The following is a 71,046-nucleotide window of genomic DNA, read 5'->3' on the forward strand; positions in this document are numbered from 1 at the left end:
GTATCTCTGCCCAGGGCTTCGAAAGCTTGGCTGTTCGAGATCCGGCCAGGGTCCTGGATCCTATTCAGGGTTTACAGTGGAGTGAGTATAAAGCTGTACGTTGCTGCTCACACTCCTGGTCACATGCCAGCCATGCAACTTGCCACACAACTGGGAAGTCAAGCGGCCACTCGTTAATTAGCAGCATTTGTTATATTGCACCTGGGGCCTCTAAATTACATTTTCTTAGGAGAAGGATGAGATCGCCTGCTTTGGAGGAGTTTAAAAGTGGTCGGGTGGCCTCCTCTGAGGGGTGCTTTATCTGTGGATTCCTGCAGCCGTGGGATGAGACTAGATGATCTCAAGGTACCCGTTCCAACTCCTTAAATCCTTTTAGTCTACATGTAGCGAGCCCCTCCCCCACTTCCTTCTTTTTCTGTCAAAGGCCCATTTTAGAGAGTGGCCACGCTACTTTATATCATTATATTTATTTAAAATATTTTTACTCCACCTTTCTCCTTAGAAAGACCCCTGATGAGGCGGTATAGCAATGAGAAGAAATAAAGACGCCAACAAGTGTATTTTGTCATGGGAGGTGCAACCGGGCAGAATCGCCTCCTAAAAACCCTCGTTTGTTTGTAAGGATCGGTCCTCCGACTGGTGTCTCTGAAGCGGCGGAAATCTGGCCACCTTCAAAGGCAACAAAGCGCCTCTCCTCTGACAGCCGACGGTGCAGTCTTTTTAATCACCGTTTCCCACTCTTTGGGATGATGCTTTGAGACGCCCAGACAGACGGGGAACAGCGACACCCTCCCACACGCCCAAACGGTAGGTTTGGAAAGGCAGGCTTGGAACAAAGCAGGAGGGGAACAGAGCGAACAAAGACGATGGAGAAAGAGGTAGAGGAAAAGCCGAAAGCAAACCGGGCCGGATTCTGAAGTGCAAAGATGTAGGGTGGCATTACACCAGACCTGGAATAAATAATAATTCTATGTCATCAAGTGGATTCCAAATGACAGTGGCTTTTTTTCAGTCCTTGGAAGTGGCCTGCTAGTTCCCTCCGTGGGATGGCGCTACAGGTCCCTGCAGCTTTCCCGGCCTGCCGCTTTCTCCTTGAAGCACAATGAGGATTCGAACTCTCAGCCCTGACTCGACAGTCAGATACTCCAACCTACAGAGCTGCCTGGTGGGGGAGAGTCCAACACTGCAGGGAAGAGACCGGACCACCTCAACAAACCAGTTCTAGGAGTTTTCGCCTCTGCCAAAGAGCAGGGCTTTAATAGAACTAACGGCTCTTCATGGCCTGTCCTTCGTTGCCTATCTTAGTGGCTCAGCTGACTTTCCCTAGGTGCAGAAATGGGGGGAAAAGCTGAGGCTGTCATCAGTTGGGCACAAAGTGAGAAGGGAAGACGTGCTGGAAAAGACAAGAATGCTGGGGAAAGCAGAAGGCAGCAGGAAGAGAGGAAAACCCAATACGAGATGGACGGTCTCCCCAAAAGAAGCCACAGACGTCAGTTTACAAAAGCCGAGAATAGGATAGGACATTCTGGAGATCATTCATTCATAGGTTCGCCATCGGTGAGAGCCAACTTGAGAATGCGCAACAGCAGACTTGCAGAAGTACAGTCGCTAACATCATTCACCCCCCTCTCCTCTGCTCTCACACTATCTCATCTCCTGCGCACAAAGCCGTGAAAACAGTCACCAGCCATTTCAAGAAAAATCTCTCCGGGTAGGCTGGCGGTGCCAATTTTAGGAAGTCTGTAAATCTGCAGAGCTCTCCATGGGCTGTTCCTATCCCTAAAATAGATTCAGCATCCTGGACTGCTCTTTTAAAAGTTCGGACTAAAAACCAGCACACACCCCAATACCAACCTCTCTGCAGTTTCAGAGTCACTAGCCTAACAGCTATATTAAGATGTGTTTTTGGCCAAAAAAAGAGGGTATGTTTATTCCTATTTATTTATACATCTTCCACCACAGCTGGGGTCTACATGTTCCAATTTCCCATTGCGTCTCCAAAAAAAGAGCCATATACAGGATATTTATATTTCCGTCTTCCCCTGCTTGGACATTTCCAGGGCAATTACGCCCATCAGAAATTCCTGTAACGAAGCATCCATGAATCGAGAGGTGGGAAGCGGCAATGCTGGAGAGATTGAAGATTTAAAGGATCTGCATTTTTCTGCATAAATTGGAGCCCAACGCATGGAAGATGCAAGAGACTTAGAAATTGGCATTTCAAGGTTAAGTGGAAGGAGCAACTATGAATTTCTAATTGAAGGTGGAGTCAAGGAGGGGAATCTAAGATAGTCTTGAAAAGACAAACGGAATTCAGTGTAAATCTCTCTCTCTGCAAATACTTTACAAAGTTCTACCAGCTGTTTGAACTGGCCAATCTCTCTCTATATATATCTCTCTGTTTGCCATTAGCCTAGAAAGGGACATTGCTTTTGAAACCATCAACAGATTCACTCTATTCTCTTGCTGCTCCGAGGGGTGATAAACATTTGCCCCAATGATTTAAAAGGGAGCCTCCAGGCTCAGGAGGAGTATATCAGAAAGAGAGGGCTGACAGAGCAAATCAGCCATTTCCCCTCTGACCAGATTTACCTGGGCTGCCGGATTTGTTTAGGTGTGTCTGTGATTTTGAAATGAAACCTGTGATTTGAAATGAAATGAATTTAAGATATGCCTTTTGGGGGGGGAGGGGTGAAATTCCCGTAGCCCAAAAAAAGGATGTGAATCCAAAATAATGGCAAATTTTAACCATCCCTTCTTTCTGTTTTAAGAAGAATTAAGCTTAAAAGAGGGTTTCAAAAAAGATCTTTTAATGGAGGGGCCTTAAAAAACAGGGAAGCCAAATGGTGGCGTATGAAAGAAAAGTCTGAGGTCAACTCTAGAACTCCACTGGGCTGAACTGGGCCAGGAGGAAGGCCAGATCTAGCACCGTGGCTGGTCGGTTCCTGACCCTCCCTTACTTCGCCATTCCCAGAGACGAGAAATCAACCAAGCCCAAAAAGACCACACCGCGGAATGTTAAAATCTCATTTCTTTTTAATTGTCCTTATTTACAGCCATCTCAAAAAAAAGAAAAAGAGAGAGAAAAAGGGAATCACAAATAGCTTGATAAACTCAGGAACGCGGGAGGAAAAAAAAAGCCAAACAAGTATCTCGAAAGAAACAGCCAACGGAAATTCAGAAGGGAGATACAGGACGTGGGAAAATTTGTGCTATGTAACCCCCCGGAGGGGGAAAAAAATCATCCAATAAAACAAAATAAACCACACTCAACATTTTAAATCTACTGGAGCAGCAACCCCATTGCAGTCTGCTCCATCCCATAATAACCTTCAGCATAGCCGACGATCATCCGCCCCTTTTGCTGCCGTCATGCTTCCCCCTCCACCCACCCACAGAAAACTTAAATTTTATTTACGCATTTTTTTTTTATTTTGCATAGCTGTATATCTATAGAGCTCAAAACTGAGGCTCGCGTGGCTGCGCGCATGAAAAAAGGGGATCCGTTAAAAATTGAAATGTCCGTTTCCTAATTGATCATCTGGGATCTTCCCTACAGGCTTCCTGCTTCGGATTAAAACCGTAAAAATTGGGCCGGTGCTGAAAACTAATTACTGCCTATTCTTGTCTCAGGAAAAAGAAAAACAAAATTGGCATGTGATTCTTTTTTAAACATTAAGTTAAATTAGGAACAGATGCTTGAAATCTAAATTTTCATTTTGGAGATGCCTGCGTGCAGATACGCTCCAACACGGCAGAGTCAAGGGGTTTGAAGCTATCCAAATGTTTGGAGTCCATCTCCCATCGTCCTTGGCTATGGGCTGGGGCTGATGGGACTCGTAGTCCAAAGTCCCTGGAGACTAGCTGGTACCTGTACAGTACAAGGTGCTTTTTTTGAAAAAAAAAACATGTTTTCCAGGGGAAATGTTATGGATGTTATTTGATTTCGTTTAAAAGCAAAAGACATCCAACCCCTTCTGAAAAGATCATCTGCTTCCCAAATCCAGGCCAAGAAACACTGCGGGGTTCAAGGGCCACCAATATGACGCTGAAGAGGGAAATCTTCAAATCTTCAAGTCCTGTGTTCGAATTTAGGTTCCACCACAGATTCCCTTGGTGACCTCAATCCATGTAACCTTTCTTGGCCCTGGATTTAGAAATACAGGGACAGCATTCCTGACCAGAAAGGGGTAGTTTCCCCCCACCCCACAGTGGGTGGAACTCCAGTTCCCATCATTCCCAACCAGCCTGGCCCAGGATGATGGGAGCTGTAGTCCACCTCATCTGTACGTTCGGAAAAGCCACCTTCTGTTCCAGTGGAACGTCGCGAAGGTGGCCTCCATCCGTTTACGGCCTCGCTTTCCAGATCTTCTCTGCGGCGACGCTGATTTACAAACGCAGCCAGCAGGAGACCTCGCTTTTAAACACCCCTCCTTCGGGTTTGTCGGGTTGACCCGTAAATCAACCCCCGGAAAGCTTGGCCTGCAGAAGAGCGCAGGAGGATTTAATGCCGAAGCACTGCGGTAAATAACACACCGTTTATTATCTTCCCAGGCGAAGCAGCTGCTCTGTTTTGGACAACCCAGGAGCCCATGAATTTCGCCCGAAAGAGAGGAGCGAGGGGCGGTTTTGAACCGAGAAAACAACACAGCGGGGCAGCAGCCCAAAAAGCAAGACCAGAGATCCAACAGGGAGCGTTTCATCCGGTTCTCCATTAGTGCCTTTTCTATTGACTAAGCCCAAGATCCGTTCCACAGCCTTACACAGGAGGAGGAGGAAACAGATCCGTCCGATGCAGGTTTTCCAGTCCTTCACGACACTAGCGGCTATGCTGGGTTTTTGGGCCACTTCGGAGTGGCGCCAAGGGTCAGATCCAGCTGCAAATGGGGTCCACCGCAAACCCCATGGTGGTGCATTTTGGGCTTCTCCTCGGCCCAATCAATTGCAGCTTGGTTGGAGAATTAGCCTGGCCTTGCTCTTAAAAGCCTTGCCTCTCGGGTTTTGCAGTTCTATAAATACTGTTTGAGATCTGGACCCCTGTGACCGGCGCCTCTCACTTCTCTCTCCTCCATGGGAACAGCCCCTCTGCACATCGAAGGGGACACTTCGTGATTTCCACATTAAGACGATCGGGGCACCCCCGATGAATCAAACAACCTTGTTTTTTTTTCTGTGGTGTCATCGGGAACTTCACATACACCGTTGGCTTCAAGGCAATCGCTTAATGCTGGGCCCCAATCCTTGCAGTGGGCAAAAGGACCCGGCCACAAAGCTTGGATGACGGTGGAAGCCAAAGCAAACCGGCCTTCTTTCAACCACGTCACTGGCACTGGCCAGGTCCTGCCTGCAGTCCTTTCAGGAAAGATGTGGTGGTTTCTAAATGCTGACGTCCCACAAGATAGAAAAACCGAATCAACCCCACAGCAATGAGAGTAGAACGAGAAAGAAGCTCCTGTCTGTTTTCCTGCTCCTCTTGTCTTCGCACCCCCAAAAGATCAGCTCTGTTAGCTAGCCATGACGGACAATTAATTGTTTCTGTTGATCCAGGGTGGGGTGGGGGGAAATTAACACACATTTGAAGAGCAGAAAAGAGGGAGGTAGGAAGTAAAGTGCATGTGAATTGAGAGAGAGAGAGAGAGAGGAAAGTGGAGCTGAGCCTAGGATAACAGGAGTGGGTTTACTTCTGAAGATTCAAAAAAGATTTTTCTTTTTCTTTTTTACAAAATTAGCTGGAGAAATTTAGGGAGCCGGCTAACGAGCCAGAAAGGAGAAATTGGCTCCACCCTGAGCATGGAAACAGTTCTTATTGGACTATCACACCCAAAATCCACAGCCTGTACAGCCACAGGGAGGGGGCCATGCACGGGTCACATGACCTCCTCCCCCTGCCGTCCGGGTGAGGCCACGACCCCCATCACTTTCCATGGAACTAAAAGCAGTTACAGTTACCCCTCCCAGTGTTGTAACAGAGCGCAGTTACACCTTTTCTGTTAGGAAAAGGAATTAATGACACACGTACGGGTGGGAAACGTTTCTTTCTTGGCCCCACTTGGGAGTTGTAGTCCAGAAGGATTCCCTGACTCAGATTCCAAGTAATGGACGGTTTCTAACCCGTGATTTCCAAGCTCCAGTTGTGATAAAGTAACTCAACACATCCTGCGTAACTCCCATGCTCCCAGGGATTCCCGAAAAACTCCAGAGGTGGGGTGGGGAGGGGGAGAGAGAGGAAGAAAGAGGGACTTTTTCAGGGGAAGGGAGAGAGTTAGGGTTGTACGAAACTATAGGACCGCCCCACTGGGCAGCGGGATCTCGAACCCGCTCCTCAGCAACAACAAGCCGACGCAGAGGCCGGCGGCCAGGGCGGTCAGCACCCCGGCCAGGGCCTTGAGGAAGGAAGTCCGGCTCCGGGTGAAGAAAGGGGGACCCGCGATGCTCAAGAGGGCGGTGCTGACCGTCAGCGTGTACAGGATGGAGACCCCCGTGTTGAGGGCCACGATCTTGCCGAATTTGGCGAAGGGAGCAATGATGCAGAAGAAGAGCGGGACGGTAGCGATGACGGTGGTGACGGCGCTGGACACGATGGCCACGCCCACGTGGCGGACCGCCTCGATCGTCCTCCACTGGCGGCTGGAGCCGGGGTCCTGAAAAAAGAAACCGCGGGGGGGGGGGAGAGAAGGAACATGGAACAACGGATGTACAGCACCTGTTCCTCTAGGTCTATGCTGGGGCTCCTCAATCTGCTTGGGTTCGATTCCAAGAGGGGGGGCCCGTGGATGCTGGAAACCGCAGATAAGAGCAAACACTAAGGAATTGCAGGGTAAAAAAACAATCTAGAATAAAGTATTTTCAGCCCGTATGATCACAGCGGGCCAATGGAGAGAGACGGTTCTAATAAAGACGTCGTTGAAAATATGTCTTTCTAGTGTTTTCCTTTGAAGATTTTTAATCTTTTCAGACCGCGAATAGGTGAAACCCTGGATACCCATCTCGTGGCTGGGGGGGGGGTCACGGGGTATAAGGTAGGGTTCTTTACTTCTCATCCCTATTCCCGGCCTGTGTTGGAGGCCCTGTGAGTACAGCCTGTCTTCTCAAGCTGCCGGGGGTGGTCTTTTGTAGGACGAACGGCCCTTGATCGCCCTTTCAAAGACAGGCTTTGCAGGACGCAGGGCTTGGAAACTGCGGGATGGACCGAAGAGAGCAGGAGGGGTTCGGGGGCTCAGGCTCCCTCGCCCACCTTCCCACGGTGTTACCGTCTCACCTCCGCCAGGTGAAGGGGCAAATTCTCGCCGGCGAGGAGGAACCCTTCCACCAGATGCACGCAGTAGTCCACCGAGGAGCCGACGAGGATGGAGAGCGAGATGGCCTCGACCGCTCCCATCTCCCAGCCGGACCAGTACATGATGGTGACCACCAAGCAGACGACGCCTGTCGGCGAGACCCGCCGGGGATCCGGAAAGAAAGACAGGGTTTAGCCCCTCTCCATCCTCATCGGATCTCGGCCGTGTGGCTTTCTTCGGACGACAAACGCCCAGAATCCCCGGGCGGGGCAGGAGGGGGGGGGGAAAGCCAGCCCCAACAACAATAACGACCGAAGAAACCCCCAGCAACCACACCCCGCCGGTGTCTAGACCACTTTCGTACCTAAAATGGTGAGCAAGACCGGGAGCAGGAGGAGGACGTGGGTGGTGAAGAGGGCGACCGCGGCCACGCAAATCACGAGAGACAGGATGAGGCCGTACAGAGCACTCTGAACACCTTGGACGAGGAGAAGAGAAACCCCATTGGCTCTTTTTTTCCCCCAGTATGTTTTGTAGCTCAGTGAGATCTAGAACCTTGGCCTCGCAAATCCCAGCCCAACACGAACCACAAACACGACAACAGCTTTTTCTTTAAAACCTACGGCCTCTGGTACTCACAGAAGAGAGGCAGGCTACCCAAACAATCTCACGAGCCCGTTGGAGCTGAGAGTTTGCAATCCACTCAACCAAGTGGGCAGCAGAGCGTAGATTCGAACCCACAGCTTCCCCTCTGGGGCTCTATCCATCATAGCCTGCACCGACCTCCTCGTTATTCCTAACGTTCAATCTGCTTAAATAGCCAGAACTGCACCGCCCACGATAAAGCGCTAATTAGCAGGTCTGGGGTTTCCAGAAGCATTAAAGATACTTAAGGAAAAGAAGGGCAGAAACCCCTCATATACCAGCTAACTAAGATCTGAACATGCTCAGTAGCTGTGGACTGTGAACTGAATGAGAGCGGGGTTCAATGGAGTAACACAGCAGAGGACCTGGCTGGCAGGCCGACTAGGAAAGTCAGCCACGAAGCACTTCACCCTTCAACATTTTGTTGCAGCGCTCTCCGTGTGACAAAGGGGGATTACTTACCGATGATCTCCATGAAGATCTGCTTCCAGTGCTCGCAGGTCTGGAAGCCTCTGCGCAAGGCGGAGCCTTCCGGAAACTGACGGAGCTGATCTTGAAGGAAAGTCTCCCACTTGAGATAGTCGGAATAGGTCTGGAAGGACGACTTCCCCTTGTACGTCGTCTGGAAGAGAAGGACCGTGGGATAATTAAAAAGAGGAAAGACCTGCGCAGACAGAGAGGCATGTGCTTGGTTATTTGATCCTCCCAGAGAGCTTGGTGGAACCAGAAAGGCGGCGAGCAAATCCTTTAAGCAGATAATGAGGAGGCCACGGCGACTTAATAATTGTTAAGTCAATAATGAGTGATCCAGAAGGTGAGGGGAACAGGAACTCTTAGCCACAGGTAGGAGGGGTTTCAGGGCTCAGATCAGAGCTGACTCAAGACATCTGGCTGCCTGAGCCATCACCAGCCATTGTAGAGCTTCCCTAATCAGTCAAGGTGTATCATACTTCGGGGTCAGCCACAGCTTCCTCTCCTCGTTGCTAGCGTGGAAAGGCAACCATCACCCATTGACAAACTCAGAGCCCATTTGTAACTCCCAGGCTCGGTTCCCCTGCAGTGTCGCTCCCTCTTTAGGGCTGGCCCAGTGAGGGTTATCGTTGGAGGAGAGGGTGGCCTAAGCTTGTGGACGAGGCGACAGGCAGCCAAATCACCCGGCAGAGCCTCCTCCCCCCCCCCCAGTGGTGAACAACTGCTAATTTACAAGTTGCTGTTCACATTCCAGGTCGTGCGCTGGTCACACACCTGGGCACATGACCAGCTATGCAAGCAGCAAATTTGGTCTCTGCCATCACAGTTACAGCGGTGGAAATCTCCAGTAGCTTTGCAGCCCATATTGGAACCCAGAGATTTTTAAACCTTTATCAAGGAGAACTAGAAGGAAGGAAGGAAGGAAGGAAGGAAGGAAGGAAGGAAGGAAGGAAGGAAGGAAGGAAGGAAGGAAGGAAGGAAGGAAGGAAGGAAGGAAGGAAGGAAGGAAGGAAGGAAGGAAGGAAGGAAGGAAGGAAAAGAGAGAAGGAAGGAAGGAAAAGAGAGAAGGAAGGAAAAGAGAGAAGGAAGGAAGGAAGGAAGGAAGGAAGGAAGGAAGGAAGGAAGGAAGGAAGGAAGGAAGGAAGGAAGGAAGGAAGGAAGGAAGGAAGGAAGGAAGGAAGGAAGGAAGGAAGGAAGGAAAAGAGAGAAGGAAGGAAGGAAAAGAGAGAAGGAAGGAAAAGAGAGAAGGAAGGAAGGAAGGAAGGAAGGAAGGAAGGAAGGAAGGAAGGAAGGAAGGAAGGAAGGAAGGAAGGAAGGAAGGAAGGAAGGAAGGAAGGAAGGAAGGAAGGAAGGAAGGAAGGAAAAGAGAGAAGGAAGGAAGGAAAAGAGAGAAGGAAGGAAAAGAGAGAAGGAAGGAAGGAAGGAAGGAAGGAAGGAAGGAAGGAAGGAAGGAAGGAAGGAAGGAAGGAAGGAAGGAAGGAAGGAAGGAAGGAAGGAAGGAAGGAAGGAAGGAAGGAAGGAAAAGAGAGAAGGAAGGAAGGAAAAGAGAGAAGGAAGGAAAAGAGAGAAGGAAGGAAGGAAGGAAGGAAGGAAGGAAGGAAGGAAGGAAGGAAGGAAGGAAGGAAGGAAGGAAGGAAGGAAGGAAGGAAGGAAGGAAGGAAGGAAGGAAAAGAGAGAAGGAAGGAAGGAAAAGAGAGAAGGAAGGAAAAGAGAGAAGGAAGGAAGGAAGGAAGGAAGGAAGGAAGGAAGGAAGGAAGGAAGGAAGGAAGGAAGGAAGGAAGGAAGGAAGGAAGGAAGGAAGGAAGGAAGGAAGGAAGGAAGGAAGGAAAAGAGAGAAGGAAGGAAGGAAAAGAGAGAAGGAAGGAAAAGAGAGAAGGAAGGAAGGAAGGAAGGAAGGAAGGAAGGAAGGAAGGAAGGAAGGAAGGAAGGAAGGAAGGAAGGAAGGAAGGAAGGAAGGAAGGAAGGAAGGAAGGAAGGAAGGAAGGAAAAGAGAGAAGGAAGGAAGGAAAAGAGAGAAGGAAGGAAAAGAGAGAAGGAAGGAAGGAAGGAAGGAAGGAAGGAAGGAAGGAAGGAAGGAAGGAAGGAAGGAAGGAAGGAAGGAAGGAAGGAAGGAAGGAAGGAAGGAAGGAAGGAAGGAAGGAAGGAAGGAAGGAAGGAAGGAAAAGAGAGAGAAGGAAGGAAGGAAGGAAGGAAGGAAGGAAGGAAGGAAGGAAGGAAGGAAGGAAGGAAGGAAGGAAGGAAGGAAGGAAGGAAGGAAGGAAGGGAGGGAGGGAGGGAGGGAGGGAGGGAGGGAGGGAGGGAGGGAGAAAGGTATTGAACACCCCAAGTGGACAAGGGCTACAGAACAGGAATTAGGGGTCACGAGCGGAAGAGGCCCTCACCGACTCAAACGCCATGGAAATCCACTGCACCTTCTCGTCTTTCACGCCCACCGCCCCGTGGGAGAGCTGCCCTGGGAGGAGGTTAGGCTCGGGAAGATTCTTACATTCTGGGTGGAGCATCTGAAGGACGGTAGAGATGCTATAACCTGGAGGGGAAAATAGCATCCTATAAATGGAGGCTGCATCAGAAGAACCCCCTTTACAAAACCTTGCTCGTCAAACAGACCCTCAGATGGAAATCCACATATAATTCCCCACCAGCCTGATGTCATCCTGGCTTGTTTGCTTATCACTTGTTTGTTGACTTTGGAGCCCATTTACACCAAGTTTGGCAGCCACCCTAGAAAGGCGACAAAGGGGGTCCTGGATCAAATCAAGTCTGAACTATCTCTCCGGAGGCCAAAAGGTTGAAACTGAGGCTGTCCTACTGTGGGCACCTCAGGGGAAGGCAGGATTCTCTGGGAAAGACAATAACGCTAGGAAAAGTTGAAGACAGCAGGAGAAGAGGAAGACCCAATACGAGATGGACAGTCTCCCTAAAGGAAGCCAGTGGCCTAGAGCTTGCAAGGTCTGAGCAGGGCTGTTGAGGATGGGAAATGTTGGCATCATTCATTCATGGGGTTGCTGTAAATCGGAGACAGCTGGATGGCACATAAAAAACTCCTTCAAAAAGTTCCAGGGTTGCTCCTGCTTCTTTCCCTCCCCATCCTTGCAACCCTGGGAGGGTAAAGCTAGGTCAACAGGGAGCTCTGGACTCCGTGAACATCAGGGGTCCTTTGGGATGAGAGTCCAGATTTCCAAATCACCAATACTGTGGCCACGAGGACACCCCCCCCCCAAACAGTTGTCTGTGGAACATACGTCATACCTGAGGGTAAGCACTGGGCCCCTCCCGGCTTCACCAGCTCCGCGTTCTTGGCGATGGTTTTGCAGATGCGGCACAAGTTGCCAATCTCTTTGAAGAGGTCAAAGCCCTCATCGTAAACGACGCTGCCCTTTCACAAGGAGACCCGAAAGAAGAGCGAGAGGAACACATGAGCCAATGGGACGGCCTTGGCGCGGAGCGGAGGCCGAGACGTTTAATCGACTCAGGAGGAATTACTCCTTAATTAGTCGTGCGGACCTGCCTGACTTCATTTTCAGGGGTGAGAAAAAAAGCTTTCAAATGCTCCCTCCCCAAGAGGTGAGATTACAAGAATATGTGGGCCATCAAGAGAGATTTGCACAACACCCCCTGCATTTTGCACAAAACCCCACTGCATTTTGCACAAAAGTCGACTGCATTTTGCACAAAAGTTGACTGTACTTTGCACAAAAGTCGACTGCATTTTGCACAAAACCCCACTGCATTTTGCACAAAAGTCGACTGCATTTTGCACCAATGCGCACCTCGCTTGGCATGAAGAAAACCAATTTCACCGATTTGCGCACAGAACACAAACCCACCCTCAGCCTTCACCCGTGCCCTGTGTGAGTCAGAAAGCATGTGTACCATGTCTCCTATGACGTGGTTGTCCGTGCGCCGAGTGCGGTTCACCCCAAGAATGCCAAAGACCACAAAGACCATGGCTCCTGTGTCCACCAGAGGCCGCACCGCCGGCTTCCCACAGCTGGCATTCCCGCAAGGGTTGAATCCGGATGTGACAGAAAGTTTGGCTTTGGGAGCAGCTGGAGAACATAGGAAAGGAGGTGGCGAGGGTTAGCGGACGCCTTTCAACGTCCAGCTTGGCTCTTCTTTCTCATTGTTTAGTACCACATCTCTGCCCTCTGCTTTGAGAGGCGCATCTTCCTGAAAACACTGATCAGAAATGTTTAGAAAAATAAACATTCGGGTCCTTTCAGTGAGAAAGGCAGGATAGCAATATTTTGAATGAATGGATGGATGGATGGATAAGTCCTGGTGTCTCCCAGAACAACCCGAAAATGGCAAAATGGATCCGGGCTCACCTTTCTCACTCGGCACATACAAAGAGCCTTTGTTGGGGCCGTCTGGACTGGAGCTGAGGAGACAACCCGGGGGGGCCACGCACACCCTGCCGTGGTACGGAGGTCGGTGAGATTGGGCGAAATACAGCTTCCTGGAGGAAGAGGAAGCGGCGAAGGATCCTGAAAGCTCGCCGGGGCCTCAGAGCATCAGCCTCATTCCTTTGGGGTCTGAGGATGCCCTAAGGACCAGGGGTTCCCAAGCGTGGGTCCCCACCGGTTCTCGGACTACAACTCCCAGAAGCCTTCACCATGAGCTGGGCTGGCTGAGATTTCTGGGAGTGGCCATCCAGGAACCTCTCGGGGGGCCCAAAGTTGGGAATCCTGGCAGGATTTCAATGCCCCTCACTCCCAGGATGGGGAACTAAGGAATCGGTGGTAGCCCTCCCAAATCCGAAAATCTCATCCAATTTATGGCGACCCTATGTATGACCCATCTCCAAAATGTCCTTCTCTCAAGAGCTCTGCTCGACTCCCGGCTGTGGCTTCCAGGATGGCGTCCGTCCATCTCACATTGGGGTCTCCTTCCAGAAACGGCGCTCAGCAAACATGCCTGCACACGTTCTGCCCATGTATAACACAGCCACCTCCATGAGGACTAGCAGCTTGCCTTCTCAAATATATAAAACTGGAAGGTTCCTCGGAAGGCAACCCCAGACCGGATGGGGTTTGGGGACAACCTCCTTCTGCCCCCCCTGCTCCCACTTCCTTGAGAGTCGTGCCCGAATCCCTCGGGACATTACCGTGTCCGCTGCTGCTCCTTCGCAGCCACGTAAAAGCTGAAGTCAAATTTCCACCCCCTCCTGGTGTCACACGACCCAGAGGTCACCATCCATTTCTTGAGCCCCGTCTGCTGGGCGTGCGCTCCTGTAGACACACAAGCGGTCAGCCTCTTGGTGAAGTTACCGTATGGAACTCTATACACCTAAGCAACGGATTAATGAAAACAGATCACTTAACGAGATTACAGCCAGATCTGGGAGGGGGGAGGGGCAAAAAAAGAAGGGTCGCAAAGGAGAGGCTCAGCCCCGCACGCCTTCTCCCTCACTTTTCCCCTCAAGGGGGAGGACCAGAATGGTCCGGTGTGGTCAACGTGCCCAAGGACATCCGAAAGGCGCCAGGAATAACATCTCTTTTTCCGTCCAGCCTCGAGCCCACCAAGGGCGACCGACTCCAATACCCAGCATCCCCAGCCATGGGGCGTGTTGGCTGGGGATGACAGCTGCTAGAGTTTACCACCCCACCCGTGAGGAGGGCCCCCACCCTGAAGAAAAAAACACCTTCTGCAGTCTAGAAGACGCCGCGCTCGGAGGGGCAAGCATCGTGCACCTCCCCCGGGGTCCTCTACGAGGGCGCAAGAGCCTCGGCGTTGCCCCACGAAGGTGGCTCACCTGGAAGGAAGGGACCTCCCCGTCTCCGGCAGACACCGCCTGCCACGGGGCCGGGGCCGTGGCGTTGAGGGAGAACCGATACACCGCTGGCTTGCCACGGCTTTTGCATTTGAAGATGTAGACGGTTCCCTGGAGATCTGGGGGGAAAAGGCGCAGTCACAACAATACCCTTGGCAAGAGAAGCCGGCGGGCCAACATCTGGTTTCCCCCGACAGTGGGGCAAACAGAACATCTCTGGGGAAAGTTCCCATGTGGGCTCAGCCCTCTTTCCAGGTTGCTATCTAGTCCTTTTCTTGGAAATGGGGGGCGAATCCTGTTTCCACCTTGAATTCCCGGCGGTTTCTTGGCCATTAACTGACTCCGAATTTTCATCCACTATTAAAATAATGTTTGCTATAATCCACGTTTTCCAGCATCCATGGGAGACGAACACATTAGGTCGGTGGGCAGCTGCCTGCCCGCATTTAGGGATGAGGGACATTTGGATGTGAGAACACCGCTCAGCTCACCTTGCCCAGATCCTGCATCGCCCGTCACGATCCTTCGGCCGCCCCATGCCGGGCCCGACCCCCTTTTTTTCTTCTCCAGGGAGGTGCGGATGTTGCTCTGGAGATTATGGGGTTTCTCCTGAAACAAGCCTGTCGCACAACGTTAGTCAGGGACAAACAAGTCTCTGATATCGGAGGCTGGAAGATTCATCGGGATGGTGCTGAACTCTGGCTAACCCATTTGGGTCTCCTTGGCTGCAAAATTATTCTAGCATTGAATAATTTGGTGGAGGGTTTCTTAGGTTCCTGAGAGTGTTTGAACACATAAATTTGCTCCAGCCGTTGGAACCACCCTACACTTGACTGTGAATTCCAGGAACATCTCTGAAGCAGAATTTGGTCCTTGGCTGTGAGAAGATTTCTCTCTCTCTTTCTCTCTCCCTCTCTCCCTCTCTGTCTTGCCACCTACTCAAATCCTGACCTACAATCGCATGAGGATCTGCTAGTCAGCAATCAGCATCCTTCTCAGACAGCCTCTGGTGGGGCATGGTTTCACTCACCTGAGCAGGTGACGCACGAGATCCCCTCGGCGCTCAGGTTGTACTTGAGGTCCAGCAGCACCTGGATGTTGGTGTCGGGCCGGAAGAGGAGAGGGGCGCGGCTAGCCGGGCGAAGGCGGCCAGCAAAGATGATGGACAGGATGAGGACGGACAGGAACAGCCCTGAAACAAGAAACATGGTCAAGAGGAGGACACCCCCCCCAGAAACCCACCTGAGATGGCTCATTTCTCCTGCTTCTAAGGTTTATCTCGTTGGTTCCCAATCTTGGGTCCTCCCAGGTGTTCTTGGACTACCACTCCCAGAAGCTTTCACCGCGAGCTGTTCTGGCCAGGAATCCTGGGAGTTGTAGTCCCGAGGCTGAGAACCGCTGCACTAAACCATGATATATGACCTCTAGCTGTGATTTTGGATGCGACGCATGCCTTTAAATGCATTCACGTCATAATCCTTGCTCTCACATCAAACAGGAGAAGCAGAGAACCAATGCATCTAAAGAATGACATTTTAAAGGCAAACTGGTAACATTTTTTTTAAAAAAAATTAATTTTATTAAGAACTAGATGCATTTCTCCATTTCAACACGGAAGTCACTGTTTTAACATTACCACATTAAATCTCATGCCTCGTTTCCAAAAATCCATTGTGGTCTCCTTGTGGTGCATTTTCAGAGTTTCTGTTTGAGATCTTCGTATAACCGGCTGATGAGCTAACGAAGGCTTACCAACGATCACCCATTTGCTTTTCACGGCTGACCACAGGGCCCAGTGGTGGAGGATCTCCTGGAGATGAGCAATCAGTTGCCCATGGCTGCTGTCCTTGGCCTGGAGGGAGAGGTTGTCCGGAAGCACCGACACCAAGGGGACGTCCCCCATTTCCAGAGCAACTAGGAGCAGAAGAGTGATGAACGCTGGGTTGAAAAGATTTCCATTAAAACCAAGCTCATGTGGGGCAAAATAAAGGGGGTGATTTGCCTGGTAAATGATCCAGGTCAGCCCATTGACCAGGACGGCTCTGAGCATCAACGGCTTTAAGAAATGGATTCAATCCCTTCACCAGATTTTGACTATTGCAACAAGTTTTCTTAGCCCAACAATTCCACGAATACAAGAGGGCTTGACTGGGAACCCAGAAAAGTCAAGAATCGGCTGCATTTTCTCACTCCTGCTTTGGAGGTGACCCCATAGGGACCCGATTCCATGTCCTACACTCAGTGAAGGTGGTGGCACACCGGAATCAGGAAGACTGTGCATCTGCTTCAGTCTGAGCTCTAAGGGAGCTCTCTAGGGTGCTGAAGTTATTAGGGTTCGGGGGGGGCTCTGCCTCTTAGAAAGGCCCTGTAAAGTTCAGAGTAAAACACGGAACAGATTCGCAGCCCCTGGAGCCCCCTGTTTCCACCATCTCCACCAGCCAACGGAGAATCATCTTGTTCACCCTTCTCTAAAACGGGACCCCTGACCCTTAATTCTGCATTCCGGCATTCAAAATCTCCTCCATGCCTGCATTAGCAGTGGAGGCGTGCATTCACACATGCCCAGAGCTACCTTCCCTGCCCTGCTGACCTGAGGAACTCCTGAAGGAAATTCTCCTGCTGTCTCAGATTATTCCAGTCAAGGAGCCTATGAAGCCATTTGCATAAATTACCATACGGTGCAGAGACAGCATAGGAATGAGGAGAGATGCAAGGGTTTTCCAGCACCTCGGGCTTTTTGCTCAGAGGCGCCTGACCTCTGAGGGCAACGGGGGGGGGGGGGAATGCTGCAGGAAGGAAAGCCGGCTTTGCGAATCAGGCCCCCAACAAGCACTCAACTCTTGTGTAAAAGGGGTCTCGATCTGGACCGTCTCTTAAAAGTAGGGAGCCTTCCTCGCACCCAGGCATTAGAATAAATCTGGGCAAAAGGCAGCCTTCCAGGTGTTCCTGGACTATAGCTCTCATCATCATCATCATCTCATCATCCTTAGTGAGAGGTGAGGAAGGCTGGGATCTGGAGCCCCACAACATCTGGAGGGCTGAACTCCGTGTAGGGTGCAGACACGGAGAGGGACGGAGCCCAGCCCGTACCGGATCGTGGGTGGGATGGGTTCAGGATACAGTTGGCATTTCTACTTCTTCTGATATCAGCTCCATTTGAAAAACAAGAAAGAAAGAAAAATACACTTCAGCTTCCATGCATTTTTCATGAAAGAGTAAGTGAAAAAGGCATAAAACACTCTGTGAACAACTTTTGAGATTTACTGTCCTGATTTGCACATGACAAACAAGTTCATCATCATCATCATCATCATTTGAGAGCTGCAGAGCTAGAAGGAACCCTGTAAACCATCAACTCCAGCCCTTTTTAAGGTGGCCCAGTGGGGGAATCAGACTCCCGACCTCTGGCTCCACAGCCAGAGGCCTAAACCACTGGGTCATCCAGATGTTGCAAAGTACATCTGTCGATAAGCGCATCTCAAAACCCTCGGGATGCGAAGGAAGCCAGCCCAAACCCAAACCCACCTGGTTCCTCTTCCACGTTAAGCAAAGGAATGTCATCGTCCAGATAAGGCAACGATTCCGGTCCCGGTCCACTGGCAGACTCCGAGGAGACGAACAGGCCATCGGAGACGTGCAAGGTGCTCTCTTTGACGCATTTCTGGCTGCAGCTGCAGTGAAAGGAGGAACCCAAGCCACATCAGCCAGATTCTGGAGGCAGGCATGCTTCACTGCACAGGGACTTCGGGGGAATGCCTGGGAACGAGGCGGGTATCGGGTGCACGGCATGTGCAAGCGATTCCTGCCACGAATGCACGGAGACGGAGTGGTGGGAAAGCTGAGGTTTGGGGGAATGGAAAGATACGACCACAACTACACCCGGCCTGCCTAGAGATGCTCCTCTTTCTTCTTGGACAACACCCAGCAAAAGAGGGATGGGGTGGAGAACAGGGTGGGAGCAGAAATGAAAAGAAAGGTCCCCCCACTGGGAGGAGATGGGAGTCAGCCTGGCGCAAGGTCCCATCTGGGGTGGCTCCTTCTGCAGGCCTCACCTGGCCTGGCAGGCGTCCTCTAAAGGGGACAAATAGAGAGACCAAATGCCCAGCGCGGCTGGCATGGTGAACAGGACGGCCACCCAACAGCAGGAAACGATCAGCGACATGAAGAGGCCGAAGTCGTGCACGGCTGGGATCTGCCGAGAGAGGAGAGAGAGAGGCAAAAAGGCACCCAAGGTCTATTTAAAAAAATCATGGCCATCTTGGAACGGCACAGCCGGAAGGGACCCTCTAGATCATCCAGTCCAGCCCCTGTCGAGGAGGCCCTGTGAGGATTTGAACTCCAAACCTCTAGTTCAGCAACCGGAGGCTCAAACCCCTGAGCTTTCCAGCTCTTCCAGTGGAAGGGAAAGAACTGAAAAGGTCAACACAGACATTCAAGAATTAACAGAGCCAGAGGGCATGGAGGACGGACCCACAAAGTTTCATAATTTAGATTTGCAAAATGAACGAGCCTCGCTTCTTTTTCATGGCAAACGCAAATGGAGAGCGCTGCCATAATCTTAGCTAAAACCTGGGATGCGGTGGGGCTCACTCAAGACTGTGTACAAAATTCCCCAAATTCTTAACCGAATCAGTCTTATTTGTATTAATTTGCATGAAACCCAGATCAACTCTGGGTTTCAACTCGGTAGGGCTGGATTTACTCCTGGGTGAAGGATCTTTACAAGCAGATTCAGTATGAGTGCATGAACTGAACTGCATGAGACTGCATGGGTTTTAGCAAATTTACAAATAAAAATTCGAGGCACACAAACCAGAGGTGGGCATGAACCACCGAACCAGACGCTTGTGCCGATTCGTTTCTTGGTCCAAAAAGGTGTTTGGTGCTTCCCAGCCACACCTCCTCCAGCAGGCGCCCACTCCAAGGTAGTCCCATGGTTTCTCTGCTCTGCCTCCTCTGGGCACTGCCCCTGAGTGGGCGCCTGCTGGAGGAGGCGGGGCTGGGAACCGCCAAAAACCTGATCGGCCAAGAAACAAACAGGCATGAACCACTGGCGGGACAGTTCTTGCTCCCCTCTAATGCTGAGCCTTAAAGCTGTCTGTCTGAAACCGAGCAGGTTGTCTTTCCCTGGTAGGGCTTCATCGTGCCAAAGAGTACCAGGGGGCCTCCATCCAAAAATGAAAAAGTTTGAGCCATTCTGGCATCGTTCGCACGCCAAAAGGAAGCTAAACTAAATCCAGGCTTCCTCCCTGGAACCATTAGCAGGGAAAGGGAGAGGTTCTGGGCCCACCTGGGAGAAAATGTTGGCAGCGTACGCAGCGGCGGTGGTCAAGGACGTAAAGAAGGTGGCTTTGCCAGCCGTCTGGATGGTGTGGATCATCCGAAGGTTCGGGTCTTTCAGGTGGGTGGCCTGCCGGTAGGTGTTGATGAAAACGAAGACATCGTCCACCCCTGGGACAAAAAGGAAAGAGAGAATAATCATCTTAGGGCTGCAGAGATGGAAGGGACCCTGTGGGTCATCTAGTCCAGCCCTTGTCAAGGAGGCACAGCAAGGACTCGAACTCACAATCTCTGGCTCCTCAGCCAGAAAGCTAAACCCAAGCAATCCAGCAGTAAATCCAAGCAGACGTAACGCGAGCCCATCATCTTTCCACATCCATTCACAATTGTATTAAACCCAACACCAAAGCGCCCGTGAAATTCCGCACTGCTGTCCGAATCTTTTTTTAAAAAAAAAACCCTCAAACACCAGCAAAATAACAACCGTGACATTCATCTCTTCTCCGTGGCTGCCGAATTTCCCCACCTCGTTTCGAAACAGGCATTTCTGGATTGCACATTATGAATGCCAGACGGGAGCCTTTTCTCTCTTTTTTAATAACAATAACTGGGTGGCTTTCTAATTACTTTTTAACCTCTGTCATAAATACCCAATCGCTCTGCGGCACTGTTCCATTCTCTCCCCGAGTCTCCTTTTATTGCTTTTTATAATTGTTTTGCTGTGATTTTCATGGCAGGGGAAAGAAACATTTTTATGGCGAATGACACGGGGATGTCTATTAGGAAGATAGGGGCATAAATCTTCTTGAATGAACTTACGCCCCCCCCCCCAATATCTTGTGCTAAGTCACTTTCTCCCAGGAAGGCCAAAGTCCTTACTATAGTCTTCCTTTTTTTACTCGTTTGTGGTGGGGTGCAAAGCCATTAGGGACCGATGGAAGATAAAGGAGCTTTGTGAGTTTATCGGGAGTATCTGTAGCACATCTGTACAGCATCTGTCTTGTCTTTACACTGGATTTATGCATCTCACCTTCCCCCTTTTTCAACCTCTCAGGTGACAACCCAGTAACTACTTTATAGAGAATAAGCCCCACTGAACTCAAGGAAGCTCTGAATCAAAACATCAGCTTTGAATCAGAAGGTATTAAATGTAATTCAAAGATGCCCAGTTTGCAAAATCTACGGCACTTGTTATTCCTTCCCATTGGGTAGTAATTTTAAAAAAACTCAATTAAACCATGGCTTTCGAAACTGAGAAAGGTATTAAAGGATAATCTCACATCTTTTCCTGATTAAATCAGCTCTGCTTCTAATTGGGAAGCTCCCTACCTGGTCTGTTTTGACCGTTAATTGGGTGTCAACATGTACAGGGTTGCAATGTTACTCAGGGAAGGTTAAGGAAACTTACCAATTCCTACAATGACAAATGCTGCCACTCCATTTAAAATGCCTAGATACTGGATCCCAAACACCACGTGGTATAGGAAGAGGGCCACGAGGCAGCTAAGGCCGATGCTAGCAATCCCAAAGAAAGACAGGAACACTAGAGGGCGAGAGAGAGAGAGCAGAGAAGAGTCACAGATATTTTTCAGAAGGAACGTGCCAAAAGCAGGTTCTGACATGCTTGGCCATCGCTTGAACACTCACAGACTGCACAAAACGACAGCAACAACCGCCTTGTTGCAGACTTCTAAAAAATCAAAAGCACGAGATGGGTTCTTCTCATCCTCTTTTAAATCACCCATCAGCCCTTCTGTGCTTGTGTGTATATATATACTTAGCTTCTCCCTCCAGTGCAGCAAAACTCTTCCCCATCTTTGCAGCTTCCCTTTCACTCAACTTCGTAAATCGCAGCAGAGGTGACAAACCTCTGGCCATGCCCGAGGAACCCTTGGAACTCCTCACCACTTGATGAAGTATAGAGAGGCATGCGGTGGCCATGTACCTGAACAAGAAGCCAGGATGTAGACCAGGACGGCGATGCAGCTGCTGCTGATGAACGCCAGCAGCATGTCATTGTTGAAAGTCTTCCGGACTTCGTAGTCGAACAGATCTGTCCCGCCGTAAAGCACTTGAACTTTGCTAGGGAGAAACAGCGGGGGATGAATTAGGAACTTACGATTCTCACATTTTTGGAGTCACTATGTTGGCATGTCACCCCCTAATGCCTGGCTTTTGGGGGGGCAGATTTTGGAAGGGGGGCCCTTTTGCACTTTGAAGCATAGGTTTTCAAGAAGAATTGGTTGCCAAAATCCTCCCGCTGATTTACACCAGCATAAGGGCAATGGTGTAAATGGCACGAGTGAGCCCCCACTTGCTTCTCCAGTTGGCACCCCTCATGGGCTTTGGAAGAGCAATATCTTTATATTGTGTGTGTGTGTGTGTGTGTGTGTGTGTGTGTATAATAGGTAGAAACCTAATTCAGCAAGAGCACAAGAATTTAAATCCAGAATCGTAAACTCTTGATGTCCTAGTCCTACATGGATAGATTTGCAAGTTTTGGGATCTCCCACAACCAATGTTTTCAAAAGAGCTCATGCTGATAGGGAGATTTGTGGTTAATTTTAATTTCTAGCTTTCGGTCGCTCGACATTAAAGCTTAGATCCCTGGCTGAACCTTCTCCGAGCCGAGAGGGAACAGCGGGAGAGATTTCTCCAACCCCCCCGAGATGGTTGAGTCGGGAGAAAATCCCCGCCGATGATGGGAAACCTCCGCCTGCTCTTCTCCCAAAATCGGATGGATTAGAGTCTTTGCAGAATGATTTTCCAAGGAGAGAGAGAGAGAATGAACATCCCGAATAAATTTTCAGCTTTCTCTCTAGAGTGCCGTTCTCCGGCGCCAGGGCCAAAAACAGTTTTATAAATCAGTGCAAAAACGGGGCATAAGAAGCAGGACGCATTCACGCATCGCAAGCACCTGAGATGGAAAGCTGAACGAGTGCCTATATCGGGGCTCGTTGCCAAGGAAGAGAGAGGGAGCACAGCTAATCCCAGATAATTACGTCAAGGGAGACAATAGAGCCGGTGCAGAAGAGCCGCCGGGAGACACCCTTCCCGGGAATCTGGCCAACCTCCCGCTGTATTTCTCCAGCCTCAAGCATCTGTTTCGGGAACAGGGCGATATCCTGCCTGCTACGGCCCCGCAGAGCATGGATCCGTTCTGGGGCACAGGCTCAGCTGGCCAAGTTTTGGCCCTCCATGGGAGACGAGCCTGTTGGAGGTTTGCTCTCTCGGGCCAGGCAGACCTTGTCTCCTGAAGACGCCACCTGCTAAGCACTGGGAGTCAACTGAGCCTGCAGGATACCTCGGAGGTTGGTCGGTCTGCTCCGCACAAGGTAGACTCAGACCTCCTGGCCCTGTCTCTCTCTCTCTCGACAGGAGACAGACTGGGGGTCCAGAAGACCTCTACCTGCTCAGTGGTGAAGATGCAACCAGGAACGTGGATCCTGAACTGGACCAGTTGTTGGTGACACCATTGAAGTTTGCCTCTGAGGGCAGGAGATCCTGCCCTACACAGAGTGCTTAGACCAGCCCCTAGGCCACCTGAAAGCCACTTCTACCTCCAGCACGGAGCAGATAAGACCATCCCAGGCTGACCTCTGGTCCAGAGGGCAGATCCTCAGGAAGTCTAGTCATCTCGTTCAGCTAAGAAGGACCAGGTCTCCATCACCCCCACCCCCACCAAACCGCTGGACCACCACGGACGTCTTGGTGCATCTTCTGCTGTGCCTTTTCACTGCAAACCATGGTCTCCCTCACCTGGTGGACTGTTTGGCTAATAAGGCCACGTAGGTGACCACGAAACTCTGGAATTTCCTGCGCTGCTCCTCCCACCGATCCTCCACCGAAGAGTAGCTGGGCAGGGGGGCGCCGAAGAGGATCTCGCTGCGTAAGAGGGAGCTTTTCATGTTTTCTGCCGACAGGCCCTCGTCCACGTACCAGTAGAACTCCGGGTGGGTCATGGCTAACTCTAGGGAACCTAGAGAGAGGCGGAGAACCGGCTGATTTTCGGAAGGACCAGACGCTAAAGGCAGAGGTTGCTTAATACCCCCCCCTCCACCGCACCCATCAACAGAGACAAACCACGGCTATAAGCAGCTCACCACCATCACTGCTAGACAGAATAAGGAGCCTAGAACATTCAAAACGGGCGATCCTGCCTTCTCTTTTCCTCTGCCCTCCTCATCGCTTGTTCTTCTAGTTCTGTGTCTTTTTCGACTGCAATTCTGAACAGATGGATGGTCTCATCTTTGCTGCAAGCCAAGCTGCTTTCAGAGTTTGTTTCCCCCACTATCCTTCCCAGAAGAGCCCATCTGGATGGCCTTGGGCAAGTTGCACCATTCGACGGCACCCACAGAAAGGAAGGGGAAACCGCTTCCCCTGTATGGATGAGGGGATTGGTTACAAGCCCTTCCCCCTCAGCTGATGCCGTAAACCACAGATAATGCGTAGCAAATGCTGTACATAGTATGATAAAAGAAAGAAACCCAGAAAAAAAAGTATTTTCACTTGGATTAGCAGAACTGGCCACTAGAGGGAGCGAGAGATCATATCAGACAATACACAACATGGTCTCTGGCTCCCTCTAGTGGCAGGTTCTGGTAAATACATTGTAAAAATACATATTTCTAGTTTTTTAAAAAATACATATATTTTTTAATATTTCCCAAGGAGAAGTGAACCCGCAGATACTGATTCTGCAGATAGGAGCTCCTACTCTCTCCCTAGAGAACCCTGAAAAAGGATTGCCATAAGTCAGGACTGACTTGATGGCATTTGATGGTTATCAACTAGTGCCATACATTGTCGTCTCCAACGATTTACGCCATTCCCTAGCCCGCCGCTGCTCACCTCGTATGTCAGCCAGATCCTGACCAAGGCCGTCATAGTAGATCTTCCCGCCTCTCTCCGTGGGGAAGAAATAGGTCATGAGAGAGCTTGGAGGAGAGCAGTACGAATAAGATCCCAACGGGAGGTCCTTCAGAACCTCGTGGGGCTTCCAGCAGAACTGCTGGAAACGAGGGTGGTCCATCATCCTGCGCTCAATCTCATGGATGGTGAGCAGGCGCTCGGAGGTGAAGATGTTGTTCTCGGCGTCGCCCCGGGCGAGGAAAATGAGCTCGATTCGCCAGTGTGCGTGGCTTTGCGTGTTGGCACTCGCAACCGCGTTGGGATACTCCCAGTGGGGCGGGAGGTTCCGTGGCCGACGGGTGGTCCGGTTGGCCAGATTCGGTGGGGTTGGAGGAGGAGGAAGAGGGGGATGAACCCTCCCCAGGGCCGCGCTCCGGCGCCCCCGCCTGACGCCCGCCAGCCGCGAGGCGTTGCGGCGGAGGTTCTGGAGCTGTTCGAAGATCAGCTTCTGCAGGGTCTCGGAGTTGAAGTCCGCCACGTCCCGGCGGCTGCGTCCCCAGGAGCCGAACTGCGACTTGAGGGCCGAGGCGAGGGCGTCAAAGCGCTGGGAGGACTCGTGGTTCCGGATCTCAAAGGCATTGTATGAGATGTCGATGTCCAGGGCGGGGTAGTGCAGGAACATCGCCAGGGTCAAGGCGGCCGGAATGGCGCAGCCCAAGAAGAGGACGAGCCCGGCGGAGTAGGGATTGGTGAAGACCAAACCTACCACGTTCCAAAAACTTGAGGTCAACACCGCAGGGCCCGGCGTGACCCGGGGCTTGGGATTCCACCGGCATGTCCCGCAGAGACGGGGCCCTTCCACCCTCTTGCACGGGCCGAAGGCCCCCTCCTCGTCCTCGTTCAGCCAGCTGCCTTGGAATAAAGGGTCCTCCTCGGTCTCCATCCTGAACGTCTGCATCAACAGCCAAAAAACAAAAACAAAAAACAAAAAAGGCATGAGCCACAAAGCCAGAACAAGTGGGTGGGATTCCCCACCGTCATCATCTTAGAACTGTAGAGCTGGAAGGAATCATCCGGTCTAGCCCCTGTCCTGGAGGCCCTGTGGGGATTCGAACTCCAAACCTATCTGGCTCCACAGCCAAAGGCCTTGACTACAAGGCTCTCTAGCAGTCCCATGACCATTTCCAGTCCCCTGATCATCCTTGTTGCCCTCCTCTGAACTTGTTCCAGTTTGCTGGCATCCTTCTTAAAGTGTGGTGTCTGGAACTGGACACAGGTCTCAAGATGAGGCCGAACCAATGCCAAATAGGGAGGAACTTGTACCTCGTGGGATTTGGAGACTATACTTCTGTTAAAGCATCCTAAAATCACATTGGCCTTTTTTGCAACCACGTCACACTGTTGGCTCATATTCAGCTTGTTGGCTGTGATCAACAACAATGAGACACAGCCAAGCAGAAGTTTTATATACACTAGCAATCAGTGGATCGGCCCCATCAGGGAAAGAGGAACAGAAATGGGTTCTTTGGGACCAAAAAATCCCGGAAATGTGGGGAACAGAAGCACTTTACACTACAACATTTTATTACAACCCATTCTTTGTTTTCCTCCCCTTTTTTCTTACTTTCTCGAAGCAAATCAAACAGCTTAACTATGAACATTTAGTTCTTTCTAGTAAGCCCTTTAAACAAAATCCGTTGTTTCTTCCCACTTCTTGACAAAATTCTACCCTGGCTACGAATATCAGCATGTTAACCAATTCTCAAGGTTTCATGCACCTTCATTTTCCTCTAACAAAAAGCCTTCAGTAAAAACATCTGACTGAGGGCAACAGTGACACATCATAGATTACATCCCTAATACCTTCATCAGAAGAAACCTTTTCTCCAAAAAGCTGCTGATCTACATGAAAAGCAGAATAAGGAGAGAGAGAGGTCGTGTCAAATGCTACCTATTCCATGCAAATGATCAGCGCCAAAGCATTATTTTCTTCCTAATTAAGAAGAGCCTTCAAATAGTGCTCAGTGCATCTCCTACGGACCTGAGTGAATGTGACATCTGCAGCTGGACATTGCATAGCTTCTACCCCGTTGTACAACAGAGCTTGGAAAGGGAGTTTGAAAAAAGTAATTAGTAATGAAGCTCCTGAAAAAGGAATGAGTTACTATTCCAGTTACATTTCAACAAACTCTGCCTGCTGAAGAAGAGTGTAGAGTTTGGAAGCCTCTCATTGCTTTGGAACAATTCAATTTTTCAAATTCACCGAGGCACCACTAAGAAACATTATGAAGCACGAGGACAAGGCGTCACCTAACTCTTTTTATCATACAACTGTAACTATTTTTAGTGGTTTTTATGGTGTGTGCTTGTGTGTTTTGTCTCCCTATTTACATATGTTTCATAACACAGGCCACCGGCTTCTGGCATTCCGTTTTTTTAAGAAGTAACTAAAAATAATTATCACAGTTACCTTTCAATTTTGAGAAAGAGTGGCTTGTTCAAATCGTAATGCCAATGGCAATTAATTGCTGGGAGGGTTAGGAACCAGAGCAGCCAGGGAGACACCCCCCAAAAGGAGAATCAAAGAATCTATCAATCAGCACTAAAAGGCATAAGCTTTTTATAATAACACATCTCGTTAGGGAAGACTGTGGTGAGCCAGCCTATCCCTCTCCTGCTGAGTCCACAGCCCCAGAAAAGTAACTTCAGGGGCTCTCTGATCTCCCTCTGTCTAGTTCTTTACATTTCAATTAGGGGATGATGACTGATCAGTGCTGCTGAAAAAAGAACATTTCAGGTTCTCAATCCACTCGGTATTCCCTTATGAGGCTTTGCCACTTTGCTGAAGCTAATTGCAGCTAATCGATGGGCAGCCAGGGCAGAACTCCCGTGTGTCTTTGTCACAGGGGCAGCCAAGACAGACCCGGCTTCTCATCCATTCGCCGCAATTAGCCGCGGCCGATGCATCTCAGTGGAAATGCTAAGATCCTTACAGAACCTCCGTCCAGCTAGTCATCAGCCTCCTTCCAACTCCCATCGCTCCTTTCTTCTAAAATCTGGGCTCTTCTTTTTTGGGTGGGTGGGGGAATAAAAAGGGGGAAAAAGTGGCATCAAGGGAGAAAGGGAGGAATCCCCCCCCATCTAAACATCACTTTGGAGAGTTTTTTTTTTTTTTTTTTTTTTTTTTGCCTTGGCTGCTTCCATCATCTGGGGAGGTTTTTAATTTAGCAGCCTCCCTCCAGCCTGTCTCCCTCCGAACCCTTTTATGCATCAGGATGAAATATGCCAAGGTTTTCCTTCCCGCACTCTCATTAAGGCCGAAAGTAGGTCTCTCACTTTCTCCGGGTTCTCAGATTTATAACCTTATTTACGCTCCGAGCTGCAACAAACATGGGGGGGGAGTCACAACGACGAGGGCTTTTTCTCTCCTCTCGCTTGGCACACCCGCCCCAGAGCATCTGGTGATGGGGCGCCGGGCCAGAGACGTGACAGATGAGAAGGATCTAGCATCTATGTTGCAGAGTTCTGAATTTCTGGTAAAATTTCCATTGCTGCGCAGTAGAAGTATAGAGACTCAGAGAGAAAGAGAGCTATAAGTCCCTCAAAGAGTCCACCCCTTTCTCCTTAAATGGCTCTTAAGGTCTTCATAACATACAAAAACATTTCCTTACGTACAGTCGTAAACAGATCAACAGCAAACAAACAAAGCAACCAACCTACTAACTGAGTTTTCTAACACACTTCCGCAAACCAAGGAGAGGGAAAGAGAACTGTAAGTGGAGAGGCGGAGCTCTTTTGGAATTCTGAGACAGGAAGGAATGATTGATGAACGCTGGAGAGATTGACAGCCGCTCCAGAGAGCCCAGAAAGGTCTCTCCTAGTCAAACAAACTAATGTTCAGGCAACATGCGAGGTTGTAAAAACTCCAGCATCGAATGGGATGTATCTCCATGGTGTGAGCCATGTTGAGCCCTAACAGCAGGGTATCTAGGCTAGCTTGGGGATTCAGGGTAACTTCTCTCCAAGCTTAGAACGACGGCGTGCCTCCATGGACTGCTGAAAAGACCGTGTTCCATTTCCCGGATTCCATCAAGAATTAAAATTTTGAATCCCGCTAGATTCCCACCCTTCTCCAATCCTTGCTTTCATGGTCTCATTTTTCTGACCCTCTAACCACTGTACTGCATGACCCTTCCTGGCAGCTCTCTTTCTGAAAATTAAACCCAGCCGGAGAGCCCCAGATCCGACACCCATCCTGAAGCCCCAGTAAATTGGAATCGAAGCACCCAACAGCTGAGCCGTTCCTTCCTGCGGCTCTAACTCTGTTATCTTTCCCTTGTTAATTTTCTCAGTGGCAAGGTTCCTTCTGCAGCTTGACCCGAGAAGTCGTGAGCAATTTCCAAACACCGCCAGGAACCAATTTCGAAAGCTTCACCTTTCGCGAGGCTCCCACTTTTGACAGGGCGCCAAAGGGGAGATGAGAGCAAATCCTGCCTCCCCCCCAACCCTCCCCCGGGCGCTGGGGAGAGGCAGCCAGCCCCAGCGGTGCCTCAACGGGCAAAATTAGCAATAGATACATTGACAGCAATGATATATATAAATCCAAAAGAAACCCTTAAGGTGGATTCTTTTCTCTTTGGTCAGACAGGGCACCAAAGCAGAAGAGAAAATGTGAAAATATAAAGAAGAGCCCCCAATTAAATATGTATAGGGAACACCGTTTGGGCCTATCCACCCGCCCACTTCTGCCAAGGTTTCACCACCGAAATGGAGACGATGTAATATAGAATTCCTGGCATTTCACCCAGCAGGGAAAAGCAAGACAGGGCCTGTAAGGGCAAAAGAAGTGGAAAGCAAACCCCATCCTCCACAGCTCGAATGGGAGTTGTAGTCCAAGGGGTTCGGAGCCTGCCATGCCTGGGAAGGCTTCGCTGGAGGACTGTAAAATAGAATGGCTTGGCCACCAAATAAAAGCAGACATGCAGAAAATTCCAAATACATAAGTACTTTTATATAAAAAAGCACACACATAACATACAATCAACATGCGGGTTTCCTTGAAATGGTGGCAGCTGGTTCTTAGTGAGGATTAGAGCAGAATTAGAGAAAATTACAGATGGTAATCTTTTAAATTTTCATTAAAGCCCCATTACATTATGGCTCTCATTTAATAAAACTGTGTGACCCTCCCTCCCGAGAGAGACAGAGAGGCACCTCCTTCATACAAATAAATAGGTCAAAATACAGACTTGACACCTGACCCTCCTTGTTCAGGAGCAGTCTACCCAGCTGGCCACCTGGGCCTGGCAAAAGAGACAGGCTTGGCTGAACTGCAAGGGCTCCGATGTTTTGCTGTCTCCCCGAATGTCTCCACTCCACCAAGCCCATGGAACTCAGACTGTCACGGCACTTTTGAAGCTGAGGCTCTCCTACTTTGGGCCATGAAGAGCAATGAACACTTTAGTGCCTACGAGGAAAAACAAGACACAACCAGCTCCTCTGAACCAGTCCCTGTATGGGGCTGGTTCAGCAGCCGGCAACCCCTCCCCTTGGCCTCGCAGGCGCCACCCCCCCCCCCACGTCCAGGTCCTTGGAGACGCTAAATAAAGGGAGGCAACCCGACCCACCCTCTTTCCGCCGGTCCAGCAATGTTGGCTAAGTCATCCTCCCCGCAGCCCGGTTGCAATTGTGGAGGCTGATTGGAATAAATGCTCCATTAGTTGTTTTTAAGGTGCCGCAGAGCTAGAAACAGGGAAAGGGGGAAGAGGGGGAATCCTGCCGCCTGCACTTTTTCCCTCTCTCAGCCCCGCGAAACAGCCGAGGGTGACGACGTCTCCTTCTGTAAAACAAGGATGGAGTTGACATACCGGGTGTCCAAAACCCAAGAAATTACGAGGGTGGCGCCATTCTCGTCCCCCCTCCCCACTCCATATTCCCATCATTTAAACCAGGACAGGACAGTCACCCAAAATGCAAAAGAGGCTTGTTTTTAAAAAACATATTTGCTGTGGAGTGTGGGTTCTGTGATCCACACAGAGACACACAACCCCACCTTTAGCTCACAGGGCAGAGGCCCCGGGTTCAACCGGTCTTTTGCAGGTGCCCCCAGCTGCTGGGTGGGCCCTGGGGACTGCCCTCCACCCCGACCAAAGGACGCCGAGATTTGGGGAAGGCTGTCTTATTGGGTAGTGGTAAATTTGAATAAAGGGACCAAACAGACCCAGTATCGGTGCAGCATGGTTTCCCATGTTTCGGTGATGGGTTATGACGCTCTTGGGTTAAGTAAGGGGTAGGCGTATGCTCATGTTTCCATCATCCACCTTGCTGGCAGAATCGGGGCCTTTTAGATGGTTTGAAAAACTGGACACAACAAAGAGACGAGATGTGGATGAATGAATCTCCGCATCGCGTGCCCTCTGTTGCGAGGAACCGTCACGTTGCCTCCAGTTTCTGGCGACCCTATGAATGAGTGATTTCCAAAATGTCCTGTTTCAACAGCTCCATTCAGCTTCTATAGATTCAAGCTTGTGGTTTCTTGAGGGAATCAATCCATCTCGCATGTGGTCTTCCTCTTATCCTGCTACCTTCAGCTTTTCCCAGCTTTATTGTCTTTTTAAAGAGAATCTTGCCTTCTCCTGATGTGTCCAAAGTAGGAGGGCCTCAGCTTCAACGTCTTGGCCTCCAGACATAGTTCAGGCTTGATTTTCTGGAGGACCCACTCCTCTCAGATAATCTGGGGAAGCTTCTAACCCCACCACCTTCAAAGTTGTGTGTGTATATGTAGGGCAGCTTGGCTTTTATACGCAACCACGTCCCTCCAAACTCTGTGCAGCCCAAGCGTACAGCTTCAGCCGACGGTGTAGCCAGGCAGAAAACAGGGAGGTATTAAAATATTAGTTCAGCTGGCTGAGCAACAGCTCCGAAGCCACAAAGCAGGTTTAGGGAGGAGTGGGGGGGGGAGAGATGGAGAGGCTTCCCCCCATTAGCCGGTAACATGCCTCAGTGGCCAATTAATTTGACGGGGAAAGGGCTCGGCCACCTGAGGCCAACTTCGGCAGAGCCAGGATTTCAAAGAAATCTCTGATCGCGTACCAGACTTCCAGAAAGCCACAATTGGGAACGCAAGGCTGGGAAGACTTGATGCCTCAGGATTAAAGACTTTCCCCCACAAACCGGACAACAATGGTGCCACTGCGATTCTGCACTAGGTGTCATTTCCAAGCAGTCACCAAGGGCAGACCCAAGCAGAGAGTGTTGCAGTAGTCTGTCCCGGGGGCCATTTGGCGTTTGGGTTCTTTTGTGCCTCTTAAGCAAACAGCATCAGTCCTGTCAGCAGGCGTGAACAATTTCCATCCTAGCTGGTCATTATAAAAATTGTTACTCCAACAATGGGTGGCTTTTATTTTCTTCCTCTGCCCTCCTCCTTGTTTTTCCTTGCGTGCTATGTCTTTCCAATTATATGCCTACCTAGAAAGGGTCTGTTTGGGAGTAGGAGAGATGTAGCTTAAAATGCTTTCAATAAACAAAACAATATGAACATTTATTGTCCTCTAGCAAAGTCTCCAGGATCAGCCTTGATACCCAAAATATGGCCCTGGTTTTACCGCACAGACAGAACAGCTTCTAAACAAACTGAGAAGTCAGTTTCGGGCGAGGAAACCTATCAAACTTCAAAGACATGAACGTCTTCCTCTGGCTTTAAGTGGATCCTCTGAGAATAAAACATTTACCCGCTGATGATCTGGACTCTTTAGCTGTCATTGAACACAGCTGTATTGTCATCGGCGATGCGGCTGAAAGTCCATCATCCTGCTTGTCTGGCAATGCAGGCGACGGAGGGATCGGGGAGGGACGACGGAAGATGGACAGGATGCAAAAGTAAAGCTTACAGCTCTTGCTAAGAGGGTGGGGGCTGCAGAGTTTGGAAGAAGCAGGAGGATAAACAAGGCAGGGTGAGAGGCAGCCACCAAATATGCTCTTATCTGGAAAAAGACGATCCTGTATGAACCATAATCTTAGAATGGCACAGCTGGAAGGGGACCCTCTCTGGATCATCCAGTCCAGCCCCAGGGGGGGATCGAACTCCCAACCTCTGCAGCTAGAGACCTCAACCACTGAGCCATCCAACATAAGAGGCTGGCATTCAGTGCTTGGTTAGAAGGGTGGGGTGTGTCTGTCTGGGGGATTCAGACCAGGTCTTTCAAAGGCAGGCAAACTAAGGGATCCTGAAGGTCATCCAGTCCAGCCCGCTGCCGATGCACAAAACCCACAGCAGGAGATACAGCTGAGGTCCTGACCTGCTTTCTTTGCTCCCATCTGCTGTCTCCCCAAATCTATAGGGTCCAGGAGAGGGGAAACGGGTCAAAAGCAGCCTGTAGACTCTCCCCGGCTGCTCACCCTGAGTGCGGACAAGACGGAGCTAAATGAACATCCACTCCCTCTGAGTTTGTCTCTATCCGTCCTTCTTCGGAATCATTAAGACCTGGAATCTTGGCTTGGTTTTAAACAAAACAGCCCCTCGCCCGGCCTTTAGAGCCCAAGGCGGTGCCCCCATCCAGATAAAACCCAGATTCCAAACCGAATCACACCTAATTCATGTGAAATCTGCCCAGATTCAGTTCTGGGACAAAGTGAATTTACAAATTCGCTTGGAGCTAGCTACATATTAAATCAGACGGAGCGCAAGAATTGCTGGAAAGTTCAGTGGTTTAGCTACTGGGCTACGGAGCCAGAGGTTGGGAGTTTGATTCCCCCACTGGGCCTCCCTGATGGGGGCTGGACTGGATGATCTCTCAGAACCCGTCCAGCTCTGCCATTCTAAGATTACGAATATATTATTATTAATTCGCTCTGGAATAAATCGGGATGCATTTGGCAGCTATGGAACGGCCTCTGTCCCAACCAAAGAGACTGAGCCTTGGGAGTGCTTCTAGCCCAAAAATGCCAACCCAGGCCTGAAGACTTCTCCTGCTGACCTTGGAGAGTTTGGTCAGGAAACCCTCCTTCCCCAGATCCTATAAACACGGGGGGCGGGCATGCAAATATTCCTTGGAGAGGGTGGCTGGGTTCAGCCTTCCCGGTCTCAGAACGGGCTATGTGCTCGGGGTAGGGCGAAAGCAAACCTGAAAATAAGCAAACACTGAAAATAAGATGGAAAAAGAAAAGGATTAGAAGTGTTTGGATCAGAGGAGGTGAGTGAGAGGCGAGAGAAAGGAATAAAATAAACCAGATCCCTCGGTCAATAGACCATTTTGATTGATACCATCTCTCTCACACCAGAAGCCCTTAATCACCTCCTCCAGGTCTATCCAATTACCCTTGAATTACTTCTTTTCTTTCCAGAAGGAAGAAAAGGTTAGCTCACCCAGCCACATGAGAAAGCCTTCCTAAGAACCTCCAAACAGCCTGAGCTGGTTTAGAGACTCCCAAGTCCCCGAGGTTGGTCAAACCTGACCTCTTCTTCTTGGCAGCATCTGGCCGGCGGTTTCCTGCTGGGAAACATCGGAATGCTGCATCTCGGGGTCTTCCTTTCATCTGAAATAAACACACTGAAAGCTAAGCAGGGGCTTCACTGGCAAGCCGAACTGCTCCGTCATGAAAACTCACCGATGTCCTGTCTCTGCTTTTAAGGACGTGCTGCCTATAATGTATCACTTGGGCCATGAAGAGCAAAGAACACTTTAGTGCCTACGAGGAAAAACAAGACACCACCAACTCCTCTGAACCAGCCCCTGTATTCTTCTATTGCCAGCTTGGGCTGGCAGCACACAAGCTTAGCAGGCATCGAACTGCAGCTTGGTAGATGCCCTCCTGCGCCTAATGGCCCAGCCAGCCCTAAGAGATTATAAGAAGCAGATGCAGCACCTGCAAAACCTAGTTCCACAATGAGCTTAAAAGCAAATGATTTCTTAGGATTTTTTTTTTTGCCCTGCGCAGTTGGAATTTGTCACAATGAAGAGGGAACAAAGAGTTTGTGGATTTTTAGAGGCACCCTTACATTGAGAATGAAGAGAGATGGCTGCTTTTAAAACCCCGGGTATGCCCGATGAATAGAGTCTGCTAGGTTGTAACAGGCAGGCCACCGAGGTGAATCATCATCACCATTCTCTGCACAAAATCTTTGGTTCAGGGCAACCAAGCAAGGCAAACTTTAACAAATGAGGACCACCGTTTGGAGCAACGCCACGTGGGCATGTTTCTAGGACCGTATGTGCTAATTCATCTCCTTTCAGGGCACACTGAGGACTAGCAGCTCCTGTCTGATGCCTGGCAGAGCAGCTGCCAGCCAAAGTCCAGAAGAGTGGGCTAATAAAACCAAGGATCAGACTTGCCATAAAGCAGTTTTCTGACCTTTTTAGCCAAAGCTGTAGTTAGACCAGATGAGAAGGTGAATCGCCCACGGAGAGCTACCTGGAAGCGTACACATGTGTTATAACAGACCTCCCAAGAGAGCCATCTATGTTTAATCGGTTACCTTTCCCAGCAAAACCTGCGCTGGGAGAGGCCGGTTGCAGTTCACAAAGGTTTAAAAACTCGCTAGCCTTCAAGGCTGCACCAGTCTCTTGGAGGTTTCCTCTGTTGTCTGTAACAGGGAGCCTGTCGGTCTCCAAAAGCCGGCGACAGCATGAATGTGCACTGTAAGCCCATTAAAGTGTGAGCTTTCAGGGACGACAACCCACCTCCTCAGGGATACAAAATCCCAAAAAGCAGTGGCTCATCGTTGACTCAAATGCACCCCAAAACAAACCTGATCATTTTTCAGATTACACAACACTCTTCTTTTCACCCCAAAACCCTGCCTATTATTCTCCAACCCTAACCCCCCCCCCCAAAGTAAGAGAAGTAAGTTGACTTTCTACCTTCTGCTTCCGTTTTTCTTTCAGGCCAAAATTAAGGCACGTGGTCTCCCCCAGCAGGTGGTATCAAAAGAGGGTGTGCTGATTTTATTTATACAATTTCCTACTCAGTGGTAAGGGGGGGATTCCCAAAAGCAGTTCCTCCTCCACCCCAAAAGATGCTTTGCTAAGCAAGCTCGCCTCTTTCCCACAACACCCAGGTTTTTAGCGCTGGGACAACCCACCCCCCCAGTAATTTACCTCTTCCCGTACCCGCTATTCACTCTTCGCTGTTTCCACCCAGCCCAGCTCAAGGGCTACAGAGGGAAACCCCCCCCCCTTTGCCCCCACAACCAGACACTCGACCCTTGATCTGACCTACAAACCCCTCTGGGACACCGATCTAGAGGCGAGCCTTCTCCTCCGGGGAAACTCCGTGGGGAGGGGGAGGAGAAAGAGCCATAAAGGACCCCTCCCTCTCTTTGGGAGGTGCGGAGGACCCGTTCGGACTGCGAAGTACTTGAGCACAAATCCCCCCCCCCAAAGCGGTTCCGAGACAGGAACAAAACCGGACCCCCCATCCCCGTTCCCTCTCTCTTCCCAGATGGAACCCACGCGCTTCCCAAAAGAAAAAATAGGGGGCTCGTCCCCAGCGGGCCCCGATCCATCAGAAGCGCCTCCTCTGCCCTCCAATTCCCCCCCCCCGCCGTCGTCTCTCGTCTTTTCCCTTCCACGCGCCGCCAGCCCCCCCCCCCCAGCCCAGCACCGCCGGGAGGAAGGCAATGCGTAAAAAGAGGGAGCCGCTCGCGTCTTTTCCCCTCCCCGGGGCGAGCGGGGGAACGTGGAAGGCTCCCGGCTCGAGAAGCCCACCAACCTGGGACGGGGGAAGGGTGGGCGGCCCGGGGAAGAAGACCGCTCGGACCTCCCGGGGCCAGGATGCGGGGCGGCCACCCCGGAGTGCGGGGCGCAGCCGGGCTCGCAGCGCGACCAAGGCGATCCCGGCGGCGCGCCTCCGTCCTTCGCTGTCGCTCTCGCTCGCTCTCCGACGCGCTCGCCCGCTTCTTCCGACAGCGCCTGCCGCAGCCTTTTATACCCCGCCTCGCCAGCCTTTGGGGGCCGCGTCCGGGCCTCTACCATCGCCTCCCGGCCTGGAGGAGGACCCCCTTCCCCGCCACAAGCGCCTCCCTGCTCCGCACCTCCCGGCGGCGCCTCCGGAAAGCGCAACCGGAGCGCAGCCGGAGCGGCCCCTTTCCTCTCCAAACGCCAGGCAATCGGGAGCCAGCTTTGGAAGGGGGACTTCGGGTTTGGTTCGGTCCTTCCCCTCCTCCCCGCTGGGTCTTTCACGGAGATGGTACGGCTCGGCTCGATATAAGCAGAGGGACTGGGGGGTACCCGCCAAGGGGGGGGGGGGAGAGAGGAAAAGGCGGCTGTGCTTTATGCGGGGTCTCAAGATACACGATGGTAATGGGAACCTCCCTTGCAAGTCCCCGCGGCTTTTTCTTCATATCCTAATATCATGATGAGGTAGTAAAACTGTCCTGGTCTCCTCTGCTTTTGGGGTGGGGGGAGTCTCTGAATGGCGGCCCCTCTCAAATGCCCTCCGCCCGTCTTCCGGATGAGCATCACCCGCCCAGGCCAGCCACCACTTCAGACCATTCTTCTTGTCCAGAATGGGGGAGACCCCAGTAAGGATCGATCGATCGATCGATCTATCGATCTATCGATCTATCGATCTATCTATCTATCTATCTATCTATCTATCTATCTATCTATCTATCTATCTATCTATCTATCTATCTATCTATCTATCTATCTATCTATCTATCTATCTATCTATCTATCTATCTAATCTTCGTGCAGAACAGGAAAACAAATCCTGGGCTTAAAAATACAACCCACCACCATCATCACCATTTGCAAATAAACAAACATATATTTTTTAAAAAATTAAGCGTTCTCAACATTTGTGGGGGGGGGGGGGAATTACGAATCCATTCTACATTGCCTTTTCACTCCAGAAAGGATAGGTCTGCGGTTTATGCCTGTGGCTGGGGACCCAGAGGTAGGGAATTCGAATCCCTGCTAATCTGCCTTGCCAAGAGCTGGACAGGATAATCCATGGGGCCCCTTCTAACTCTGCAGTGCCAAGATGATTGTTATAGATAATTGTTATAGAACTGTTGGATGGCACTTAAGAAAGGAGTGTGTGCCATTCAGTAACAACAGACCAGTTCCAGCCGTCTTTGTTTCTACCAAGAATGGCTTTTTGTAGAGGCAATGGGTCTTGAGCTCTCACTAGAAGCCAGAACGACTAAACTGCCCCAATAGTTAATCTATTGTATTCTTGAAGGCTTTCACAGACGGGATCTGACCAGAACACAGACAGAGTTCCTACTCCTGTCCTCTGAAGAGGCCGGCCACAGAGACTGATGAAACATTAGGAAGAAAAACCTCCAGAACACAGCTAAACAGCCCGAAAAACCTACAACAACCATCAGTTAATATAATATTATTAGTTTTTCTTTAATATTTAAGTAATTTTACTGTTTTTAGCTTCTAATGTTGTGGGTTTTTTTTAATTTTAAAATTTAAAAACCCTGATTCTCTAAGTGTAGAAAAGACTTCACTTGTGGGAAGACTTGGGATAGGGGAAACCAGCAGGGAAAGAGGAAGAGCGAATAGGGAGATGGGCTGACTCAGTAAATTCCTTTAATTTGCAAGATTGCAGTGTGGCTGTGGCTGCTCATGGAAGGAGCTACTGGAGATCACCAAGAGCTGTACATCAGAAGAAGACTTGATGGCCCATAACAGGATAAGGGAATGGAAGAGAGAGAGAGAGAGGGTAAGAAATCTATGTGTGGGTGTGGGTGTGCACGCACACACAGAGATCATGACAGTCCACTCAGTGGAGGGCAATGGTGTGTGCGTGATGCTTTTTCTTATGTGCCAAGTAATAAAAATGTATTCGGTTAGCTTCATTAATATAACTAACCAAATTAATTAACTTTGGCACACAGTACATGCACAGAGAGAGAGAGAGAGAGAGAGAGAGAGAGAGACATACACACACATATTCCTACCTTCCCGACAGGGGGAAAAAATCAATAATCATCTGTGAGCTAAGTAAAAACCTATTGCCCTTTCGTAACCCTGGAAATCTCAGGACGGCCGCTGGGGGCTACCCTCTGCCTCGTGCAAGGGCCAGCCCTGATTGGTGCCCTCTTGTTTCCGGTACCCTCCTCGGGACACGGGTGGACAGGGTGGGGGGGCAAGCCACAAGCTGCTCATGGAGGACACCTCCAGGCGATGGAGCAGCGGTGTGGCTCACCTGGGGAGCCCTGGGCCCTCATAATTTCTCTCTCTCTCTCTCTCTCTCTCTCTCTCTCTCTCTCTCTCTCTCTCTCTCACACACACACACACACACACACACACACACACACACACACACACACACACACACACACACACACACACACAATCTCATCTCCCACCCCACCCCTTGTGTCGCACAAGTAGATTCCCTGGAGATAGCAGTGTGCAGCAGTCTATAATCAGCTGATGTATCGGGGCTTCACGCTGTCAAATGCTGAGTAATGAGAAATTTAATGAAGAGAGATGAGGAGGGATTTTAAGCCATGGAGGGTAAAGAAAGAGAGAGAGAGAGAGAGAGAATGGCAATGGGTAACCACCTCCTTGTCCACCTCCTGGAGCTCAGACACCCTCTCGCATGCTCTGTGTGTGCTGTGACTCAGACGCCGCTCGCTGCGCCTCCGAACATCATGCGCATCTGAAGTCATGTTTTGGATTAAAGACACGGCCGGGAGGAGAGAAGGAGGGAAGAGGTGGGGCTGGGGAGAGGCAAGCTGCCCTGAGCTTTAGGGGCAGGAGGTTCTGTGTTACACACACACACACACACAGACACACACAAAAGCCCAGATTTTCTCACTGGAAGGAATCACTGCATCATCAAGTCACAGATCGGATGTGATTCAGGGTGGAGAGAAGAATGGTGAGAGTAAAACTAGGATTGTTCCCACGTTTTTTCCACTGGGCTGCCTGGCAGGGCTGTTGTTCAGCCCACCCCCTAAAATTGGCCGCCTGAGGCACAGCAAAACTTGGCCCCCCTCCCTTCATGCCCCAATTTATTTGCATGAGTGGAGAAAAACCTAGAAGCTCCTCTCTCTGACAATAAAACAAGTAATAAATTCATTATCTATCTATCTATCTATCTATCTATCTATCTATCTATCTATCTATCTATCTATCTATCTATCTATCTATCTATCTATCTATCTATCTATCTATCTATCTATCTATCTATCTAATTTAATTTAATTTAATTTAATTTAATTTAATTTAATTTAGGCAATGTGTAGTCTGCATAATTAACTTGTAAACCGCCCAGAGAGTGCTTGAAGCGCTATGGGGCGGTATATAAGCAGCACGCTTTGCTTTGCTTTGCTTTATATCCCACCCATTTAAACTGAAGTCTGCTCTGGGCAGTTAGTCTCCTCTAAAACAGATTATACGACTATACTTTTTTATGCCTTTCCTTCCTGAGCATCCAAACCAGAGGACTGAGGCCATTGCCCCCTTCCGTCTGACAGTCGAGCCGGCCCTAGCTGGGATTAGACCCAAGTTCAACAGTGACTAGAGGACCACAGAGATCCCTGTAATGCTGTAAACAGGTACACACTGCGGGGATTTAGATTCTACCCATCTTGATTTAGAGAACTAGGACCTCTAGCTTTTTGGACTAGAAAACCCAGAATCCCCCAGCCAGCTGGCAAAGGGTCATTCTGGAAGCGGCAGTCAAGAAAAAGTAACTTTTTCAAGCTTCGATCCTGGACTTCAGGCCTCCCAAGTTTATTCTAAAGGAGAGGGAGAATTCTCTCCCCCCCCCCTCTCCAGTTCCTTCTACATAATGGATGGTTTTCAGATTTACTCTGCTTTCCCCTCAACCTTTAATGATCTCTCTCGCTTTTCTAAACTCGAAAAAGACCCAGCCAGCCAGAGTTGCTTGGGAAAGCATGACCGATTGCATGAGCCATGCCATGTTGGGGGTGAAAATTGAGTGTTTCGGGTTCTTAAAAAAAAAAAAAAAACAACCTGGAGAAAGCACGCTTCAGTCAAGCAAGCTGGGCCCACGCTGGCGTGAAAGACAATGGTCGATCAATCAGTTGGAGAGGGAAGTAAACAGCCATAAATTAGCATGCGCTTCAGCACCGCGGCGCTCCGTCTGGGATGCGGTCCTCCGTAAATGACCGCAGCTAGGCCCAACGATCTCTTTGCGCACACAGATTGGTCTGGAAAGGAGAATTGCCTTCCAATCTCAGATGCATCTGAGCATCTGTTGCACTGGATGATAATAATAATAATAATAATCTGACAATGGCAGAGCGGGAAGGGACCCTTTGGATCATCAAGTCTATCCCCTGCCCAGGAGGCCCCGTGGGGGAATTGAACTCCCAACCTTTGGCTCCATAGCCAAATGCCTAAGTCATTGAGCTCTCCAGCATCCTGGATGTACATCTTCTCAGACAGATGCCCCCACTTTAAATGAAACTTAAAGGAGAGATCCAAATGTAATGAATGATTCATGGGCCAGAATCCTGTTGCAGAGTTACGCCTGCATAAAGGAAATCGCCTTAACTCTTGGAGGCAAATTGTCTTTCCTTAATCCATTTTGTACCCACAAAGGAACACAGGGGGCCCTTATTGACCCGTGACCATTGGCTGCCAAGATTTAAGCGCTTTCCCTTTGACAGGCATAAATCCACAATAGGATCCAGCCAATTTTTCTCGCTCTAAGGCAGCAGGAACAATAAAGAAACAGCTTTGACAGTTGGGTGAGAAACGCAACTCATTCATTTTAAACATATTAAAATACATTTTCACAGGAGGGCTCCAGAAACAAACTGGGGACTAATTTCTGATCCATAACTGAAAATTTAGTATAGAATGGCGTAAAGGACAGCCAGCCTTCATGGACCTTGAAGCTGCTTTGGAAATGCTTTCCCCTTCTGGTGGTGTCTTTCCATCACCTGCGCCTCCCCTTTCCTCATCATCCTCTACCTTTACCCCTCAAACTCCTGGTTCATCACTGGGCTTACTGCCACGGGCTTCCCCCCCCCTTCATCTTTCAGCCAGGCAGGTTGGCATTCATGCCCGGCAGTATTTTTAAAATTTACGGCTCCATTTGGGACCACCGCGTGGTTTGCTGAGACCAACGCCAACGCCTGAACGATCTTCTCTGCTCAGTCGCTCATTACCAGAGTGTTAAATAACACCAAGCCCGTTTCTCTTGGGCCCTGTAAATTTCAGGCTGGGGGACAGCCAGCCTCCACGAGATCTATAAAAAAACTGATTGCCTGAAAAGGTTGGGAGTTTCTCTCTGACTTCCCATCTCCCTTTACTCCCCTCCTCGGTCAGCAAGGCAGAACAAAGAGGCCAGGAGAACCCCAGGTTCAAAACCTGCATTAAATTCCACCCGTCTTGAGAAACAACTGGAGGAGGAAGAAAGCTTTCGCGGAAGTTGACCAGATATCCCGAGGCTGTTCATCCATAAAGGGACACATCTGGTGCACGGGTCCAGTTGTGGGTGTGATAGCACAACTGAAATCCCACTCTGCACTTTCACTATTAGCCGCTATTAGCTCCCAGATGTTAGACAAGGCTTACGTGAACAAAAATCAACATTTTAGGTTATTCTCTCTCTCTTCTTTCCTACCAATGGGGGAGGGGAGAGACTTTCAGGGTCTGGGGAAATGTCCTCTTTTTGGATGGCAAGTAAAGTAAGTCCCCGTCAAAGTAGCCCCCTTGGAATCAATGGGTGTTATGGAAGAGTCAACCCAGCCGCCATTGATCCAGTGGGCCTCCCTTCATGCAACCGATAGTCCTGAGCGACAGGATTCGGGCGGTGGTGTTTTCAGTTTTTTTTCCCTCTGGACGAAAAGTGGGGGCGACAGAAGGAGCGAGGCTCATTCGGAGACCAGAGATGTGGTACTTAAGTACCGTTAGGTTGGATGCAAATGTGTTAACATTAAAAAAGAAAAGAAAAAGAAGGAAAGGCAAGAGAGCGGAAAGTCCTTTCGGAAGTCATTTAAAGAAGATGAGCGGGAGAAGTAAAGCCACAGAAAACAGGAGACGCACAGTAGGTTGAGCCTCCGACTGTGAATGTGGGGTTTTTTTTCTGCCATTAAGCAGGCGTAGTGGCTTTTCTGCATGTCGTGGCCTTGAAGAGTCCCTGTAACGGAGGAGCACCATCAAAGTGGCTCCCCATCTGAGCCCACAGGTTCCACGAGAGTCTCAACAACATGGGTTCAAAGCCAGCCAGGCCCCAACACCCACCGAGCATCCTTTCAGCCCTCCCCTGGGGGACGGTTTGGGGATGCCGACACTTCCAGTGGGTGTTGAGGGGGGCTCAGAGAATGAGGCTGAGGCATCTTCCAGGCCACAGAGCTGAGCAACGGAGGGAAGAGGTTGGCAACTGGTAAAACCACTCTTTAAATATCTCACTTAAAGTCTTCTTAGAGTGCAATGTGATGGCACAGAATGGAACAATATGGGGACCGGAATCACCATCCCAGAGAAAATATAATTCTCACCTCTCTTCAGATTTGTCAGGAGTAGAAATTCGCCTTGTCTTGAAATTCGGTCCATTGGTAAGGTTTCCGACGAGTCCTTGGGTGCGTGGGGCTTACAGCTATGTTTCTGATGGGAACGTGGTAGGATGATCCTCGGGGTGACAGAGCATCATCCTACCAATGCTCTGTTACAAATGGCCCAATGAGATCATTTTATTCCTTCTTCTTCAAAGGATCTTTCCCGACCTCTGGAAGAAGCAGGTGTGGAAAAATTGCAATCCTCCAACCGGTGGACCACGAAGACGGGAACTGGGGTGAGGCACGAGATGGGATTGTTGGACATAACTTTGTTTTCTCTCCCTCTCACACACCTACATGGATCCTGCAATATTTAAACTCAAGGAGAAGAATTCCTCCCCCCCCCCCATCAGCGATATAAACTGAGTGTTTGTCAAAAAGGCAAGTGACTCTACATTCATGTCCTCGAGTGTATAAATAATGCAGCTGTCATTCATTGTTAATAACAGCCTGAGCTCTGTGTAAGAAGTAGGGGTGTGTGTGTGTGTGTGTGTGTGTGTGTGTGTGTGTGTGTGTGTGTGTGATGGAGAGAAGATCGCTTCATTACTTCCTCCCCATTACTACCACCAGCGCCACTGGTGGGTCAGAACATGACAAGCCAGAGTAACAGAATAAACATGGTTTTCATACAGAAAAGAAAATTCAGCAACATTCAAGAGTTGACCCCTTAGCTATTTAAACAACAGGTCTCTTGCTATCAGAGGGTGTTCCCTCCCCACCCCCCAATTTCATTTTCAGAAATGCAGGCTTTTGAAACAACATCAGATATGCCCAAATGGATCAGATCTGAAGCTTGTACAGCTACCTCTTTTTTGCTACTCAGGGGTTAACTTGGAGTTGTCAATGGTTGGTTCGTAGGTGGCCCAAAACTGGAGGGGTTTTTTTGGGGGGGTGGATAACAAAAGGAGCAAAAGATGGTAAGAACAGCACATTATGTAACCAAGATGCAGCTGGCAGCAAAGGGTTAAGAGCCACCACCATGTGGGGGGAGGGAGGGGGAACTGTAGTTAACAGCAGAAGCAAAAATAAACAGTGCCAAGATTATTTTTAAAAACATTAGGAAAACAGAGCTGATTCTCACCCGTTCGTAATTTTTGCTCCCTTGGCTTTAAGGACCATGGACAGCTCCTCAAGGACCATTTGCTGAGGGTGGGTGCGAGGCAGCGGAGAATCAAACAAGGGAGACAGTTCTGTTCAGCCCAATTAGAAATATAAAATTTCTGAACTTTTCCATTTTTGAAAAAGAAAAAATGCTTTTTTTCCTGTTTTTCTTTCTGGGGGGGGGAATGGATCTTTTTGGAACTTTTACATCTCTAAAGGCAATGATGACGCTCCGTGAATCTTAGTCTGGAGAAGACGCCTCTCATAGTTCTGCCTGCCCAGGGGGGGTCAGGATAAGGCCCGAGGCTGCAAGGTTGCAAGAGATAGTTCAGTGTCTCTCTACACTGGGTGATTTCATGCACAAGATTCTTGCTTCCAGAAATAAACACAATTCCCCATTAAATTCAAGATTCATAGATGCCTCGCCTAAGCAAAAGAAAGCCATTTTCTCTTCCCAGAAGCCATTCTGTCCCCGGGGAGCAGAATGGCTCGTGTGTGTTGCAGGATTATAGATCTGACCAATTCTTGGGGAAAGCTTGTAGGACAGAAGATCTGTCTGCAACTCCCCACCCAAATATCTCTCCATTTAGAATAAAGAGTTTCCGATGCCTCTGGTGCCCAGCTGGCAGGATCCTATTTTCCTCCCTAGCGGAGACGGATCCTGCACCCACTCTGAAGGGTCCCGTTCCTTGCTTTTCTAATGAGCTGCAGAGCGCACTACGGAATTAAGACGATCCAAGTTATTAATTGCCCACAACAATTAAGGCTTGATGCCGAGGCCCTGGGGCACTTTAGGCTAGATGCTCGAGCCAATTAGAGCTTCTTAGATATTCATGAAACTCAATCCACATGCTGGGAGCCATCCGGCACATGTACACACCAGCCCATCGCCCCCTGCTTTGCACCATAGCTGGTAGAAAGAGAAAGTCTCCCCGCCTTTCGGTTTGAGCAGGCTTCAGAGCAAATATTTGGTACCGTTCGGGGGCTGTTCGCAGCTAGATCAGCTACCTAAAAAGGTACGTGTGTGCAATAGATATTCAAAAAAGAGAGACTGGGAGGGAGGGGAAGGAAAGAGAAAGATCCAAGTGTGGTGAAGTGGTCAGAACTGGGATGGGGAAAGTCAGACTCCAGATCCCATCAGGATGATGGAGATTGTAGTCCAGTAACATTTGTAAAGCTATGCGTTGCCCATCTCTGATGTCCAGCGGAGACCTGAGGAGCTTGCTGCTAGGGCTGCAGTCAACAGGAGCCACCGCCACCGCCACCACCACCATCATCATCATCATCATCTCCACCTCTTTTGGTGCCTCTAAGAAGTGACTCTTTTTTTTTTAGATCAAACGGTGCAAGCCTACATATGAGACAAGCAGCCATAATTTTGCAGCAGCTCGTCCTTGGCAAAGGAGGCTGGGAAAACCCTCAAACGAGGAAAGAGAGATGTAAAATATAATTATCTCCTTCTTGGTTTTACAGCCAAGTTCAAACAAGAGGCTGCCTTTTGTATTTGCATCCCTCAGCAGAGGTCCCCCCCCCTCCTCCCAAAGATCCCGGAATGCCGGCATCTTATTTACCAAAAGGTTCAAAATTCTTCTTCCACTGAGAGTTGGGGGGGGGGGGGACACGCTTTCATTCCAAACACAAGCACACAACGTTCTTTACACGTTCCATCACCACCCCCTTATCTCGTGCCAAAGATTTTGTAATTAAGACAGCGAGGAAGCAAAGGGAAGGAGAAAAAGAGACTTTAATTGGACTTAAGCGGGGAGATCATCACAAGAAATGTCACCAACGGTTCGAATCTCGTGATGAACAAACGCTTGGCAAATCATGGGCTCTTGATCTCATTAAGTGGCTTTAATCATCCCTTAGGACGCGTTCCAAGATAGTGTTTGGTTTCTGTTTTTCTAGGGTTGCACAAAACATGGGTCCTCCTCCTCCTTTCCGTTCCCAGCATTTGGGCTGTGAATCCTGCAGCTTAAAGAGCCACATAGGGGCCCCCGTGGATAGACGCCAGTATTTGCAGAAGTAGAAAAACATTTAAGGAGAAATGTTGGCCAGCGAGAGGCAGGATTTCTGGCATCTCAAATATCTCAGTGCCTCTGAAAGCAAATGTTAAGATGGCAGAGTTCTCAGTGCTTCCTGCTTTCTGAACCCGGTGGTGTCGTCCACGGACGCTCCGGTGCTCAGCAGGGCCCATTTCCTCTTGATTCAGAGCAAATTTTGCAGGTAGCCAGGGAATCAGAAGAAGACTGAGACTCAGAAGGGCACCGATGAAGGAATTAGAAAAAGCCATGAAGTGTAAGGATGTGTCAGCGAAAACCAAGGCCATCCAAACTCTTCTGTTCCTGTGATCACCACGTATGGGTGTGAAAGCTGGACAGTTAAGAAAGCTGACAGGAAAAACAATATATTTGATTGTACTGTGGTGCTGGAGGAGAGCTTTGTGGGTGTGCTGGATGGCCAGAAAGATGAACAAGTGGGCCCTAGATCAAATGGAGCCTGAACCACCTCTAGCAGCAAAAATGTCGAAACTTCAGACTCTCCTAATTTGGGGCACCTCATGAAAAGAAAGGATTGTCTGGAGAAGACCATCATGCTGGGAAAAGTTGAAGGCAGCAGGAGAAGAGGAAGACCCAATACGAGATGGATTGATTCCCTAAAAGAAGCCATGACTTTAGAGTCTGCAGTTGCTGAGCGAGGCTGCTGAGGAGAGAAAATTTTGGAGATGGCTCATTCCTAGGATTGCCCTGAGTCGGAGGCAACGCATGTAAGAACAACAGCAAATTTTGGAGAACAGAACAACTCTCTCCCTCCCCCCCAAGCCATTCTCCTCCCCCCCCCCTTTTTGTGGCTTTCTTAGTATGTTTCTTTTCTCCTCCAGGACATCAATTCTGACACACACACCCCGGATCGGTAAGCAAAAAAGAGGCATCGACCGGCCCATTCTTCCTGGGTTTGTTTTTTAATCAGGAATGGGAGAATTACAGTTCCCAAGGCAACCGTAAACTTCTGCTTTTTGCACACTGTGTTGAAGTGGGGAAGAGGAATCACTGCTGAAGTTGGAAGTCTATTATACATCGAGAGAAGGGAAGGAGCAAGAAAGCCACCGGACCGGGGAGGGAAAGCTGCTTTTTCTGAACTTAACGTACAAGGTCACCTTGAAATCTGGAGTGGCGGATAGAATGGAAACCCAGGAGCATAATTTTTCATAAAAATCATGGTAGGGCCTGAAAATGAGAATCTCCCAGGGCTATCAAGGCGCGGGAACATGTTCCACACATCATGAGTGGAGAGAAAATGATGGGCCAGCAAGTTACCTCCAACTTATGACAACCTCTGCACCTTAAACGGGGGGGGGGGCATCTTCGGTGGCCTGTCTCGCCTCTGGAACAGAAGTCTCCGGTTGCTAAAAATCGAGGGAGAAACAAGGAGGAAGAAGCCAGCGGCCGTTTCCTGAGCTCAGCCGCAGATTGCTTTTATCCACGCCGCCTCTCCTCTTCCCCAGCGAGGCCTAATTACATTTCATTTGCTTAATATCTCCCAGCCACCTCGGTCTTGTCCAGAGCCATTTTCTCCTCTCATGTACAAGCAAACAGCCCCCGGGCGAAGCGCTGTGCTGTGTGAAACAGGCGGCTTTTTATCATAAACAAGAGAGGAAAGGGAAGAAGAAGGCGGAGAGGAAAGCCAAAGGGGGCAGAGGAGAAAAAAAAATCCAAGAAAGCAGAAATCAAACAGGCTCCGGCTTGGGAGGGGGCTTCGGAGAGAGACCCATTAATTTCCCTGTGTTTGCTCTCGGATTGGAACAACAAGCCGCCCTGTCGAGGGTTTATCTGAACTCCTCAGCTGTGAAAGCAGCGTGCTCCCTTGCTTCCTGAGCTTTAGAGATTTGCCAGGGAGCCGGGGATGAAGCCGGAGGCTCGGCAAACAGAGATAGTGGGCCGTGGCATCATACATCACCCGCCGGGAAAATGCATCCCTTTCAGGGCTGCCCATGGGTGAAATTACATTATATTCCGTTTGGATAATTGGATGTCATCTACCGCCCGGCTTGTTAGGAGACATTTCCGTGCCTTACCCTCGGCCTCTTAGCAGCAGGCTGGGGCCCACCTGATGCTAAGCGAGGAAGGAAGGAAGGAAGGAAGGAAGGAAGGAAGGAAGGAAGGAAGGAAGGAAGGAAGGAAGGAAGGAAGGAAAAGATAGAAGGGAGGGAGGAAGGAGGTGATTTTAGTTAGGGTTCTGTTGATGATGGGTTAAACCCAACATTTCATTGATAACTACAGAATTTTCTCTCTCTCTCTCTCAATATCTCTCTCTCTCTCTGTGTGTGTGTGTGTGTGTGTGTGTGTGTGTGTGTGTGTGTGTGTGTGTGTGTGTGTGTGTGTGTGTGTGTGTGTGTGTGTGTGTGTGTGTGTGTGTGTGTGTGTGTGTGTGTGTGTGTGTGTGTGTCACAACTTTTCCCAACTGAGGGGCCAGTCCAACCACAGGTAGCCCTCCCAATGTTGATCTACAATGATACCTATCATACTTCCCTCTGGGCAGGGGCTGATGGGAGTCAGAGTCCATCCTCTGGAAGCCAGAAGGGTCTAACATGGAGATGACAAAGCTTTGGCCCTCCAGATGTTTTAGACTCCAGTGTCCACATGACCATTGGCCATCCATGGTGTGGATTCTGAGAGTTGTAGTCTGAAATGTCTGGAGTACCCAGATTTGAATCAATGGTGTCTTTTCCCAGCGTTTATACAGGGAGTATCCAGCCCCAAACCTAAACCCCATTGCTAGTAAACCCACAGGGGAGACGAACAGAACTCTGCTGTGTGTGTCCCCCCCACCTCAAGGGGTGAAGTTGCCGAGCCCACACAGACAGGGTTTGCTGCCTGGTAGAACAGGTTTCTTTGTATTTATTTATAAGGACTTCTAATCGGCTCCCATCTGCAGGTTTTAAAGCCAGGTACGCAAACCATAAAAGAATGCAATATAAAACCAGTGCATAAAAAAAATATAACACCAACGTGCGATGTCGCGGAACCCACAGGGATAGAATGCATAAACCGCACCGGGAAAAGATTGCATAAAGAGACACGTTTTGGTGTTGGCCTAAAAATATGAATTGCCGGCCCCAAGAGTACAAGAAGCTCTTATTTCCAATAAAAACCTCCCGATTTTCCACTAGGTATCAAGAACATGCAGAAAAACTGAGTGATATCAGACTGATGGCTAGGATCCTGTTCTCAGAGTGGCCTGAAAAGCCCATGAAGAGGACTTGAGAGTAACCATCCCCTCCTTCTTGCATTCCCCAGGTATAGTGCCTTTGACATTGGAGGTTCTATTTTCCCTACTTACAGATGCCCCATAAACATCGAATCCCCTTCCTAAGTTTTGCACCTTGGCCTCTATCATGAGGCAGTGAGTTCCACGGTTCCATAATGCACGGAGTGCAGACTTGCTTTTCCAGGGCCACGCGATACCAGCCTGGCTCCTGAATCTGCCGTTTGCTGACAGGAAGGCTCTGGCGACTGTCCCTTCCAGTTAAACAAGCCCCATGCACATAAATCTGGAGCCAGTCCTTAAAGGAGAAAGGCAATGTGGACTGGAACGCCAAATCGGATTATCCCTCCCAGGTAGAGTAGATGTAGTGAATGAATGGGATTTATGTCAATGTAGACTGGCTTTTCCTTCATGGACAGGGCTGGGATCTAGTCAAATATCCTGCTGGTGCCTGTGGTTTTATGGCTAATCACCACCCTCCCTGCACAGAGGCGGTTTCAGAGAACCTTTTAAAGTGTGACTATATACCACAACTCATATATGTGGTTTTTCCCAGAGCATCGCAGGAAATCCCCATTTAGCGGCTGCAGGAGTATTTTTCTTTATTGAAATAATCTTTGCTCAACCCCGCTGGTTATTGAGCCGTCTTAGCTGAACGGCTTTGCTCAATACCAGCCCCTCGTGCTGAACCGGGGGAAGATGGTGAGCAGAGTTTTCATTGAATAAGCGCTTAATGTCATACACGATTAAAGGCGACGGCTCTGGGAGGCAAGGGTGGTGAGGAGCGTTGGAGCGGGATGATTAGGGAGGAATTGCAACTCTCTTTGACTCTCCCCAAATGGAACAGGATTAATGAAAAGTGAACTTTTTCCATTACAAGTCCCATTTCACACACACACCCCACCAAGCAGGACCAGGGGCAAAGTTGGGCGGTGATTCTGGGACATTTAGTCCAGAAAATAATTTCTGGGGAGGACTCCTTCGATAGCTGGGTATGACAGAAAAAGACGCTGGAAATGATAAGGCCGGGAGCCAGGTTGGCCGGGGTCTGATGGGATTTGTAGTACAAAAAATGGAACTTGATGACTGGGGGATAGTGGGATTTGGTCCCATAGATTGAAGGGTCTCAATGCTTTAAAAAAATAACACCACTCTCCACCACTAGAGGGCGACAGAAATCCAGAAGGAAGGGGCGGGGCTTCTGCAATCCTCCTTCCTCCTCAATTATTTCCTCTCCATTCCTGGTAGCCTAAAAGCTTCCCATTATCTGAAATCAGTAGCATTTAGGGGCATTTTTCATGTGTGCTCACTTTGGTGGTGAAAAAGGATCTGGTTTCCCTGTGCCCCCCCCCCAAAAAAAATAAAAGAACGTATTTCTTTATAACGTACATAAAACCTTGCATCTTGGGCAAACCGGTAGGATTTTTTTGCATAAAAACCTTGTGTCTTGAGAAGAAATGAAAAAAATGCAAACTTTTTTTTTTAAGTGGGGAAGGGGAATCCCACAAACACTGCAGATGATGGAAAAACAGCTTCTCACGAGGGGACAAGAAAAAAGGAAGGAAGATGGGAGTGGAAAAGGGGAAATGTTTTAGCCGTTAATCAGTTTTGCAACGTTTTGTCTGAATGAAGCCCAGGTACCCTTTCTCATCGATTATGAGATGATAGGTGAATATTCATGTCGTCCTGATCAAGATTTTTCCAACCCTTCCGAGCTTCGCTCAGGGGTGGAGGGGGTGTTTCTCCTCTGCCTCAGGAAAGCTCTATTTGCAACATCCCGAACGCCTGCAATCCGAAACCCCTGGAAATATTTTTCCCTCCAGGCTCAACTTCAAAATTCACAACCCGGAGACTTCTCTGTCTGCTCTCTTGAACTGGTGGGGTCTGCTTCTCGGCAAGCCAGGATGGATCTGGGCGGCTCCGTTGGTGGAACGGAGCGGCTGACAGTACCCTCCATCAACTATTAATATTTAATTTTTTCATTAAACTGATGGGAACCATCTCCGGGTTTCTTAATTTCCGCATTGCCCAGGGGCTGCTGAGGAAGTCAATTCGGGTGGGCGGGAAAAGGCCAGTGGTACGTGGGGATTTCAAACGGTTACAAAGTGTAGAAAATCATGTTTCTTTATGCTTACAGACACCTGATGATGGACATAAGAGGCTCCAGGAGAACAGAACAGATCGTACAATAGTGCAGGACGACAGGAGGTGGCATTCTATCACAGTGACGCTGTGAGCTCTGATTTCACGGAGTCGCTTCCTTTGCTCCGGGTTTTGGTCCGAACTGTCAAAGAGGAGCTGAACTGTATTTCCAAGACAGGCCAAGCCCTGGGAACAAGTCCTTTAGAAGTCAGGTTAAAACCTGGGCTGGATTGCCCAGCCTACCAACACAGGAGCCGTCAAGCCCTGAGACAGCTTCCAGCGTTCCTGGGGGGCCTATGCTGATCATCCTTCATTGCTTCGTGGGCCAGGAAGGAGTTTAACACAAGGCCTTCCGGCAAATCCGGGGGCTTCCCTTGGGATTCTTTCTATCTGCGTAGGCGTTGTCAGGTTAACAGGTCATGAAACCAGTCGCCTCGCAGAGGAGAGAGTGAACAAAGGCAGGGCTGGGGAAATCGATGTTTTCTGACAGAGCAGTGATAGATCGGTAAGAGGGCCAGATTTAATATCCTCACCTGATCCTTTCCCCTGCCCAGGGGCCCCAGAATTAATTGCATACATTACATTTTTGCAGCACTTGGCACTATTTTTTAAAACCGCCTTGTTGTTTCTGACTTGCCTTGCCTTCCACGCCGGTGCCTCCGTTACCTCGCGAGCAAAGCCTTCGTGAATCATCTCCGCCATCACAGTGACAAGATAGCTTCCCAGAAGAAGAAAACCAAAGAGCATCGGGAACGGATCCAGAGGCGTTCAACTCATTGCAGAGATTCTTTCCCCCCCCTCCCTCTATTAGAACGGTGGCCGAACAGATGGTGGGCTTCAGCGAGGGACTGGCCCGACCATTCCGCAGAGGGAGGCGGTGGCCGGTGGCCTCGATTGTAAATAGTTGGAGGCGGCACCCAAAGTTTTGAAGCAAAGAGGAAATGTCGTGGATTGGTGCGGCCTTCCTCCTAAGCCAGAAGAGCCCCTTCCAATTTGAGCTCTCCAAGGTGCTGAAATGATTGAGGGAGGCGATCTGCTCCCATGTCCTTGAGAACTCTCCCACCTTCAACTCATTTCTTGAGTCCTGATGAGGACGGAAAGCCGCTAGCGCCTTAGATGGTCTATGCTCTCTATGGTTGACACAGATGCAGCACGATACGATATCGAAAGCAGAGATGCACAGATGTCTTCATGTGCTAGAGAACCTCCTGTAGTCCGGACAGTGCCCGGGCGACCATCTCTCCATTCCATGAGATGGGGGTTCTACCTGCTTGAGTGGCCAAGTTAGGGTCTTGCTAGCCCAGGTGGCCTCCCATGAAACTGGCTAAAAGGGATAGAAGACAGGGAGAAACTGAGGGGTGCTGAGGGCCACCCTACCCCTCTCTGGGCTCCCGAGCTCCCACTAAGCAGTTGACGTAACCACAAAACAGTGCATCTGTGTGCGATACAGCTGTTCCCATACATCTGGTCTGGAGAGTTTCTCCAAGTTCTCGATGCTGGGTCAGTTTCCCCGTCTGAACGGATCTGTCCGGGTTTCCTCATCTACAGCACAGCACCAGTTGAGTTTTGGCCTGCAAAACCTAACATTCAGTGAGGATGGCATGCTGAAATCCTGCTGTCCCTAAACATATAAGCTTTAACATGCCCTCTTGGCCTCCAAGCAAGGGGCAAGAAAGCAAAAAAGGAAAGACTGAATGAGTTTTGAAAGCCGTATCCGGTCCCCGAGGCGGTGGGAGGATTTAGATTTGAAAGCATGAGATTAAAAGCGGTTTTACTATGTTATTCGCCCATTTAAGGTTTCAATTCCGTCCTATCTGGGCAGCTCAGACAGGATTACAATATTTCCCTATGTCAGTCATCTTGGGCTAAAATCCCGGGAGAGAAGTCACTTTAAAAAAAAAAATCTCTCTCCTCCCGTTCAGACTTAGAAAATGGTGTGTTAAGTCTATTCTTGTTTATATCCAGAGCGGGAACCTGTTTAAACAGAAAACCTCAGATCAGGGACAGGCTGGAGTTCTGTTGTAATTTGATTTTTATACGGATTTGCATAAACATACCAAAAGGTTCCTTTTCTGAGATGGGAAGCACTTGAGAGTTTAAAAATTGAAATGAAGGAGAAAGCAGAACTGGCAAAGGGATCTGTCCAGGTCCGGGGTTTTCAACGCTCAGCTATTACACCTGTGGCTTCAGTTCTGGACCCAATGAATCAACTGTATTATCGTTGGTTTACTACCCAACAATTAATTCACTGGATATGCTTTGAAGCTAAGGTTGGATTTAGTCCTTGGACTACATCATCCGTAATCCATGAGCATGGGTCATGCTAGCTGCGGTGGATAGGAGCTGTAGTCCAAAATGGCTAAATCCAACATTGCACTAGTGGTGATGATTCCCCTGCTACTACAGTCATGCTGGCTCACAGTTGCACAACAAATATCGATCTATTTATTAAATGCCATGCTTGGCATGTATTTGGAAAGGTGACATTGCTCCTGGCTGACATCTCCAATGTCATGGAAGGCGAGCAGTGGACCCACTTGGGTTTTTAATCCGAACTTCACATGAAAGATCCAAGGCACAGCAGCTGTTGAGGAAGAAGCTTCAGGACATCGGACAGCTCCCATAAAGTTCCAGCTAGATGCAGGATTCTCCATCCATACAGATCTGGAGTGGCAGCCTCCAATGCAGTCACTAGCAGATGGGGGGGTTTAGTCCTGCATTACTGCAAGTGCATTGTTGATGAGGGGCCCCGAGAGGCACTAGACATCCCTGCCCTTCATTGGTGGTCATGGGCTATCAAGGTTTTCAGGATTTGACCCTCCAAAACCTGTGGGATTCCTTCTGGGAAAGAAAGCAACCCAGAGAGGGTAAAACATAGGGTGGGATGGAGTGAAGCAGGAAGAATTTGGGCAATAAGAGGAGGGGGTGGACTGATCCTGTTTCATAATCTGAGCCGTTCACCTGTCGGTGCTGGCAAATTAGGGAATAGTTTCATTTCATGAGGTTAATCCTTCTGGCCTTTTAGAATTCATTGCTGACAATAATTAAGTCTCCGAAGGCCACAGCCCTTCCCACTGGGGATAGCATTAGTGCGTTGGCTCTGTAGGTAGTTTAAATATTAATGGCCAGACATAATGATTCTCCGCTTCCCGAGTCTTGGAGTTGGCCTCTGGAAATTCAGTGAGCCATGGGGGAAAGGGGCGAAACCTCTGCAGCTTAGTGGAGGTGCATGATGCTGATTTTATTGTTGGCCAGACGGTCGTCAATCCGCTCCAGGTTTTCCTCTGGCTGAAGCGCAGAGTGGGAAATGGGAGAAATTGCCTCTCTTGGTGAAATCTAAGTTGGTGGTTTCCAAGTGGGGTGGAGATTTATTGTCTAACGTCGCATTTCCCAACCTTGAATAACCCAGATGTTCTTGAACTAAAACTCCCCAAAGCTTTCACTGCTTGCTATGTCGGCCAGGATTTCTGGGAGTTGTAGTCCAAGAACGTCTCGGGATCCAAAGTCGGGAAGCACTGGTCTAAATGATCAAAGAGGATAGGCTGAAATCCTTCACCAGGTACCACTACATCATGGAGGCTTCTTCCTGGGTCCCAAGATGGCGTGAGCTACTTCTCAGGTTACAATCTCCATGAAACTTCCCTGTAAATTATGCCCCCACTGAGATTTTATTCATTTGTGAGTTACTGGCTGGGCAATAAACATAAATCATGTGCCACCTGAAATTATATGATTACAGAGGAATAAGAGACATGAAGGAAATACTGATGGGTGGGGAACCCTACCCAGAAAGCACATCATGGGGGGCAGGGAGGTGGGAATAGATTGTTCGCCTTGACTCAAACCAGGTATGAGAGAATCTGCCAGTTTTGCTTTCCCCTACATAATTATATTTTTAAATGTCAAGAATGAGAAATCCCAGAAATTTCCTCTGTGTCTTTACAACGGTAAGATACTTCCTGTTAGAATTGAAGAAAGGTTTATGTTTGACAAGACTTTTTTACAAACAGTGCCACTGGGCAGAACGACAGTACCTGTTCAACAATGTTACACAGACTGCTAAAAATTACAAGCAAGAGATGGGGTGCATGCATCTTTTTTGGATTTATCACCTAGTTCCCGAGTGCTAGGTACACACACTCCACCTGCTGGCTAGAGTCCAAAGCCACTCGATTTGAGCCAAAATGTTTTGTGGAGGTACCAGAACTCTAAACGAGGAGCAGGGAAGTATCTCTTGAAGCGAGGAATCTTGTCGAGTCTAACAAGATCCCAACAGGAAGTCCTGATGCCCTGAGATAGCCAGTCTTTGTGAGAAGATAAAAATTAGCCAAAAAGGGGGTGGGGGCGAGACAGGAAACCATATCTCTGCTGGAAGAACAAGCGCATGAATTTTCAAATTCAGTTTTTCCTCCAAGGAAAAACAGGTCTATTTGAAAATCCAGGGATTCGCCACCAGGAATGTTACCCATCCCAGGTGTGAAAGATCCCTCGGAGGGTCGGTGTTGACTCCATCAGAGCAACAAAAAAGAGTTGTTTTTCATTTCTCGTAGGGCAAGCTGTCACAGAACCAGACCAGTTTGTCAGAGGAGAATTCTTTGATTTGAGCTGCTGGGAACAACAAGGTGCTTATCTTAGGAAAGAACTCCGATACTGATCAGACACGGCAAGAGGAAGCCGGGGTCCAGTGCTCAGACGCTGATCTTTCTTCCCCCCCTCTGGGTCTCGGGTTAGGGTTTGTGGCAGGGAGAAAGTAATTCGTTTTTGGCTTAATCTCGGCCGGAACAGAGCAGAAAAGTCAAGCAGGGGAAATGAGACGTCGGAGATAAGGATCCAGGGCTGTTTCTGAGAGATGGTATCCATACGGAATCCACTCACACAACAGACGGAGGCAAACTGAGCTTAGAAGCGGAGGGGGAGGGGGGAGATTAGAGAAATTCACCACCGATAATTCTAGCTGGGTGTATTAGCCTTAGGAGCTGAATGGTGCCAGAGGGGTTGGAGATGTGAATTTCCTCCTTGAACAGCCGTCAGCTCCACACTCGGCCGATGGTCTTTCAGGGAAATCTCATTGCCTGGCATTGATAAGAGGTTTGCCCACTGGTAGGAGATATTTAGCTGGCTGGATAGCTCAGAGGTTCAGGTCTCCGGCTGGCCTCTGGAAAGAGCTGGTGGAGCGCTGCGTAGTCATCTCAGAACAGTCTGTGTCAGGGCAAAATGAGGATGGGAAAAGACAGCAATTCCGTATCTAGAGGTGGTGCTCCCCCCAGTAGTGAAAAAAAGTCTGGTTGTAAAAGCATATTAAAAGCAGAAGGGAGAATGTGAACTGGAATATAAACACCCATGAAATTTACATTATTTAGGAAGTGGCTGGGATGGGTCCGTGGTCAGTCCAGGCTTCATCTGCATTTTGGCTGCTGATGGAGAACTCTTTGGAGAAATTGTGCAGCTAAAACCCTGATGGTGATAGTGGTGTCGGTGATGACTGTGATGTTGCTGATGATCTGCTAGCCTCCCCCCCCTTTTGACCTCTGAAAATGGTCCAGGTGAAAAAGCGATTGTCCTCCTGACTTGTAAGGCTAAGAGCTGATCATCAGATGACGTGGCCTTTTGCCCCGTCTGCTCCCTGAGAGGATCAACCTTGCCTCCGGGTACCTGAAGTTATCTTAGCTCCTGCCGGTACCGTTATTTTATCGGTTCCAGGTGGCGTTTGAGAGCAAACATCCCAAAGCAGCATCCATTCTTTGTACTCTCAAACAGCGCCACCCTGAACAATTATAAACCCATTTCTCTGGAGTGTTGCCCTACGACCTCAAAGCAGAGGGAACTCGGCAGCAACGGTTTGCTCAGGCAGGATCCATGAAATAGATGGTGAAAGCAGTAATTTCCCCTCTCCAAGATTCGTGGTAAATCCCGGGATGCTAAAAGGGGATTGTACTAATTAAGCCAGCCTGGATTTAGGTGATCAAAAGAATTCTTTTGCCTCAGCTTCACTTATTATAGGAAATCCTGGCCTGGTACTCCGAGCGGAGAAGAAAGTTTTAATCTTTTCTTCCTGGATTAACGCGGCTTTATTTTCAGCAGCTCCCAAGAAGCACAGCAAAACAGTAATTTTCCTGCAAATGTCGGTGCATGGCCTGATGAACTGAACCAAACCATGAAACCTTGCATATGGTTTGGATTTAAAGTCTAATAAAGGTATCACCTCTCCTGCATTTGTATCGTGTAAGGGCCAGATCTCCCTTCTCCCCCCGCCCCCATGGAACAAAACTAGATTTATAAACTGGATATCTTCCTCTCTTGTTGCTTTTTTAAAGGAGGGAGTTGAACTCTTCCCCCTCAATGTGAGCATCCTTGTGCACATTTTTTTGAATGATACACATCACTTGATCGAAGCAACGTCTTCGGTGCATTTGAGGCATCTCCATTTTTCAATGCTCATTTTCCAAACAAGTGCATTTCTGGTGGATTATTTTGTGTGCGTAGCTATTTGTTCACTTCTGGCTTCCAGGGTGCACCCCTGAGAGACTGACCTGTCATTTTATCTTGTCGCAGGAGGTTCCAGGGGTCAAACAACAGCCATAAATGTGATTGTCTGGTCATTGTGTTCCAGTCAGTCAAGAGTGCAATTATGGTTTATGAACTTTCAGTCCAGCATGATTATCCATCCATCCATCCATCCATCCATCCATCCATCCATCCATCCATCCATCCATCCATCCATCCATCCATCCATCCATCCATCCATCCATCCATCCATCCATCCATCCACCCACCCACCCATCCATCCATCCATCCATCCATCCATCCATCCATCCATCCATCCATCCATCCATCCATCCATCCATCCATCCACCCACCCACCCATCCATCCATCCATCCATCCACCCACCCACCCATCCATCCATCCATCCATCCATCCATCCATCCATCCATCCATCCATCCATCCATCCATCCACCCACCCACTCAAGAAAACCACACACACGGCCGATCAGCTTCACAGAAACCTCAAGATTCCCCCAGGGTACAGCTTGAAAAGCATCACTGGGACTGATTAATTGCAGCCGTTAATTGATTACGGCTCATCACGGTGGTACAAATGCATACAACATGACAGCAAGTTTTACCTCATTTCACCCATCTGCCTGTTCCGTTCTCTGTGTACAGGAAAGGAAGATGAGAAAGCCCAAACAGGGTTGGATTAATTAATTTATTTTATTGTGTAATCAACTCCAGTTTTCCCCTCCCCTTTCATGTACACACACACACACACACACACACACACACACACACACACACACACACACACACACACACACACACACACACACACACACGACTTCCAACGAAGAGAGAAGAATACAATACTGGCTGCTTTCTTAATTTGTTTTTAAATATTACTATTGTTCCTGTTTTATTTTTCACTCTTGTGTAATAAGAAAGCACCTTTGACTGCTGGGGTAAATCTAAAACCTTTCAGAAATCAGCAATGAAACGAATCCAGAAAGGGGAGACCGTGTGTGCACAAAGCATACCTCTAATACCCCTGGAACAAACTCCCTGAGAAAAAAAATGCATTCAGATGAGTAGCGAGAGAGATGGAAGACCAAGGGGCCTAATGATGAATTAAACATAATGTGTCTCTCTTTTCTTCTTCTTCTTCTTCTTCTTCTTCTTCTTCTTTTGGCCTCAGCGCCTCTGAACATTGGGAGTCACTACAGACAATATGGAAAATGTTTAATTAATAGTGTGAGAATGAGATGAGACTGGAATGAAAAGGATCTGTTCTCTTACCTTCTCCCCCCTCCCAAGTTACTCACAAATTAAAATCCCTTCTCTAGTTTCTGGTAGCGAGAGCTTGAAGCAGTACTGGTATTTTTTATCCTACTTTTTTGGATTTTTAGCTTTCATGTCACTGAGAGGTAGCCTCCCAACAACATCTTGGAGCCAGAGTTCAACCCCTGGGCAGAAAAAGCAGCTCCCCCCCCCATATGCTAAATGTATGTTCCAGCAGCCACCCCAAAGCTACTGAAAAAGAAAAAGATGGGGCTCATTTCGGACCCGTGATTTTTCAAACTAGGTTCTTCCGATGCCTTCCCTTATTCTCACAATGGCTTCTGGAGCTCATCACCCCTGACTAAGGATCATGGGAGTTGTAGTCTCATGATATTTACAGGGGGCAAGGTCTGGAAGCCCTCTTTTAGAACAACCCTGATACCAGAGCAAGTGATGTTTCTGTAGTGGAAAATTTGTTTGGGTGGAGACCGTTCCCTCCCCCCACCATCCGACAAAGAATAAATATCTTATTATTTGTAATGCATTCCCTCCAAGCACCTGCCTGAACCTAATCCATGATGAATCAGATTTTATAGGACTTTTTACAAGCCCACCTCGGGTCTCGTGGCCCATAACGTTGGAACGAGCAACGCTAAAAGCACAGAGTTACAGATGAAAAAGCCATTCATTGGCCGCAAAAAATAAAATCCGTAATTAAAATCCAAGAATGGGTAGCACCAAGGCTACCGATTTAGAAATTGATTCAAGTGGAATCGGGTGGCTCCAGATACAAAACGGGATTCCTTCAGAAGCCTCAAAGAGGATCGGGTGACCTCTGTGCCCCCCGTGGGGGATCTCTCGCCCTTTGGCTCATGTGGGAAAGGGTGTTGGGCGCATCATCAAACTTCAGAGCGCAGCGCGTGACATCAAAAGATGACAGGAGGGCTCTGAAGCTTTCTTCCTTGCTGGAGTCATAGAACTGAGCCAAGAAAAGGCTTTCTACCTTTCCGGAGTACTGGATGGGCGAACGCTGAATGTCTGTGAGCGGCAGACTAAGGCTGGCTTGGGAAATCAACCGCCTTGATCTTTTTTATGCATCGCTTCCCGTACTCCAAGCTTGTTCACCCATCAATCTCCTCTATCTCTCCTCCTGACACTCTTCTCTTCCAGGCCCCAGCATCGTATGTCAAAAAAACCCCGTGTTCCTGCTTCAGATTCTCAAATGAAAAATTGGAGAATTGAGCAGCTTCCTATCTCCAGCTTTGAAAAGGAAAAAAAGAAAGAAAGAAAGGGGGGAGGAACCAGCTTCAAAGCCTGTCCCAGCACATTCTCCAGTAAAATCTGATCGACAGTAAAGATTTTTCTCTGCTTGCAAAGGAAGCGAACCTCTGAAGCTGATGTCATGTTAAGTTAAAACATCGTTCTGGCCAGGATGGTACTAAATTGCCTATTAAGGGGAGAATAGATCCCTGAGGCCTTTCATCAGGACACAAGGATAGAGTTTTGGGGTACACTGAAGCAAAGTTTGGGGAGTTTAGGGCTGGCACACAGAACTTGCCAGCCAGCTAAGTCTTTGAGCTTGGAAAAGTTACCTCTAGCTGGACGAGATAAGTTTCCCTGCAAGATTTGTGGCTCACGCTTGACAAAATTGCAGGTGCTACTGTGTGTTGCTGTGGAGCCCAAGCCAAGCCACAGGCCTCAACAGACCCACTGCATTCAACAGACAGAAGAGAGGGAAAGAGACAGAGCAGGGAGGCGGGGCTCTCTTTGAGTTCAGAGGAGGGAGGGAACCATTGGTTAGTGCTGGAAAGATTGACAGTCACCTCAGCCAAGGAAAGTGTCTCCCTGCCAAATCTGCTAAAGGTAAAGGTAAAGGTTCCCCTTGACAATTTTTGTCCAGTCATGTTCGACTCTAGGGGGCGGCGCTCATCCCGCTCTTCAAGCCATAGAGCCAGCGTTTGTCCGAAGACAATCTTTCCGTGGTCACATGGCCAGTGTGATTTAGACACGGAACGCTGTTTACCTTCCCACCGAGGTGGTCCCTATTTATCTACTCGCATTTGCATGCTTTCGAACCGCTAGGTTGGCGGGATCTGGGACAAACAACAGGCGCTCACACCGTCGCGTGGATTCGATCTTACGACTGCCGGATCTTCTGACCCTGCAGCACAGGCTTCTGCAGTTTAGCCCACAGCGCCACCACGTCGCTAATCTGCTGCAGACAGAAAAAAAAAGTTTTTAGCCACCCAGGCCATTTCTTCATCCCTCAAAAAGGGAGTTGCTGATGGAATGATTTACGTGATCAGTTTTATCCACTACTTGCTTTTCTCATCAACATCGGGGACTCAACCCAGCTCCCAACGTGCATTAGAAAACCAGATACAGTTGAAAACAGAATTAAAGCTGCAGCATTAAAACCCAGCTCAAGTCAGTTACCATAGTAAAACAAGAATCCCACAGGAAAAACAAACCTTAAAACCACTTAAAAGCAGAATTGGGGGGGGGGGGGAGAGAGGACAAGACCTCCCTTTAAAGGCTCATCCCTTCCTCTTTAGAAAACCCTCTCTCTTTTTTTCTCCCCTTTTTACCGTCGTTTCAGGGGTTTCTGGTTAGATGCAAATCCTGTTTACGTGGACGGCCGTACCTGTGGGAGCCTCTCGAAACCCCCATCCCCCTTGTAAATGAAGCGAGTGCGTCTCATTTAAAGCAAAGCAAAACAGATGGCTTTTAAAGCCAGAATAAAAGGTGTGGGATTTCGTGGCAGGGTTTTTTTTTTGTTTTTGTTTTTTGGTGCTACATTGCTGTGCATTATGTTGCGTAATCCTTTTTTAAAAAAAACCCCACCGACCCCCTGCTCCGTGTTGCAAATTAACCTTGCCTGGATCTAAGGATGTGAGGCCGGTTGGAGCCCTGTTCTCCATTTCCGGCTTTCCTGATCCTAATGGGAAAACCACCACCCCCTTCCACGTTCCCGAGCAGAAAGGCCACACGGGCCAAAATCCATTTCGCTGACCCAGCACCCTTTCTTCCATCCGATCTCCTGAAGGCCCTTGAGAGGCATCTCCCAGCCTTGCAACCAGGGAGCAAACCAAGATGCCTTTCCCCACCCCCAACCCCCACCCTCCACCCACACTGCTGCTTGATTGTCTCAATGTTCGGAGATCGAATTAGCTTCCCACCGGCAACATAATTCTGATTGTGTTCCGACACGTTCACCAATGAAGCCTTCATTAGCCTGGGATGCTAAATGCAGAGTGAGGGGGGAAACCGGGGGGGGGGGGGGTTGACTGTCTTTCTGGCACCAGCGGTGAAGGATTACATTCATCTCACTGACTACCTTGGGGAGATCTTCCTTCCTCCTTTCCAGCATTGCATTTTTAATCAAACCGACGGCACCAACTGCACACATCCGGCTTGATTTCTCTTCTCCTCCACCCCCCCTTTCATGCCGGAAGGAAGAGTAATAAAGAGGTCCCAGTTGAGTCAATTCCCAGACCCAGACCCACCGTTAGGCAGAGTGGGGAGTGGGTTGGTGGGTTTTTTTTGCCTCAGGTGGCAGATTCCAGGGGGTCAGCATCAAAGTATTGGAGGAAAGCACTACCTGCTACCGAAGCCTTCCCTGTTCATAACTAGAGAATGCTCTGCCACCCTCAGAGTGACAGAAATATCCCGTGACCTCTGCACGGATGATTTGTAAAGCAATAACAGGTCACCCAAAAAGGTGGGGGAATCTTTGCCAAGAAATCCCATCCAAGGTGGATCTTGCTTGTTTTACATCCGGATGTTTCCTTATCAGCATTCCCTTTCCTTTCATTTCTGATCCCCAGATACTAAAGGATTGGTGACGGACACGATGGAGGGGAGATGTAAAGGAAAATAAAGATGGGGGGGGGGAACAAAGGTACGAAAATACCAAATTTGGAAATCATCCACCATCAAGCCTGGTCAGAAGCCATGTCCATCACTCCCATCCTCTCTTCTACTGTTATCAAGTAACTGTTTCACTGGGGGGGGGGGGGGGGAGATGTGCCTGGATCTTGATTTCCGTTGCTTTCCTCGTTTTCCTTTCATGTCCTGCCTCTGATTTTGTTTTCTTTTAAAGCTTGGAAGCCCTAAGGAGGGGCTGGTCTACCCACCTTTTACATTGCAGTGTAAGCTGTTTTAAGAGCTTTCCCAACTAACAGAGAGCTAGGAGAGAGAGAGAGAGAGAGAAATAAAGTCAAACAGATGAAGCAGGGAAATCTCCCAGGGCGTCCGCTTCATTTCAACGCCAGGCAGTTTGAGAGGGGAGGAATTTTCTAAGCAACCCGAGGAAAAAAAACACAGTGGATTCCTTCTCCCCCCCCCCCACTTAGTATAACAATGTATTGTGGTAAGGAGGAGAGCTCTACCTGTAGGATTTCCACCCATCTTTGGAGCCAACAAAGATGTAGAATGAAACCAGAAAGGATGAGCCTGCTGGAGGTCAGTGGGGGAAAAGAGAGAGGAGAAACCACCCATCAGCCAACATTCCTTGGATACAAACCACCCCATGATTCTCCGGCAGCCGTATCCTGCTCTCTGCTGCTCCCCAGAGATTTCTGCCTGCGAATCATCAGTGCAGCTGAATCTCGCAAGGAAACAAAGCATTGAATGGGCTCTTAAGGGGGTTGCCTTCATTTGCTACAGCCGGCTGATCTTCGTCAGGGGACATGCTGACACAGAATGCATTTTCATTATTTTATGTTCCCTCCCTCTTTCTCTATTTGGAGCAGTTTGCAACAGGCTCAGATTTTCTGGAGGCTGGCAAGAGAAGCTTAAGGGCCACACTAAGCCTGTGCTGGTAAACTGTCTGATCTGCTAAAATTAGTGTTTAGAGAAGTGTTTGGATCCAGCAGGATGACAGGAGTGAGAAATCAGACTTGGAAATGAAGGCTGGACTCAGCTCCCCAAGACAAATTCCTAACTGGCAAAGAAGGTGAGCAAAACGGCTAGTGAATCAGATGCTTTTTGAAGCTCAGGAATTTTCACTTTGGACAACGGCTCGTCTACAACGTCAGCTCATCTGCATAAGTGGCCGAATCACTGCTTTGCAGAGTTGTTTCTGAATGAGGCAGGTGGCAGGAGGGCTTCAAATGAGCTATCCATGGTCCTGAACCCAATTGAGAGGCTTCAGCACCTTGGAGAGTGGCTTGAAGTCAAGACACAGCCTCACTCATATTCCACTGACCTTTACAGGTTGCACCCAAAGGACCCCCCCTCCAAAAAAATTGGTAGATGTATTGAAAGTATCATACTTTCCCCCTCTCTGTTTATTGCAGAGAAGGGCAAACGGTGGCTTATAGGGCACCCGTTTTTTCATCCCATGGCAGCCCTTTTTGCCACCAAGACCGATTTGAGCAGCTGCCGTTCTGGTGATTGAAACATTGAGGTGTCCCCCAGGAAGTGGACCCATGGGGTCTGATGTGGACAGGTTGCCCCTTATACACTGGAAGTTATGAAGACTCCAGCTGCAGAAACAGATCCGGATAACTTCCCACCAGCAGGAAATGGGGTTTTTAAGAGAATACCAGGACATCATGCAGAGACCCAGCAGGCACCCTCCTTGAGGGGGATCCATTCGGCTCTCGGTAGCCCGTTAATAATGACATTAACTTATCTCTCATCCCAAATCAAGGCTGATTTCAAGGCACACACTTTGAGGAATCCCACGCTTTGAGTAAGAGGGCAGGGACGAGCGGCTCGGCTAATTCCTCTGGTACAGATCTGGAGGCAGCCCGAGGGGGGAAAGGGAGACACTTTAATTACTTGTGAGTCTATTGATTTGCTGCTATTTCACGATCCTCTAATGGCTTAGGGAGAGAGGAAGAGAGACGGGGAGAGAACACCAGATGCAAAACAATTTCCCCAGAAAGCTCCCTTTCTCCCTTCTCCTTCCTAGTTTAGGAAAATGGGACTGGAAGGGGAGCCGAAGAAGGTTCCCCTTTAGCAAAATTAGAATAGATGGGACAAAGCATGCCGAAAAGGGAAGCGACCCCCTCTGAAACCCCCCCAGTATATACAGCTTGTGACCAGAGTGAGAGAATTGTCCAATCCTGAAATGAGGCCCCCATTTTAACCACGGGGACCCCCAGCTCTTCCATCTCCTTCTGAGATCTTACCAGACTCTTCCACCTACTTTGGGCCCAATCTTAAGGACTAGAAGCCTGACAGTTTTATTTCCCCCTGAAAGCTGAGACTCACAAGAGCACTGCGTTTTTAATCCTCATTTCTCATTTCAGCCCTGAAATTTAAAAAAAACACACACACAGGGAGCGTAGTCTCCTTTCAGACTTTATCTATTATGCTGTTCTTTTTCCATTATTTTGATCCCAGTTTCATTTAGAAGGGGGGGGAAGCCTCTCTTCCCCCCCAAAAATGCCCTTATGTTTGTGTTCCTCATCTTAAGAGGAGGTTTATTCCAAAGCCGCCCCGTCCGCACCCGCATTTTTCAGACATCTTGCGTTCCGTCTGCCCGAACTCAATTTGCTATTCTGCCTAATTAGATCTCAATTATGTGGGGCCTCCTAAATAAATGAACATCTTTATTAAGCGCTGGAACTCAAAATAAAACCGACAGAAGGCGAAGGAGGTTCTTCAGCCTAGCCAGCTGTGCCCAAGACGGTCATGCCAAGAGGAGGGGAAGTTCATTCTGTCCTTGATGCCTCTGTCCCTCCTTAAACATCTGGAATCAGAGAACACCAGAGCTGGACATCACCTCAGAGGTTACTAGGCCTGGCGGATATTTTTAAACATCTGCTGATGGATTTTGAGAGACCCTTTGGCAGCTGAAACTCCCATGAGCCCTCAGTCATCCAAGCTTCCATGGAGAAGATGTGGGGGCATGGAGATGACCCCTTTTCTTCCACATTCTTCATGGGTCTTTCTCTCCCAGTTTATTCATTTTTTTTTCATTTTCTTTTCTCCCCTCATTCCACCCTGCCTCTGCCTGCAGTCGGCATGAGAGGGGTTTAGTCCTCCCCACCCCAACCTTGAAAGTGCCTGTGTGTTGTTTTTTAACGGAGTTTAATTATCTTTCACGATTCAATGAATAATTATAAATCTTTTCAAGAGGCAATCAAAAGAACTCGCATGGTTCATTAAGACTGGGAAATCAATTTGGAGTTTGGGTAGCGTTCGCTTTGGATTCACCACTGATCCTTAGCTTCTCGTCCTAGGAAACTGGGGGGCCTGAGCAGATGTTGCCAGGATCAGCAGCAGTAGAGACCTTGTCTAGAATCTGTAGGGAACCACTCTGGGAATATGAATCTTGGCTCATCTTGAGTAAGAACGACAAAGTTATTTACCTTGGTGGTGAAGATGGGGAGAATTTTTCTGGCCCTCTCGGGAGATTTTTCACATTGATAACAACCACACTTTGCACAAAATTGACCATTCAGTGCAAAATCTGTGTGGTTTTTTTCAGGTCTTGCTCAACACTGTGAAATTTGGTCAATTTCACAATTGTACCGAGGGGGGGGGAGGGAAGCATTGGATGGGTTGCTTGTATCTTTCCTAGTAAAAGAATCTGAAGCATTGGATGGGTTGCTTGCATCTTTCCTAGCAAAAGAATCTGAAGCATTGGATGGGTTGTTTGCATATTTCCTAACAATAAAACAGCCTTTCTATGCTTGCTGTTAGATGCATGCACATGTGCTTGGCTTGGCTTCCAAAATGGAAAGGGCAGGAGAGACAGTTAGTACAAATTAGGTTCTAGTGCAACATGATGATGCTAAATTTGGGAAGTAGATAAGAGAGCTCTTTGTTTAGCTCTCAGCTGGAGGCGAGGAATCTTGCAGGGTGGTAGAATTCCTCATCAAGGAGTCTTGTTGAGGCAGCCTGAATTGACAACAACATGGAATTTATGAAGCATTTTCCTCATCTTTACGCTGCTGGAAAAAATATGTAGCCATTTGCCTCGCGTTTGCATACCCGTAGCTGAGGATCCATTGTACAGCAGGGGGAAAGCAGCATGAGTTGGAGGAGGCACACAGAAATCCACAGGGGTGGACTTCATAAATGTCTTCCACGCAAGGTAGCCCTGCTTGCAGTCTGCATGTGTAACGCTTCCCACTAATCACGGAGCCCTGACAGACGACCATCCATCCTCTGGTTCAATCAAACCAAATAAATTTATTTTCATTGGAAGTCTATACATTGTATACCCATACAACGAAATTCACACAGACACCCAGAGACTAGACCCACATGCACACACATTTAAAAAATCCCCAAACACTCCCCACCCATTTAAAAAAAAATCCCCCACTAAGAACACAAACATCTACACCGCAGGCTAAGTCACACTGTCCAATTGCTCACTGCTGGTGGTCTTTAAGTTCATTATTAAGTGCCTTTATAGCTCTGGGATAAAAACTATTCAGAAAACGTGTGGTCCGGAGTCTTCATTGTTCTGTATCTTCTGCCAGACGGCCACAGTTCAAAGAAGTTGTAAGCAGGATGGGAAGAGTCTCTCAGGATGCTGTGTGACTTCCTCAGACAGCAGGATGTGAAGATGTCATCCAGGGTTGGTAGCTGGAGCCGGATGATATTCTGGGTAATTTTAATGGTTCTCTGTAGAGCTTCTTTATCCACTACAGAGCTACTCCCAAACCATGCCAATGCCATAGGTTAGGACACTCTCAATGGTGCTACGATAGTAGGATGGAAGTCAATGCCGAGATAAATTTAACTTCCCAAGCATTCTCAGGAAATATACAGCCTCTTCTGTGCCTTCTTCACTAGCATGTTGGCATTTATAGTCCATGAGAGGGTCCTCTGAGATGTAAGCGCCCAGAAATTTAAAACTACCAACCCTCTCCACTTCCTTGCCATTTATGTACAGTGGTAAATGTACATTTCTCTTCCTCCTAAAATCAATTATGATTTCTTTAGGGTTTTTTTGATGTTACGTGTAAGATTATTTTCTTTACACGACAGTATTAACCCTTGTACTTCCTTTCTGTATTGTTCTTATTTATGAGCCCCACCACTGTCGTATCGTCCGCAAATTTAATAATTGCGTTGGTGTTATACAGTGGGGTGCAATCATGTGTGTACAGGGAATAGAGGAAGGGACTCAGCACGCAGCCCTGGGGAGCTCCTGTACTTAGTACCAAGGTAGAAGAATGGTGGGATCCCATCCTTACTGACTGTGGCCTCTCTGTTAGAAAGTCCTTTACCCACACACAAATCTTCTGAGGTTGATCATTTAAAAAAACACAATGTATTGGGTAGAATGGTATTGAAAGCAGAGCTATAATCCACAAATGACAGCCTCACATAAGTTCCCTGTTGTTCTAGGTGACTCAAGACAGGATGTCCATCTTCCACACAACTCTACTTGAAGGGGTCGACCCTATCTTCATCTACGCTTCTCCGGGCTTTGCCTACCCAACTCCCTCCACTCTTTCTCCTAGGGTTTGGTGGCCAGAATCTAAACCCTCTTGGCCGCTTCGTCAATGATGGTGCCCAGAAGAGGAGGCAGTCTCCCAGGTAAGGTCTAACCCAGGGTTTCCAAACCTTGAGTCCCCCAGATGTTCGTGGACTACAGCTCCCAGAAATCTTGGCCAACACCGCTCGTGGTGAAGGCTTCTGGGAGTTGTAGTCCAAGAACATCTGGGGGACCCAGGGTTGGGAGCCGCCGGTCTAACCAAGCCAACCGTCACTACATGTTGCAAGATCACATTTCATTCTCATGCGTCTCTCAGAAACCTGCACCTTCTCTTGTAACACCATGCATTTTTCCCCTCATCCTGCCTTAGTTAACAGCTCATAATATAAATTGCATGACTACAAATCGGAGGCCCGAGTTCTTGCTAAGACAACAGTTGGCTTGCAGTCCACACAGGTCTGCTCTTCACATTTTAACCCCCTCTGCTGCATCACTTTCTTTTCTAATTGAAGCTTCGTAACCTTTCCTGTCAATTACGGAGTGCATTTTTGCAGAATGGAAAATCGGGGGGCCATTCCTCCTTCCTCCTTGCTTGTCCCTTTCGAAAGGTTAAATGACAAAAGAGTCAGTGGGGTAGGGGGGAGAGAGAGAGAGAGAGATGAAAATTAACTGAATCAAAGTTTAGCAGTCCAGGGTGTCCCCGGAGAGATTCATAACGGAGATTAAATTTCCATACCATTGACATTTTCCTCTGTGAGAATAATCTGAACCACCCTTTGCTTGTGTGGGATAAAAAGGGAAAAGTCAGCCCCCTCCCCCTGATGCTGGGCTTCTGGGCCCCACCGAACAGCGCTTGTTTTTGCTCACCTGCTGCAACGTCACCATGCCTAACTCGTATGGTTCATGGGCAGAATGTCTGCTCAACATTTGTATAACTCTGATCTTTCTTTCCAGGAGAGCACTTCTGTGCTCATCAAAGGCCTTTGGGTTGACTCACCTCTTTGAACTTGGCCAGATGGGCTTGGCCCTGAATCGTTGGCCCTGAACCACAGCAAGCACCACAGGCGGGCGACAGGCCCTTCCAGAGAGTGACAGGAAGCCAAAGTCAGCAGAATGCGGCCAGTTGCCATGGAAATCAGAGCTTCCCTATTTTCTTGTCTTCACCATCTCCCCCCCCCCCCACTTAGCGTCTTAGTGGCTCTTAGGGAGGCAGACCAGTTCCAACAGAGGAAGAGAGAGAGAGAGAGAGACAGCGTCTCCCAATAAGCCTTATTGACGGATTGTTTAGAGTATCTGTCCATTGTAGCCTAAGCCAATTTTTTAAGCTCTGGCAAGACAGAGGAGGAGCACGGCATTGGTCCTCCACGATGACGTCAGGTCCCCATTCCCCAGTGAAACCAGTGGCAAGGATAAAGCACCGTCTGTTTCAAGAGAATGGATTCAGTCATTTTTTAAAATCATGCATGTGCCTGGCATCCCACAGTGGCAGGAGGTTCCTTTTAAAATGGCATTACACATTGTAGAATTACTCTCCACAGCCCTTCCTTCCTTCCTTTTCCTTCCTCCCTCCCCCCCCCTCTCTCTCTCCCTTCCTTCCTTCCTTCCTTCCTTCCTTCCTTCCTTCCTTCCTTCCTTCCTTCCTTCCTTCCTTCCTTCCTTCCTTCCTTCCTCCCTCCCTCCCTCCCTCCCTCCCTCCCTCCCTTCCTTCCTTCCTTCCTTCCTTCCTTCCTTCCTTCCTTTCCTTCCTTCCTTCCTTCCTTCCTTCCTTCCTTCCTTCCTCCCTCCCTCCCCTCCCTCCCTCCCTCCCTTCCTTCCTTCCTTCCTTCCTTCCTTCCTTCCTTCCCTCCCTCCCTCCCTCCCTCCCTCCCTCCCTCCTTCCTTCCTTCCTTCCTTCCTTCCTTCCTTCCTTTTTCTTTCCCTCCCTCGCCCCCTCCTGTCTCTTTCCACCCCTTCCTCTCTCCCACTGCTGTATCATTCCATGCTTTGCCTTCACGGTGCAACCAGGGAACCCTCCGACGGCTCCGAATTCAAAACATCCCGGTTAGCAAGAGAGCTGCTCAGCAAAAGAGTCACCACCCCTAAGGGTTGCTGTTTTAAAAGACATGCCCATATCTTTTCACCGGTAGGGGAATCGCTATGCCAATATGCATATCCATTGTAGAATGTTACACAAACAAATGCATTATGTGATGGGAAACGTACATGAGAATTGTGGGTATATTTCCACGTTGGGGAAAATGGAAAGGAATGAAGAAGAATGAGATGAGGAGGTAGAAAGGGTTTGGAGAAATGCCAAAGCAAAACAAAACAAAACAATCCCACATTCCTCCTCCTCCTCCCCCCCCCCCGCCAGTTAGCTAGGGAAGGAGGCCAGCTCAGATGTCAAAGAGAGTTTAAGATGTATTTAGGGAATGGTGAGGATTGTGTTTCAGGGTATCCATTTTCTTTCCCCTAAGCCCTAGACGGAAAGACTGGTTGGAGAACCAGAGGGGATAATAAGATCTCGGAGGACCTGGTTTTGACTCAAAAGTCTGATCTTCAGAGGAAGAAGAAAA

The 71,046-nt window shown here is 49.0% G+C and overlaps 1 protein-coding gene across 1 annotated transcript; it reads right to left on the reverse strand.

The window, feature by feature from the left end:
* Positions 1–4,883: 4,883 nt before the first annotated feature.
* On the reverse strand, positions 4,884–36,296 carry DISP3 (dispatched RND transporter family member 3). Its single transcript, XM_072977520.2, has 21 exons — positions 36,007–36,296; positions 24,298–25,249; positions 23,206–23,425; positions 21,392–21,528; positions 20,855–20,989; positions 19,457–19,617; positions 18,219–18,358; positions 17,692–17,837; positions 15,919–16,080; positions 15,197–15,358; positions 14,658–14,786; positions 14,149–14,285; positions 13,501–13,682; positions 12,722–12,852; positions 12,267–12,442; positions 11,643–11,769; positions 10,775–10,920; positions 8,385–8,544; positions 7,642–7,755; positions 7,259–7,425; positions 4,884–6,641 (listed from the first exon to the last, which is right to left on the reverse strand). Exons 2-21 carry the CDS (start codon positions 25,238–25,240, stop codon positions 6,279–6,281), a joined length of 4,038 nt encoding a protein of 1,345 aa, XP_072833621.2. The 5' UTR covers positions 25,241–25,249; positions 36,007–36,296; the 3' UTR covers positions 4,884–6,278.
* Between the last annotated feature and the right edge of the window lie 34,750 nt (positions 36,297–71,046).

Source organism: Pogona vitticeps, chromosome 7 (assembly GCF_051106095.1).
Source record: "Pogona vitticeps strain Pit_001003342236 chromosome 7, PviZW2.1, whole genome shotgun sequence".
Classification (NCBI taxonomy): Eukaryota; Metazoa; Chordata; class Lepidosauria; order Squamata; family Agamidae; genus Pogona; species Pogona vitticeps.

Coding starts and splice junctions, on each gene's coding strand:
- DISP3 (XM_072977520.2), bottom strand. CDS start 25,240: ATGGAGACCGAGGAGGACCCTTTATTCCAAGGCAGCTGGCTGAACGAG. Junction 16,081..17,691: donor TAACGTGGAAGAGGAACCAG/GTGGGTTTGGGT, acceptor TTCTGCTCCTAG/TTGCTCTGGAAATGGGGGAC. Junction 8,545..10,774: donor TTTCCATGGCGTTTGAGTCG/GTGAGGGCCTCT, acceptor CTTCTCTTCCAG/ACGACGTACAAGGGGAAGTC.